General features: G+C 35.1%; 1 protein-coding gene across 2 annotated transcripts; it reads right to left on the bottom strand.

Moving 5' to 3' along the window:
• Positions 1 to 15,216: 15,216 nt before the first annotated feature.
• On the bottom strand, positions 15,217 to 68,575 carry LOC149533253 (chloroplast thylakoid lumen protein). 2 transcript variants are annotated; one of them, XR_016357138.1, is made up of 4 exons: positions 68,020 to 68,566; positions 32,215 to 32,354; positions 15,853 to 16,551; positions 15,217 to 15,703 (listed from the first exon to the last, which is right to left on the bottom strand). XR_016357138.1 is itself a non-coding variant. In XM_089804995.1 (4 exons), exons 1-4 carry the CDS (start codon positions 68,369 to 68,371, stop codon positions 15,594 to 15,596), a joined length of 675 nt encoding a protein of 224 aa, XP_089661121.1. In that variant the 5' UTR covers positions 68,372 to 68,575; the 3' UTR covers positions 15,217 to 15,593. The 2 variants fall into 2 exon arrangements, 1 of the variants encoding a protein (XP_089661121.1); XM_089804995.1 differs by having other exon boundaries at positions 15,853 to 15,925; positions 68,020 to 68,575.
• Between the last annotated feature and the right edge of the window lie 3,514 nt (positions 68,576 to 72,089).

The following is a 72,089-nucleotide window of genomic DNA, read 5'->3' as shown; positions in this document are numbered from 1 at the left end:
AAAGTTGAAACCTAGATTTTATGGTCCCTACAGGGTGATTCGCAAAGTGGGCAAAGTCGCCTATGAGCTTGAGCTTCCAAAGGGCAATCGAGTGCACAATGTGTTTTATGTGTCTAGGCTTAAGAAAGCCATTGGTCAGAGTGTAGTGCCTTCTGCAGTTTTACCCCCTTTGGATGAGGAGGGGAAGCTTGTGTTAGTACCTGAGGCTATTCTGGATACCAGAGAGAGGAAGCTTAGAAATAGGATAGTGAAGGAGTATTTGGTCAGATGGAAAGATCTGCCGGAGGAAGATTCTACATGGGAGAGTGAGCAGGTTATTCAGCAGACTGGACTGAGATTGCTTGAGGACAAGCAATTTCAAGGGGGGCGGACTGTAATGTCCCCATTTTAGCAGTTGACCAAGTGTGTGTGCATTAGCCTTGTTCTACATGGTCCCGAGGGCTAACGAAGGGTTTAATGGGATCTTGGAGTGTTTTGGCCTAGTCATTTCCAGTTTGGGCCAAGACGAAGTTGATTTACTCAGTTTCAAGCATACTTACTATTTTTAGTAAGTCGACAGAACACAGTGCAGGTCAATTTTGGTGATTGGATTCGATACTCCTCGGTGAGAGCTTTCCGATGAGCTATCACTCGCATTATTCGGAGTCCGATTGCTAATACATTTTAATGCCTGAAGTTTTATTAAAGTAACATCTAATTTAATTGTAACATATTAAAGTGTTACTTTAATATTTATTTTATGGTGATGTGTACCCAAGGGAGACATAAGGGGTATTTTAATATATGTTTTATATTACACATCTTTATCCCACATTGCCCATATGAGTTGAACGGACCCGTGGGAATAGAATAAAAGGAAGCATTTGTAGCTTCATTAGACAGGTTGAATATGAGAAGAAATTGGTGTGTGAGTTGCAGCTTTGTTCTTGGCATTTGAGGACGTCTATCCTCTCTTGTAACATTCTAGATGTCATTCCCTTGGGGTTTGGCCTTTGGAATTCTTTCTTATTGGCTTCATTATTAGGCAGTTAGTTGCATTTCCGGCTACAAGCAGATTTGATATTTTGCTCATATCTTCTTCACTACTTGTCCGATGCTTATGCCGCTTGGAGGGAATGGTATTATGAAGGTAGTGGACTGATTGGAGGACAAAGTATTGTAGCAGCAAGTTCGTAAGCATGGGCTGGAGTATTATGACAATATTGCTGAAGTAATTAGTGAGTTGATAAATCTGCCATGTATTTGGTTTTATGAATTCTAAAAATAACATTTTATTAGCAGCAGTTCATTTCCACTTTGCATATTGTTGTAGTTTCTTTCTTGTTTATGTTGTATGATACCAATTCCATGCACGAGACACAACAAACAAATAAACGTTTGATTTCCAGAGTTATAAGGGGTTTTAAGAAGTTGAATGCAAACTGTTTGACATAATTCCTTTCAGCAATTTGGTTTAGTTTTTGGGACATTCAGGGGTGCCCATTACAATTAACTGCTCAACTACTACCATTGAACCCCAAAATATCTAATCAAAGATCACACTCGAGCATGGTTCTGAAGTACAAAATCAGATATTCGACTGAAGGAATGCCTCGAGTAGACAGAAGCGGCGCCAATGAATGATCCTGACATAGTAGATGGATCGACTGAGACGGTGGAGTGTTTCCCTATGCCTTGCATTCATTTCTGGTAGGTCAGAATTGATCGCGAAGATCAGATCGCAAGATAACATTGATCATCTTTGCTTCCTGGTTCATGAATCAACAGGGTTGAAGCAAGTCAAACAAGCTATACGAGCCAGCTGGGTCATGTGGGCCAATCACCTTTCTTTGTTCTGCCACCCGGGGAAGTCTTTCATGGTTGACCTTCTGTCATCGGACTAACCGCGCCACCCTTGCAGATATTAATATTAACTGTGATGATTACATTAACCGCCAACCACCGACTGTCCTTTCTGATCGGGCCAGCGAGACACGTGTCAACAAGGCATTGTGTCACCAACATAAACCTCGAGCGACTTACCCATAGCGAGGTGGCGACGACCATCGATCGTCCTAGATCTGACGACGGAGAAATTGCGAGGCAAAAAATATCATAAGGTTCGGAACTTAGGTAACTTTGATATCTTCATGGGTATTAAAATATTAGTAATCGGGGAGGTGACCGTTGGGCGGGGTAACATTCAAATTTTGAAATTTGGCAGGGCAAACAAAATGTGGTAACATTCTGGCAACTCACAGGGGGCATGAGCCTGCTCGATGCATAAGACCAGTGCCTGTAAACAATCCATTGGGCTATGGAGTCAAAAATGGGTCTAAAAGGTACAAGTCTGAGAACTGCAAAATCCTAACCCCTCTGCAAGGAATTAAAACATAAAAAACCCTAGATCTGCCCTTGTAACTGAAACAAAACAAAACTTCCTCTGCAACCTGAGACTGTCAAAACTTCGGAAGCTAGCAACTCAAAAGGAGAACCCTATGCACGCGCACTTCTTGAAAGGCAGGAAATAACAGAAAAGGAACTAGACTAACTATGTACATGGATTCACAATCTTCATCAGAAGCAAGCTTTAAGATAAATCCCATTGACTGGGATGGGCAGAACTTCACCGTTGGGTCTGCTCAGTTGGAATGCATTAGCCTGTTTGCAACTGGCAATTAGGTAAGGGCCACTCCACAATGCATCAAACTTAGAATGTCTTCCTGGTTTCGCCCTATCAGCATCCCATTTCAGAACTAGATCCCCCTCTTTAAAAGTTTTGGAACAAGAGCTCTATTTGAGCACAAATCCCTGCCCATTGTGAGAAGTAGAAAGGAAAAATAAATTATTAGAATGATAGATAATATGAGAATGTACAAATAGATTAATATATTCTTCAATCCTTAAGAACATTAATTAGAAAGAATAGAGGAGTTATTTTAATATCCACCAAAGTAAAGGGAAAAAACCATTTTAATGTCTCTTGTCATTAAGTAAAGAAAATTGAAGTAGTTCATATAGATGCATAAACATACTCGTCAATCCTTTAATAGAATTTAGAAAGAAGAAAGTAAATTATTTTAATTAAGTTGATAGGCTTCTCCTTTGGAGGGAACCTCCTACCATATGCACATTTATTGTCTCACATAGTGGTTTTGGATCTCATGTTGTGGTTTTGGTTCTAATGCTTAGACCACCATGGTTTTCTGCTGAGACCACCAATTTTTCAATATTCTCCTTGTATGATGACGATTCCCATCACCCAGTGCCTACACCTCACTCTACACTACCTACCCTCCTTGCACACAGTCACATGATGAATGTACTTGCACATAGCATGTCTTTTAGTAGCAAGATCATGTAACCCTCCAATGTCCAAGCTATTGGACTAACAACTGACATTTCTCTTCGCAATTCATGACATGGATTAACCTCCTATAATTTATAAGTTGTGTGATTGTATCACATCTTAATAGATCGATCTTTTGATGTAGCAGCAAACACAATGACTTTCAAGTTTCTCATACAAGCTTGTGCCTCTTCCACGTTGGGTGTTACACTTGCTCTTGTGCTATGTGGAAGGTGATTTGAATGTGATTTATTTGCCCATTTCCAAGCACCTTCAAATCACCTTCCTCATAGCAAAGAGTCTTTCTGTGATCACACTGCTCACCATGATTTTGGTGGTCTACCACAAAATAATCGATATCAAGCTATGAAATAAGGGACTAATAATGTCCACGAAGATTCTCAAATTGATAATCAAGCCACTCCATAGGCCACTAAAAGTAATCTATTTGTTAGAAAAATAGACGGTATGAATGAATTGTCTTTGGAATGGAATGTTTGATCATCTCTCGATTTTCCTTTCAACTCTATTGCAATCATACTTTTCTTGTACAACTATTTTTTATTGGACATTACTGATGGGGCTTTGATGGATTTAACAAATTAAAGGGATAATGTTAAGCTTGGTAAGTCACATAGCGTTTGCCAAAGAAAAATGTAATTAAAATTTTAGTTTTGCAAATATCTACATGGTAGGTTTTGAAATTTGATGGCATTGCCCCATTTTACTTATTCATAGCACAACATATAAATGCCTTGTTCTTGCTTTACCATTTATGGGTCTATTTTTAGGGTTCACGATAAGATGGCCCATATTCATGTAGATATATATCCGTACATATTTATATATAATTTAAGTGTTATATTTAATTTTTTATCTTATATTAAAAAATAAAATGAAACTTAATTTATTCTAAATATAATATTTAAAATAAGCTAGCAGTTAATTATATATATAGATATATATTAGAGTATATAATTAATTAAAATCATTAATTAATTTGATAATTATTTTGCAGTCATTTAATCTATTTGAACAAACAAACAAATTAAGTTTAATTGATTTTATTAGAAATACAATTTATATTCGATATTGATGATTGGAGGAGGTGAAATCTAGAATTTGAGTAGGTAAAAATTAATTGAGATGTTAATCTAAATGTGTGTACTTTTTGTATTAGCATTCAAAATATGCTAAGATATAGATGACTAACTATAAAATTTATATATTCCTAAAAATAGATTATAAGTTCAAATCTTCACAAAATAAGATAAAAACATCTAATATTTTCATACAAAATATAATTAAATATCTTTTACATATTTACAAGACATTGATAATCTATATTTCCATATCAACATTTATAAAGTGGAGAAATCAAACCGACCATGAATAAGTTTTGATCATCCATTCTCATCATTCTAGTTTTGAAATATGGAGCACAAAGTTGAAAAATTATGAAACATTAGTATAAATGTCATTAAAGGTTTTAGTTCCTTTGTTTTTAAACTAAATCTATGATATGATATAGTTTAAGAAAGTGATTTATTTCTTAACTAAATAATTTTTTTTTAATAAAAGAAACAAAATTTATAATTTAATTTTTGAAAATCATAATAAAGAATAATACTCAATCAATATAATTAATAATTAAAAATAAATCTAAATATAAATATCTTAAATATTTGTATTCATATAGTTTAAAATTAAAAAAACTTGGATATAATAAAATATATATTTTTTAATTTAATAAAACAATTTATTTTTAAATAGTTATTTTATTTGGAAATGGTTTAAGTGACAACCATACATTTTTTGAGAAGACATAATAAATAACCAAGTGGTGGCCAATAATCTCTATGGGCTAAAAGTGTTGGCCTTCAAAGGTCTAAGGTCTAGATTGGTGTCAAGGACAAATCTTATCTATAAGTCTTTAATTTATGATTTAAAAATATAAAATGAAGGGAAATTACACCATGTAATCTCAATACTTAGTTGATCCCTCACTTCTAAATTAGAAAAAAAAATAAGCTCTTTTGACGTAAACTAATTGTGATTAATTTTTTTTATTTCAACTAATTAAATTCTAGTATTTTAATTTTAAAATTTGATGTTTCATTGAAAATTTTTATTTTTAAAATCAATAAAATCATTTTACTTCAATTTGATTGGCTCATTTATTTGGGGTGATATAGGAGCAAATTTTGAGGAAGCATAAGGCAATATTTTCCGAAACGTAAATATATGAAATAAGTTTTAAATTCAAGATTGAAAAAACTTTTAAAAATAGAATGATAATTTCTACAATCTTATAATTTTTTAATCTTTCATTTAAAAAATGAAAAATATTAAAATATTGTTTCAATTATATTAAATACTATCACAAAGTAGAATGAATTATTAAATTTAATGTTCTATATATCGAATTGAACTACAATTATATATTTTAATGTACCATCTATATATTTAAACTATGATTATTAAGTTTAATGTAATATGTTAATACTGATTAAATTATATTAAATACTATTACTAAATTATAATTATTAAGTTTAATGTACTATCTATCTAAGTAAATTATAATTATTTAATGTAATATTAAAATATTGAATTATATTATATTAAAACTATCATCAAATTATAATTATTAAAAATGTACCACCTACTTAATTAAACTATGATTAGTAAATTTAATTACTATCTATCTAATTAAACTATTGCAACTTACCACAAATACAAGCCACTATGTGGCACTTGTTTATAGGTTTAAAATAGCTATATAAAAGAATATATATAATAACTTCTTAAAAATTAAAAATTAATACGTATTAAAATATTTACTATTCTTTATTGATATTTCACATGATATTTTAAATTACATTTCCGAAACGTAAATATATGAAATAAGTTTTAAATTCAAGATTGAAGAAACTTTTTAAAATAGAATGATAATTTCTACAATCTTATAATTTTTAAATCTTTCATTTAAAAAATGAAAAATATTAAAATATTGATTCAATTATATTAAATACTATCACAAATTAGAATGAATTATTATATTTAATGTTCTATATATCGAATTGAACTACAATTATTCATTTTAATGTACCATCTATCTATTTAAACTATGATTATTAAGTTTAATGTAATATGTTAATAATGATTAAATTGTATTAAATACTATTACCAAATTATAATTATTAAGTTTAATGTACTATCTATCTAAGTAAATTATAATTATTTAATGTAATATTAAAATATTGATTGTATTATATTAAAAACTATTATCAAATTATAATTATTAAAAATGTACCACCTACTTAATTAAACTATAATTAGTAAATTTAATTACTATCTATCTAATTAAACCATTGCAACTTACCACAAATACAAGCTACTATGTGGCACTTGTTTATAGGTTTAAAATAGCTATATAAAAGAATATATATAATAACTTCTTAAAAATTAATACGTATTAAAATATTTACTATTCTTTATTGATATTTCACATGATATTTTAAATTACATTTCCAAAAAGTAAATATATGAAATAAGTTTTAAATTCAAGATTGAAGAAACTTTTTAAAATAGAATGATAATGTCTACAATCTTATAATTTTGATTCAATTATATTAAATACTATCACAAATTAGAATGAATTAATAAATTTAATGTTCTATATATCGAATTGAACTACAATTATTCATTTTACTGTACCATCTATCTATTTAAACTATGATTATTAAGTTTAATGTAATATTTTAATAATGATTAAATTATATTAAATACTATTACTAAATTATAATTATTAAGTTTAATGTATCTATCTAAGTAAATTATAATTATTTAATGTAATATTAAAATATTGATTGTATTATATTAAAAATTATCATCAAATTATAATTATTAAAAATGTACCACCTACTTAATTAATAGTAAATTTAATTACTATCTATCTAATTAAACTATTGCAACTTACCACAAATACAAGCCACTATGTGGCACTTGTTTGTAGGTTTAAAATAGCTATATAAAAGAATACATATAATAACTTCTTAAAAATTAATATGTATTAAAATATTTACTATTCTTTATTGATATTCACAGGATATTTTAAATTACATTTATTTTTTAATCGGTAAACGATTGAAGCCTTGTACTATATTAATGGAATAATAAAAATTTACAAGATTCTTCGTTATGATGGGCACTGGTAGAAAAGAATGGAGAAGAAAACCTCCACTCTAGCCCAGGACCAGAGTCCTTTATTATACAAAAAAAAAAGGGGCATATCCCAGTAAGAAACTAATCAAAATTTTCATAACGTTCTGCATACATTATTACTTTGGTTATAAGGGGATGAGAAACCAACAGAGCGCTGAGTGATGCAGCCTTGGGTTTAGAATAAGAGTCCTGAATACAACAAAAACACCACAAACTAACACAGAACCTTGTTAATTGTTAATCCAAGATAAGAGATAAACATAGACCATATCAATATAATCCAAGAAGGAAAAAGCAACTAAAGAGCCAGTTGGAGTAATCCTCTAATGAAAAAAGATTGATTGGTAAAAAATTTGTAATGCTAGGAATTGGTCTCCAAATTTATATCATACTAGAATAAATACTAGAATATATCTAGGTTGATTGATATGTTGAATTGTAGTGACATAGAGGTGAAATTTTTTATAAAAGATTTAACGAGTACTCTTGTTAGTAATATTCATGTCAATTGATGATTTTATTAAAGCGTTGCATGTGTTACATTATTATACTACGACCTCTGAAAATGATTAACAGATCTAGTCTCCCTGTGCCAATTTTTAACCTAGTAAATGATTCAGAGAATGCGTTTTAAGAAATCCAAACATGAAAATACATTGTAGAAATCATACTAATAGATGGCCACCAGCAAACAACAATATGCAATCGGCCGCTCTCCCACCCAGGCGCTTTTTCAAACTGTAAGATCTGCTGCAACTCCCCTGTCTCTGTCCTGTTCCAGTGTGGCTGCTAGAGTCGCTCCTGCTCCTCCTGCGGGTGGGGCTAAGGCTCTTTCTGCATCTCGCCCGGCCTCTTCTGTGGATGGGGGTAGGGTCCCGTTTGCCCCTCTGTCGGCTTCTGGTTCTCCTGCTCCTGGTTCAGGCTCTTTTGGTTCCGGGGGAAGAACTTTCGCTGACGTTGCTGCCTTTGAGGCTGGGCTTCATGGTGCTTTCCCTCATTTTAACTCATCTGGCCCCTCTCTGGTTTCACCTGTAAGTGCTTTAAAGCCTATTAAGGTCCCTTTGGATCCAGATTCAGTTGAAGACATTTTCCAAATGGTAGATGACCTTTCTTCTTTTGCTGCAATTTTTCGCTTCCGTGGCTATTAGCCCTCCCTTGCTGATCTACATGGCTAGATCTCCAAGAACTGGTTGCCACTGATTGATTATGATGTTCACATATTTCCGTGTGCTAAAGGTTTTTTTATAGCTAAGTTTCAAGATTCTAATGACAGGAAGATTATTTTATGTCACAATAATTTCTCTTAGCAGGGTAGATTTCCACTTATGGCCAAACCATGGCATATGGATTTTGATCCTCTCTCGGAATCCTTTAATAAGTACCCCATCTGGGTTCGGCTCCCTAATCTTCCGATTCATCTTTGGCAGGATTCAATTTTTGAATCTATTGGGAACGCTATTGGGGATTTTCTTATATGTGGATGCTGACACTTCGGATATTTTCCACTCGACCTATGCTCACTTCCTTGTTGACTTGGATGTTTCTAAAGGTCTTCCTGAGGCGGTCTGTTTGGATTCCCCAAGGGGGTCTTGGTCTCAAATGTTGGATTTCGAGGGAATCCCTTTTCGTTGCAGAAAATGCCACTTGACGGGTCACGTTGCTACTCATTGTGTCGCTGGGAAATCCAAACCTAGGCGTTCCCCCTCTTGGTGGACTGGGGCCTCCTCTGAGCATTATACGGTGAAACAATCCTCGGTTGCTCCTGCGGTTTCAGAGGTTGAGGCTAGTGTTCCTTTCGTGCCGGTGGTTGCGGAGGTTGCTTTGGCGTCTCATCCTGTGGATTCAGTGGCTGTGGGCAGCATTCTTTCCAAGCTGGTGGTTAAGGATTTGGTCTCTCCCCCGCTTCGGTTGACCCTCCTAGGGGTCATTTGTCGTCTGTCTCTCATAGGGTTTCTGAGGCCTCTGCGTCCCCTGGGTTCCATGGGTCTTTGTCCTCTAAGGATTGGGTGACCGAGGCAGCGAAGTTTGAGGACAGTTGGATTGCGGTTAAAGGGAAGAAGGCTAAGCCTTCTGCTCCCCCTTTAGATATGACCCTTCGGTCGCGTAAGGGTAACCTCATTTTAAAAGGATAATCTTTTGTTCCCTTATGCTGACTGGTTCTTCTGGGTTGGTGTCATGGTCTTGTCTCTAGTTTTCTTATCTGGTTTGGATAGCCTTCCTGGCTACTTTGCTCCAGTCTGTTTGTCCTTTCAGATTCCAGAGTTTTTGGTTAATTTTACTGGTCATATCTGCTGGTTTCAGGTCCCTGTAAAACCTGGTTTAGTTGTTTGGCTGGTTTCAGGTCCTTTTAAAACCTGGTTGTGCTTAATGATTTATCTTTCTCTTTGATGTAATGGGTTTCGAGGCCCCTTCAAAACCTGCTTTTACCTTAATCTAAAACAGATGGCCACCAGCTGAGAGCCAAAACTGCCTTGAAACTGTGCCAAGAAGGAAAAAGCAACTCATCAGATATTTACAAACCAACTTGACCAGTCTTGTAAGCTCAAAAATAACTATCATGGCTGTCTTTGAAGAGCATAGCGATACAAAATCTATACATCTTAAACATGGAATATGCTACCAAGAAAAATGCAGCCGAGACTAATCTAGGACTATATACATATAAAACACTATCAAGGGAAGTGTAGACTCCCAAGAATAAACCAGAAAACTTAAGTTACAACACATTTAATCTCAGACTCCTTATTTATTATACAAGTTACAACACATAATTATATAAAATAATATTGAAATAATTATAATTTTAGAATAAAGAAATATTTTGAATTTAATAAATTATACATAAAAATAAATAAATAATTCTTTATAAAATTTTAATCTTATCATTTTAGATTTTGTTTTATAATTTTACTAACTATTATAAATATCTTTGAAAAGAGGTAGCATTGTTGGTTTGTTTCATTTTATTATTATGATAAAAAAATACTAAATGACTATATATATATGCATTTAAGTTTTAATTAATATTTATTTAAAATACTTTATTTTATTTTTAATACTAATATATAATAAAATATTAATTTTGAGAGATTTCTAATATTTTTAATATATATTTTGTAGAAAAAGAAAAGTAAACTTGATGCGTGTAATTGTTGTGAGACAAGAATTAAAACATGACACATAATTTATTTTCCTCACAATCAATGAACTTTAAAAGAAAAATATGTACAAGGCATAGTCTAAATGAGGGTGAAGACTATAGTGGCTGGGAAGGAGAATGAAATGAGGCATTCCTATCTCTCTACATCGTTATGTCCTCAAAATATCTACTTTTGTTTCCTAAATTGGGTTCCTGAACACACTGCATATAGAAATTGTCATAGTCATCACCGCCCTCTGGCCCCATGTGGAACAACTTTGCGACAAACTCTGCCTCTATCATGGATCTTGAGTAGCCCCAAATAACCCAACCAAAGTTGCTTCATGGGAAAAATTACACCTTTCTATGTAGTACTCACACCTATTCCGCTTTTGCTTCATGGGAAAATCATGCCTTCTGAGTAGTACTCTACGCATATTCAGCTTACTCTTTTGCTAAGGGTGTGGTCCCATGAGGGGGGCTTCATGATCTATTTCTATGGAGTGGAAGGTCCCATGAAGTGAAACAAAAAATGCTACAGGATTAAATAGAATCTTCTCGTAAAAGATAGTTGCCCCTACTTTTTAGGGTGCAAATTTGAGGAGTGGAAAAGGTGGGGAGCTAGAAATTGCCCCACCAGCATAGGTTTTTTATTTACCTCTTGTCAATCGAATATGTTTTTAAATTTTTATCGATATTATTTTTAAATGATTTAGTCATGTAAATTAACAATGCAATTCATGAGACCACCACCTTCCATAAATTGTGTAGGTTAAATTTTTAAGCATAAACTTCACTTCAAGATTCATGGAACCTCCCACTTCAAAATTATACTAAAAAGTCTCAATAGCATCTGCCAAATGTTTTTTTTTTTTTTGGGCAAATGTGGACGGGGCCACAAACTATATATTAAAATAGCTAGTTCAATAACTCCATGGGGAAAGAACTAGAAAGAAAACCCCATTTCCTTGTTGAAATACAAAAGAAATAAGTAGAAGAAAAGCAGCCCACAAAAGATTTCCCCTACGACAACACAAACTACAAAGGGCTGCAATTGGAGACATTAATTTGAATCTTGGATAAAAAGTTCTACTAGAATAGGAAAGGCAGACAGAATAATTGGATGAGAATTAAGATTGGGATGTGAAGCCAAGGCAACAAATTCTACATGTTGATCATCACATCCCGTATTTGCTAAATAGTCGGCCACAGAATTACCTTCCCCTATATATATGAAATATCTGATACTTTCGAAACGAATCCAATAACCCTCAAATCTGTTTTAAGATATAAGTAATTTTTCAATTGAAATTTTTTTTTGAGAGACATGCTTTAATTATAATCATGGAGTCACCCTCAATATGAACTGAATGAAAATCATTTATTCTTGCTAGTATTAAGCCAGCTAGCAAAGCGTGTGCCTCTGCCATATTATCTGTCCCCGGAGGTAAAGGTTGAGATTTAATTGCTAAAACCCTTCCACACTCATCTCTAATGCAAGCTCCAATTCCTGATTTTCCTGAGTTTCCACGTGATGCACCATCAAAGTTAATCTTAACAAAACCAGATAACGAAGGAGTCCACTTGACATTTGATCTATCAACTTTGCCGTATAATTTTGGATTTGAATGAGTACCCATAGGAATGCGAATAGCTTTCCAATTCTAAATGATACTACTATCCCAAGCTGATAAATAGTGATTAAAACTAACAGAAGCAATTGAAGAATTAACGCTTTCGGATATAGATTTCTCAATCTGATCTTGCACCTTGCTCATATGTGAAGAAACATGACGAAAGATACACTTGTTTCTTTCCCACCAAAGTGCCCAAACAATAGCTGAAGGAGCACACTTCCAAATACCATGAAACATTGACTTAGGATAAAGCAAGGGCCATGATTGAAAAAGATTCCACAAGCTGTTCGGAAGTGGCATCTCATAATTGAGTTTCTTGAGCACATGTAACCAGCACTCTTGCGCATAAGGACATTGTAATAGTATGTGATCTGCAGTCTCCCATGTTTCTTCACACAAAACACACTCAAATGGCTGAGCTATTGAAAGTCTAGACAAGCATCTGCCAAACGTTTTTAGGAAGACCCCTCCATGGGACCGCACCCTAAGGCTGCCATAATTACATAGTAGAGATCCCATAGAAGCGCCAACACAAAGCCACCGAACATGATGCATAGCGCAATGCCAAAGGGGTCCAAGTGAGACCATTGCAAGAACGTACCGTCTTCCTTTCTACTAGGAATTTATACCAACAATACTCGGAACCAACATTCTCACATACACACTTTCTTTATTTGTCCAATGATCACGACTAAATCCATATTTTGGACATTAACAGGCTCTTGAGGTACTGCCAAATCAAGGACAAGCACAATAACAGTACCAATAAAGATAGCACAAGCTATGTTCCTCTACCATTTTTAATCCGTATTGCCCAATAATAATAATCTCCCTGCTCAAACAACCATCAGGCATACACCTCTACAATCTCTGTGCATCTTTTCCAAACGTGAAACTTCTGATATTCTCAAATATATAGAGTTCTTAACAGCAGTTTCTAGGGTTCTATCCCACTAAACTCCATAGAGTCTCTGTGTGTACCAGGAGTGCATCCATCCATTAAAGTAATGAGCTAAAATCAAAGTTTGTAATCACATGCTTTTCACTCCCTACTAAAATGGAAGACGTGAAAAAACACAACAGGAAAATTTGTACCATACACAAACACAAAAATTGCCAAAAGAAGCGTGGCTAAGAGAAAGGACCTTCCCAATTTGCCAGCCAGACTGCCATTTTGTCGTTAGATTCGAAGGTCATTTACCTGGTGCAGCGCAAGGGACACTTTAGCAGAGTTTTTAAGCCAATGCTGTAAAGAGCACAATACCTAAAACCTAAAACCAATGGCACTTTCCTCAGAAGAACAAAAGTAATATGGTTACGGTGGAAAACTTCTACACTAGCTCCTGCAGATTCTATGGCGATCACTCAGAAGAAGAAAGTACACGAACTTTCTCCTTTCATATGAATCCCTTTCTAAAGGCCATGCAAATTAGTCACAGAGAACACTGGAATTTTCCCAAAAAAAAAACACTGATTGCTAGGGGAAATTTCTATGAGAAAATAATAAAACCCCTAAAAAGATTGCAATAATCAATCGAAAAAAAGAATCAGATAAAAATTAATTTATAAATAAATCAATAGAAATCAGTATCAAAACCTTAGAAATTTAATTATTTTATATGCACATGTATTAGATATGAACAACTAAACATTAGTTCCTGGCCTCTACTAAATGAAAGTTATCTCTTAAAAACTATTTTCTTTAAGATTAAAAATATCTTAGCACTATTGAATCAATTAAAAGTCGTGGAGAAGAAGAGGACAATAGCACTGACATGTCATTAAACTTTAAAGAAATATTTTTTTTGGCATACTGTTTACTTTGGAAAAAAAAATTTAGCATATTATTTACTTTGTTCAATGTTCAATAAAAAGACAAACTAATGTATGTGTTCACGTCAGTACAACCGTTATATAAAACTGCCAATGTCTTCTTAAGAAAATGTGACAAGTTTCTATGGACATTATATCAGATAAAATTTATTTTAATTTTACTTTATAAATGGCAATGAAGAGGACACTTCAATGAGTGTCAAACTATTCCAAATGATTTTAATGTAGCCCAATTATAGTGCCTTCAAATCTTCTTATGAGGTATCTATATTCTACAGATCTTCTTATGAAGTATCTATATTCTATAGTAGTAAAAGGCTAATTACAAGGTTAGCATATTTTCATAAAATTATGAAAATCATATGGAAGCATATTAACATATGGTAGCATATCAACATATCGGTTCACAATTTTATTTATTTATTTATGTTTTTGGAGGAGTTTTTATTAACCATAAATAACTTTTAGCTGTCTTATGGGAGCATAAGTCTTAGAATGCAACATCTTTGGCTCAAAGCCAAAGATTGATGGGCAACCATTCCACCAAACACACTAGAACATTGATTCTAGCCTTACTTCTTAATTTGCACTCAACAAGACTCGAACCCTAATGGACTCATTGAGGATAATTCAACTTCTAGAACAATGGTCTATTGATGCCTCATAATGATGCTAAAACAGATGCTCAATTGAACCATCTCAGAATAAAGCTTGGCCATCTCCCATATCCTAGAAAGCTTAGGAAGCCTAGGGCCCCTGGGGCTTGACACTGGGTACCTGAAAACTGGTTTAAAAAAAAAATTAATCATAAAAGTTGTGCAGCAAATAACAGCAAAGTATCCTCTCAAAATTCATCACAGGTTCATTCCAGAAAAATTCAGAGCAAGACAGTAACATCGATTACGTAATACTGTGGTTAATAATCCTTATGACACGTGTGATAAAAGCATTAATTAAATTCTGTAATGCTTCCTTCAAATCCCACACTAAGCAACCTGTGTTATAAATTCATGTCCACAACAAAAGGAGAAAACCATTTCACAAGTGAAGCTACATAACAAGAAAATCTCGCACTGCCAATTTAAGCAACTTATCATACAAATTGAAATTCAAAAGATTTGAAATGAAATCCATGCTAAAAAGTTAATGTCTGGAAGTATGTAGACATGCAGATAATTTCCGAATTGAAACTTCATGAGGAAGGAGAAAATGCTAAATGGGTTCTACCAAACTTGAGCACTAGCTTGACAGAAATTCTACAGACCTGCTTGGAAAAAATCCTAGTAAAGACAAATTCAATTTCAAATTCTACTAAAAATTTCCAGTTAAATACTCTGGTCCATTTGTACAGGAAAAATTGATTGATGATTAGCAAAAATCGTGCCATCATCTGGGAAGTTACAAATAGGTAGATTTGCATTCATGTAATTCACTATAGACCTTTCAATTGTTCTGATAAGCCGGTCAACATTGACCAGTTCTCAAGAGCATCTGCCGATGATACAAAAGCACTTTTGCACAAATCAAGGTTTTCCTTTGAGACTGAGATAACATAAGATCAATCAGCAGTTAGATAGATGAAATTATCAACACCCTGGACTGTAAAACAGAGGGACAATCATGACAAAGAGTTATAGAGTACTAATCAACTGTGAGTAGAAAAAACCTTCAGCAAAGCTTTTTCAAAATACCTGCAGATATAAGAGAAGCCAATGACGCAGTGAAAGTATCTGCTTTACTTTTCTCCTCGGAGTTGGAGCTCACCTGAAGTGCACATGCACGTGCAACAATGCAAGTGAACTTCCATATTTTTCTCACTATAATTGATATCAAAACAGTGGAGAGATCTAAGAGGTATAGATGAGTTAAAAACTTAACTACGTAGTTTGACAAATATTGAGACGGGGCAGTAAATTGCTGTCACATTGTTACTGAAATGTTCTCATGAAGTAGAGATCAGAAAGATTATCGAGGATTACAAGCATTAATTAAATGATCATGTGAAGATGTCATAGTTTAAATAGTTTCTATGCTGACACCTACTTTTTTTAATAATTCACCCAATTATAGGTAGGCTGATGGGAAAGCTCTGAAGTACATTGTGGAAGGCTCTGCATTATTTCCAGCATTAGAAAAATATACCACCTATGCTGTCATCTTTCACTTACAATTTATTTAGTTGCAGATAAGCTGGAAGCAAAGATCTGAAATATGTTGTCGAAGGTCATAGCTTTACCTCCACCACAAGGTGAAGGTCAGGCTGCTTTTGCAGTTTATGTATTATTTACTTCTAATTTTTTTGTTTCATGAAAGTTGGAAGAAATGGAATGACCATCATAAGGTATCGGTTCTAAATAGAAATCAAACGATAATGAATGATAAGAATTCACCTGCAAGCACAATCAAATGGATCAAAATTCATATTAGTGGCCATTGACCAAACGAAAATGTCAGGAATCTGGTAATGGCATGAATCTAAAACAGTAATAAAAAAAATACTCAAAACATAATAAAAGAAAGAATCTAGATGCCAGAAAACCCATTATTCGAGCAGAGGTAGTCAGTCATCAACTCCAACATCTAATGGTCAGAACTGAAATAAATAATTTGTTAGTTTCTATATATCTCAAATTGTGTTTTGTTAGAATAGTAATCCGGTGTTCTGATATACCTTGAATTGTGCTTACCATGCCATATATGGTTCATGTCTCCAATGTCCAGAAAAATGCAAAAGTTAAAACACAGCCGATTAGATCAAAGAGCCAGACTCTTCAAAGGTTGAAGTAAATAAGAACCAATGCAATATATTTTTATTTTTGTTCTGTGCCAAACTTAGATACACAAATCCCCGATTTAGCAGCAACAGAAATCCTAGACCTTGTCGTAAAATGTAGGTACGAATTGATTTGACTCTGATTATTATTGCTCTAAGTTAGTGGGTCCGCCCTTAAGGCATCCCACACTCATACCTGGTTTGTTTGGGTCTGTTTGGATCTGGATTTGCTTGGGTACACCCAGGTACACTCCAAGGTGCATAACTGGGTGTACTCAGCCATACCCGTGGGCTGTCATAACATTGGACAAATTTTATCCACGCTTCTCAAAATCAAATGAATTTTTAAAAATTCAACACAATTCGATTCAGTTCGCATTGTAATATAGTTTTTTTTAATAATAAAATATGTATTTTAAAGACAATTTTCAACTGGTTTTGGACTACAAATCACAGGTTTCATGAACAAGGTAGTTGCTAGCAATTAATGGGTTATTCTCCTAGCCAACCCTGCATCTAGACATGATGGGTTGAGGAATTTGAGGTGAAGCCTGTGCTTGTGAAGGCTACCAATGTCAAAAAGGATACTGCATTGCATTTGGCTTCTCAGGGAGCTTTTTTCAATGTTGTGGAGGCTTGTGGATGTCTGCAACAACCTTAAGAAAGAAAGATGGCAATTATTTTTAACATCCACAAGACTAAAGATAGATAGCCTATTGGATAGACCACTTTACACACCGATTTCTGCATTTCAGCCCTTTTCTTGTGCAACTTGATGATGAGTGCCTCCATCTGCAGAATTTGTCCCCTCGTTCAATAACCCAACCCCATAGTTAGTTGTCAAAATATTAACATAATTATCCCTGCTGTCCTTGCAGGCACCGCATCCAAATGAAATGCATTGTTTCCACTTTTTTGATAGTGGCAAAAACACACTCTTTCTTCCCAAGCTTCCTTTCTTTCCAACACCCAATTCATAGTGAAGTTGTGAGAGTTGGTGGACCAAGCAATAAGAATTTGGTGCTGCAAGAGATATTGACCCCTAGTACACATTTTGATGATGATTCCGAGTGGGATTAAATTTAAAAATATAAGGCTGGGATCCCATTGAAGGGGACGTCCTAAAAATTAGAGCTGCAGCCGCTTCCTATTTTTTAAGAATTTTTTAAAGCTAGCATTCTGATGAATTATGTATCCTAATTCAGCTTAAATATTTTAAGCTCCAAGTTTTAGGGAAGCTGGTGATCTCATGAGAACAATAACTTTTGTCTTCTCTATTTTGTGCATAAAAAATAAGCTAAATAATCAAGTTCTTTCTGAAATATTTTTTAAACACACGAGTATTAAATAAGTATGTTTTGGCAAGTGGCACAAAGCATTCCTAAGATGGTGGAGCGATTTCTGCTGGAAAGTTGGTAGCTATGAATGCATGGATGTTGTAATTTATGGAAACACTACATGAAGGTAAGGTTGCATGGACTTGTAGAGTTTTGGTTTTTGTTGAATGAGAAAGTTGCCTAAGTATAATATAGGAATACTGTCAGTAGAGCTTTTGTTTTAGTCAGTGAGCTTCATTGGATTAATATTGATGGCAACAATTATGTATTATATGATAGAATAGGAGTTTGTAGAAGATGTAATTATATTCATTAGTGCTAGTACATCAGTTGGCATATGTTTGTGGTTGGATAATATTAAGACAGGTTATAATTGCAGAGAAGAAAGTATAAGGCAAAGATCGTGCGTTTTGGCCTAAGGAATTGAATTGTCTTGTCAATTCAATTACTTGGCAATGTAGGGACGACATCCTAGATGTTAAACCTTAGCAAGTTTTGATATGTTTGCACACTTCATCATTAACACAAATTGGACATGATAATCAAAAGGATATATAATAGAGGCATTTTGATAATGCGAAGTATGGTTATGTTATGCACACGAGATGCGAGCTTAATGTGATTATACGTTGATGTTTTGATGGTTAGATGCAATCAAATGTTGCATCAGCATAATCAGAGGCGAGATATACAAAGGACCAATTAGGTATTGAAGAAATCAGTACAATCAGTTTTGGTAGAGTATCTATAACTCATTATATAGATTGTATATCATCGTATGAGCAGTGAGCTCCATTATAATACAACTCATAACAGGGTTCAGACCTCTAACAAGAATTCATGTACAAAATGTATGTTATAGACTCCTAATAAGGTCAACTCTCCTTACAGAGAATTTTCAGATTAGTGCATTTCTTGTGGGCACCATCCCCACCGGTGTTTTCCCTTGGCCAAGGTTTCCCTAGTTAGCAAATCATGGTGTTATGAGTTTCTTGGTGTTGTGTACTTTAATTGTTAGTTCATTCATTTGTGCATGTATATGGTTAAGTGTTGAAACTTGAAATATATAGTTGGGCTAAAAGTGTTGGAATACTAATTCAAACACCCCCCCACCCAAACCAGTATTCTCTATTTCTGACAATGTATCAGAGGCTTTGTTACTCAAAAGAAGTTTTAATAAATTGAGGAAGATCCCAATGGATACAAATGATTTGCAAAGGAACTATGAAGCAACACTTGAGGAACTAGATCAAGCAAATGATTACATTAAGAAGCTCAAGATCAAGGAAAGACTAAAAACTAAACTCGATGATGCACAAGGTTCCATTAAGAAGCTCAAAGATCAGATTGATGTTTCAACGACTAAGAGAAAAGAGCTAGTTGAGCGGATCAAGGATTTAAATACAGTTGTAAAAGCCAAGGAAGATTGAGCACTCAAGCATGAACTTGAAGTCACATCACTTCAGCTGGTTAAGGTAACAAACAAGAGCAAATCTGAGAAAGATAAACTTGAAGCAGATTTGAAAGGTAAAGCTAGTAAATGCAAAAATTTGAACACTCGTCTTGCAAAGCTAAAATTTGAACTTGATGATTCAATGTTTAAGTACAAGAAACTTGAGGAGTGTTGGTAAACAGAATTGTCACTTGAAAATGGCCCAACGGAGTGTATGTGGAAAATTGTTCACACCAATTGGATAGACCCTTGATATGCAGCCTTCTTGTGCATTTAGAGGGGCAGCTCCTTCGTATGATATAATTTTTAAGTTCTTCAAATAAAGATGAAATCAAATTTTAAAAGATCAATAGAAAGCCATTGATGACAAATGCACCACATGACTTCAAAGCTTTCCTGGACTAACTTAAACCGCTAATAACAACAATCAAGATCTATGCTTGAGAATTAGCACTAGCATAATGTTGATTCAAAGATTCATAAACATCTGCACAATACCATGAAAATGCTCACTACAAAGAGAATCAACATTTTTAACAATTTAGATTTTGAAAGGAAGAGAACTCAAATAGCATTTTCCTTTACTTTCTTGCACCAAGAACTTAAGAGGAATTTTCAATTACAAAGATAAAATTTGTACACACTTTCCAAATATTATCTTATCACCAAAATTCTAATCCAAGTGTTCTCCTATTCAAAAGTCCCCATACAAAGCCAAAAATGACTCCTTATATAGAAATGGAGGTTAAAAAATACTCCGTGGTTGATAACTACCTCCAAAATACATAATTTTGGAGAGGTTAATTAACCTCACAAAAATTAACCCAAAATGACAAAAGTCGCTATTGCCAAAGATAGAAAATTGGAACCATTACATTGCATGAAGAATAAGATGTTGCCCATGTCATAATGATAGATCACAAGATCTTCAACTTAATGGAAATTGCAACTTCAAATCCAAGTATCCACCTGTGAATTTCCTTAAACCTTTCCATTGAACTCAAAAGCAATCTTAAGTTTGATGAAGAATCTAAACTTGGACTATGTCAAAGAATTTCATCTAAACTTTGATCGTATATCCACCATTCTTCCAAACGGTGGCTCCTCCTACAACTTTACAAATAGAATTAAAAGATGAACTTGATGTCTACAGCTACAGCCAAGGTGGTGATTTAGCTTCCATGCTCACTATTTGCATTTTATTGAGACAAGCTTAAGACATGATTGAACAATCCATTTTGTGCACAACTCTCAACCATTACAATCCATGTGATTGCTTGAAGGTCTGCTCTAATAGTTCCCTCTGTGTCTTTGGTCTCACATCTCATAATTGTATATTCCATCATTACTTTGAAGTATTTTGTCAAGTGATTCCACATTTTGCATACATGCAGCATGCCACTATGCATTTGACCTGAGCATCACCATGTTCTAGAGCTCGTACTAGGCATTCATAAGGATACTGATGAAGCTCATTCAATCACGCCCGCAAATTGAATTGGATTGAATATTTCTCTGTAATTCTTTTGATACCACCCTGATGTATCAGTTACCTTCATTGTTGAATGCTTTGATATTGCTACTCTGTGTTTATTTTAGCATGCCCAATCTGTCATTTCTCAAGGCTCTGGATAACGTATATGACACCCCATTCTATATGTAGGTTGTCAATTGCCAAAGAAGACAAGGATGATAATCTGAATTTCGATGACCTATCGATGAAGATATATTTGAGAGAAAACAGATAGCTCACATGACTCTATTGGTGTGGTAATATCATCTTCGAACTTAGCATTTTGTGATTATTGATAGTAGCACAAGGATTCACAACTGCATACTTGATTACGTTCCAGAGAATGACATGTACACATGGTTTTTCTTTCAATGCGAGTACTTGAGTGGTTCCTTTGTGCATTCACAGGTAAACCAAGATCGGGGTGTAATACTCACATACTCGATGTTTGAAGATAAGCTCAGTGAAGCTTCTAGAGCTTCGAGCCATGAATAAGACACGAGCATTTCATTTAGTCAAGCATTCCACATGCCTTGTCATTCTTCTTATATTCTCAGCAAGTCATTTAATTTGGCATGGCATGGTTTTGAGCCCATTTGAAACCCACTGTGAGAAGAGATTCAATGCCTGCAAATTCAATGCCGATGGAGCTGATTCTTAGTGATATTGCACAATTTCCTCCCACTTGATCAAGACCGCGGGGTGCGTACTAGAACACTATGCATTATACAACTTCTCTATAATGACCCTAAGCTTGTCAAACATTCCGTTATACAGTTTACATGCTTTGTCCATGCTCACCACTTTTCTATCAAGGCATTACATCAAATCATCTGTGACTGTGGTTGTAACTCCACCACTCTGGATGTCGCAGGTTCAATGTAGAGATATTCAAATTTTCAAACATAAGGTAGTATCATGGGTTGGCAATGAGGTGATGAAGGAATTCCTTACCCACGTGGATTGCTCGCATTCATGGTATGAGGCTATGTAATACACTGCAAGTTTGTTTTTGTTCAAGGTATCCTCAAGTCTAAGCGATCCTCATTGACACACTAACTGCTCATGTGAAGATGTCCCTTCTGTGCATAGGCATGAAGGAGAGAATAGTGCATCTACGTTGACCTATACAATCTTGATGTTTAGAATTAATCCACTAAGCTAATGAAGGCGATTCCCATCATGGAGTATTATGTCAAAGGGTTATCATGCATTGAAGGATGGATCACTCTATCAGATAGTTCGCAAACTCCCTTCATTCTACTGGTCTCAATGCATTATGTCAAACTGTTGATGTGCACTATTATCCCCTACTCTGTCAACATTCAAAGTCATCTTCAAAATTCGAATTGGTATTTCGCTGCCAGTAGGTTGACGATCTCAAAGCCAAGCCAATATTCGAAGCATGCCTCAAATGTTCGGGTGTCAGAACCGTTGAAAGAATGACTCACCAACTCTCCAAATCCATTTAGTGTCTTTGCAAGCTGAATGTTGGAAATGGTTTGCATAAGCTAATATCATACATCTTCCATGTATTCCAAATCTGACTTAGAGTTCTCTGAAGGAAAGAAACGATGGGCATTCATTGGACACATTGCAAATACATTCTATGAGAAAACATGCCTTTAAAGAATTATATCGAAGATATCACTTTATGTCTTCAGAACCAACATGTTTGGACCTTGTTTTCTAAGCTAGAATTTTCATTTTTGCATTGTGGGATATGAGAATGGGCGTTGTGGGGTTGGCTATGGGCCCGTCAATCATGTTCCTCGCGGCTGTTCAACATTTCTTTATCTATTCCCCAGCATTGGCATTGCGGTCATTGCTTCCTTGCATTTGGCATGACCATTCAGAACAACTTTCAGGAGGTTAATTAACCTCTTAATTTTTAACCTCTTTCAAATGGGTAAAGAGGTAGGTTGATAACCGTATTTAAAATATGTGTTTTGAGCCTCTAACCTTAACCTTTTTGGATGAGAGGTTAAGGTTAATGGTTCGGAATACGTGTTTTAGAAATTTATCTTAACCCTTTTAGATGGAGAGGTTAAGATTTCAAACTGAAACATGTGTTTTGGACCCCGAACCTTAACCTTTTTAAAGGTTAATGGTTAATGATTTGGTTGAAAATACATATTTTGGTGTCTTCCATTAACCATTGATAATTTGAGACTCAAGAATCAGAATTCAAAAGGCCGAATGGAGCTGGGAACAAGCCAAAGATATTTGAAGGGCAAAATTTCTTTAAAACTCTGAGGGAAAGTGACCATTTTAATGCTTAAAATGAGGTGTATTCCGAAAATAACCATAACTTAAAAAGGCGAGGATTGGGGCAATTTTGATATCCGGGCAACAAGAAGCACATTAATATTGTGAAGAGTGAGCCTGTTGAGACTAAGTTATATTCAAGTACTAACAAACTTGACAAGAAACTAATGATGCAAAAGCCCAAGGGAGATATCACAACAATTGGATATGTAGAAGGAGAATGTTCTAAGGAATCTGAAAGCATAATTGAGCAAGAACCTATACAAGATCCAAATCAGTTAACATATCAGATTGAGGAACCTAAGGAACAAAGGAAATCATTCGAAGGAAGATGCTATGCTTGCAACAAGTATGGGCACATGAAGAAAGACTGTAAAGGTAATACATATAATAAACCTTTTACTAAATATTGAATCAATTGTTGGTTTTATCAACACAAATCACATGAATGCAAGAAAGCTAATCAACAATCTAATGCAAGAGCAAATGAAAGACCTAACAAGACAACAAGAAGACCTTTGGGAATAAACAATGGTGTCACATGCTAAAAATCTAATAACTTTGGACACATAGCCAAAGATTGCAGATTGCAAGTTAATTAGAATGGACTGAGGTATGGAAATTGTGTTGTTACATGTTACAATTGCAATAATTTGGGTCATACAGCTAGATATTGCAGATTCAATGGGTGTGTAAACAACATGAAAACACCTAATATCAGAAGGAAAAATTATGGTGCAAGAGGAAATAATAATGTCAGAAAAACACAGTATGAAAGCATTGATAAAAAAATTGTAAAGGAAAGAAATGTTGCCAACAACAAGGTATGGAAGGAAAAAGATCAGGTTAATACAGAGAACAAAGGAGAAGCAGTGCCAAGTACTGACCCCTTATCTTCATTCTAAATAGCTATTATAGCTAAAGGGGGATCTCTTCACCCGTAAATTGTCAGACCCCGAATTTGCTAAACTAAGGCATGCAAAAGGCATTATGGATGCTATATCCAAGATTGCAGAAGTTTATGTTATGGAAGTTCTCCATGAGTTTGAGCATTTACTATTAAGAGTTATCAACTTTTTGTACTATGTTCTCTATGCATTATTGCTAAGAATTTGAAGGGTAAAATGGAGTTCATTATCACCATTTGAGCTATCAGAGATCTTAGAGAGCTAGGTCTAAGGACTTAGGAGATTGTGGAGATTCCAAGGTGGTTTGTGAAAGACCTAAACATGATTGAATTCCAGTTATTTTACACATTGCGAGCATTTGATTTGTACTAATTTTAGTTGTTATTGGAGCAGCTAGATCATGGATAAGCCTCAGCTTTACAATATTAAAGATAGACCCAATTACCAATTTAAGAAACACAAATTCAAATCCATGTAAGACGACCCTAAGGGTGCGTTTTCACAAACCCCAGAAGGAGTATTGCATGTGGAAGATATAAGGGCCTATGTACATTGTAAATTTGAGATCATAGGCAATAAGGACATATGGAAAGGCCTTTGTGAGAAAGACAAGGAAGATAAGACCTTTAAACCTGAGTTCCAACATCTTGAAAACCTAAATATACTTCATTACATGAACTATGAAGAGTTCGACAAACCAGAATGGATAAAGATTGTTTTGACCAAAATTCATGATAGATTTTTCTAAATAGGAGACAAACAATTCATGATTACTAAAGAACTAATTCACCTAGTTGTTGGTTTAGACAATGATGGCATGGTATCATTTTCAGGTGGAAAAAAAATTGGCGCAAAATGGAACAAAAGATTCGTAACCTTATCAGATATTAAACAATAAGATGTGAGGGTAATAGTAAAGATTCTAGTCTATAAAATACATTACATCACTAGGAGCAACAGTGTCTGTTGTAGTGATTGAGACAAAATAGAAGATGGTAATTGAGAGAGAACACTTTGACATCTGTGAAATACTAAGGCAACAGTTGTTTGAGAACTTGACGAAAATCAAGAATGATGAGAGTCAACCTTTTAGGTTTGGCTCACTAATCATGCATATATTCTTTCATATTATACACAAGCTTCCCAACATGAACCCACATGCCCGAACTGATGATAAACAATGGCATTGATAATTGAGCACTATAACATGCAGTATAGAGGTAACCTTATCAGGGATTTATTTGGTATGTGTTGTGAGGTTCTCACACCATCGCCCCAAAACTTTGGGGACCCCCTTTTTTTAATTGCCTCAGCAAATTTTTGGATTGCCCAACAATTTTTATTTTTTGAGAATTTTTGAGCCTTGGCACCTTCAGGCCAGTGGGAGAGACTTAGCTTATTTTCACCTGGTTTCGCTTGATTTTCCAGAGCGACCAATTTCATCCTTAGGCTGGACAAAATTTTCAAAAACAACATTTGGTAGGATAAAATTGTAGATTTGTAATTAGACGTTTTCTTTTGAAAATCCGGATATAATTGTGTAAATTTGAATAATCTTTCAAAAGAAGAAATTTTGTTAGACTTGAGTTTTGGAAAATCTTAAGTTTTTATTTGGTGAAAATTTTGATTTTGTAGAAATGAGGCTAAATTGCAAAAATCGATTTTTGACCCTAGAGGCAATTTTATTTTATTTTGGTAAAAAAGAAAAATTCTAAATAGCCTAGCAAAATCAATTTGGAGAAAATTGCAAAAAAATTGGCTTTAATAGATTAAAATTGCCTTGAAAACTTTTTCCTTTAATGAAATTGGTAATTTAATATTGAAAAATGGTTTTTGGTTAGCCAAAATCCAATTTTAATGACGTATTAATTACTAAATCCTCATTAAATGGAAATATTTAACATCTCCAAGGCACCATTTAATTTCCTTTTGCAATTTAGAACTAACTGACAATTTTCCTTTTGGCAAAATTAAATTTTGGTTAAGAATTTAACTGTGGGCCATAATTTTGCATTAATTATTGTTTTTCTTGCTCCCAGGGTCCAAGTCGGCTAGCTTGGGGGGGGTAAGAAAGTTGGGTATAAGAGGAGGCCTCTCTCCCATTTCCTCCTAACTTCTCACTTCTCCTTCTCAAGGTGTTGACGGTTTTGCAAGAGCAGATCTGCACTCTTCTTGCTTGGCGAATTTTGTGGGAGCCAAAATTTGTGGAAGACCCAAATTAAAATTTGTGGGAGCTTAAGGACCCCTTTCAACTCTAAATGATTAAAATTCACCTTAACCAATAATTGAAAAGTCGTTGTACGATTATTGGTTAAGGTGAATTTTAATCATTTAGAGTTGAAAGGGGTCCTTAAGCTGACATCCTTCTTTCATTCTAGTCTAAGGATTGCTTCCCTTGGTTCTACTTGCCTTCTGGTCCACCACTCTACCATCCCATAATAGGGTGACGAGTATGGAGATGTTCGTGCAAGTAAGAATCCCGAGCAGACAAACACTAAGAAAGACAAAGAGGATATGATGCCCAAAACACCCTTCTTCTCAAAAATGAAGCGAATAACCGACACCAATATCGGTACAGTAGACATGATACGGATGAAGGATAGACTAAAGGAAGGACAATTCCCCTTGGCAAAGAAGATACAGAAGGCGGTTGCACGGCACAGCCCAAGCGTTGACACTTCCATTTCAACCATGATGAGCGATGTTGGGGTGGCACTTGATTTTGAGGATATCAGAGAAGAGGTTATCAACGAGACAAATTTTGGATCAAGGTGGGATGAGTTAGGAAAGGTTGCAATCAAGAAGAGGCATTTGGGCACCCTTTCCTCTCTCAATGTTTTTATTGGATTTGCGAAGGAATATGAGAAGGACCATGAAAGGATACTACAAGCAACAAGCAGCATGGTGAAGTCAGCGGAACTCAGGGCAAAGCACACACTTTGTCCTCCTATGGAAGAAGTTAACGAAAGGCTAGCTAAGTTCATTGCCTTAGCTAAGAAAATGAAAGAAAAGGGAAGAGTTATATTAGAAGATCATTTGATGTAAGCCCAAGTGGCAAATTTCTCTTTCTTCTAGAATAGGACAAGTGTCTATTTCTAATTGGCCACCATTTTGGTGCCTTCTCATTGGTCGCCACTTTTTGCACTTTTTTCATTAGTCCATTGATGAGGTGGCAGCTTCTCATTGGCAGATGGGGTGGCAACCCTAATTAGAGTTTTGAGGATCCAATCTAGATCATTGATCTTGCTTTGATCTCTACCGTCTGTTGTATTTTTGGCCCCTATAAAAGGCCATTTGCTCTCATTTGTAAAGTGTTGGAGAAATTGTCAATTTTTGGCCCCTTAAGCTCATCAATTGATAAGTTAGAGATATTTTTCCACAGCAAGTCAAATTGTGATATTGCTTTAGGATTTAACTGTGTAGTTTTTGAGTCAAACTCATTGACTCATGTTTCATGAGTAGTGATTCACATGAATCAATCTCTCATGCCAATAAATGGAATACTTAGCACTCATTGGACCTAGGTGATGCTCACAAAGGTGAAGCAACAGGACTTCCTAGGAGGTCACCCATCCCAACACTACTCCATCTCGAGCGCACTTAACTACAGAGTTTCCTTCATAGTTAAACCCACTCTACTTGAAACCATATTTGCAAAACCTTCACCAAGTGTTGTGCCTTATGAACCATTCATTAGAAAGCCCCTTAAGCTCATCAATTAATAAGTTGGAGATTTTTTTTCACAAAAAGTCAAGTTGTGATATTGCTATCAAGATTTAACTATGTAGTTTTTGAGTCAAACTCATTGACTCATGTTTCATGAGTAGTGATTCACATGAATCCATCTCTCATGAAAATAAATGGAACACTTAGCACTCATTGGATCTAGGTGATGCTCACAAAGGTGAAGCACTGGGACTTCATGGGGGGACACCCATCCCAATACTACTCCAGCTCAAGCGCACTTAACTACGGAGTTTTCTCCATAGTTAGACCCACTCTGCTTGCAACCCCATTTGCAAAACCTTCGCCCAAGTGTTGTGCCTTATGAACCATTCATTTAGAAATCACCTTAAGCTCATCAATCAATAAGTTGGAAATATTTTTCCACAACAAGTCAAATTGTGATATTGCTATCAGGATTTAACTGTGTAGTTTTTTGAGTCAACCTCATAGATTCATGGAGGGTCTTGGAGGGTGATTACATGAGTTTTTAATGCAAAATCGGGTTCTCCAAGGTATATTACATGTAACATTCATTATTGAAAGTGCATTTACATGCAAATGGACTCTTAGAAGTCTATTACATTTTTCAAATATGCATTTACATGTTTAAAATCAGACTCTAAATATGCATTTGCATATTTACATGTTTTAGTGAAAATCGTAGTCTAGAAAGGCATTTACATGTGAGGCCTTGGCTAGAAATTCCTTTTACATGTAAATTGGACTCTAGGAATGCATTTAAATGTTTTAAAAGCTCACTTTTTATTTGCATAAGTCCATAAATTGCATTCCTAGTGCAAATTAGACTCTCAAGATGTTATTACATGTAAAGTGATTTGCATGTCAAGGAGAGTTTTCATGTAAAGTGGACTCTAGAAAGTCCATTACATACTTAAAATATGCATTTTCAAGCCAACATCAGACTCTAGCAATGTATTTGCATGTAAACATGTAAAAAACATGTTATCAAGTTTGCACAACTGAAGTGGCCAATTAAGCACATGTCTAATTGATTTTTGAGTTAATATCACTTGATTGGGTCAAAAATAACATTTACACTATATAATCTATACATCATGTGCACATATTATTCAAAAAGCAATATTTAACTTAGATATTTTAAAATAAAAAAAACATAAAACTCAACATTAAATTAGAACTATATACTGATAAAGTCACGTAAGTGAAAAATGAAAAACCAACTAAACATGAAGATATAACATAAAGTGCACTATAGTCACTTAAGTGATAAATTTAAGTGATGAAGTAACTTAAAAACATAACATAAAAGCCAATTTGTGGTATATTTTTCAAAAAGTGAATGTCAACATTAAAATATAACATGATATTTTAAATATGCGATTGTGCCTAGAGAGTCCACTTTTTGGATACTTAAATAGTCATATCTTTTGACTACTAAGTTCAATTAAGCCCTAAGATATTTTGAGTAGAAGGGAAAACTGAAAGCAAGAGATTGGACGAAACAAAAAGACTAAAAGCAACTAAACACACTCAAAAATGCAAGAAAGGACATTGAAGGCTTCAAAAATCAAACATAGCCTTAATAAAATGAAAAATGAAAATAACTTGAGGAAAGCCTTCAGTAAAAGGATTTATTAAGAAAATTGGGGTTGATTGGTTGATCAATGTTTGCCAATTAAATAATGAACTATCTAAAAGAAATGCAAAACTAAGTTGGAAAAGTTTTGTATTGTTATCAAAAATTTGTGGTGACAAAATGCAGGACAAAATAACTGAAACAGGAATGGGATAGAAACCAGAGGATAAACTCATATACCAATTTATAAAAGGGACATAACCTTACTGTGAGGAATGGTTCCTGTGAATATGTTGTTGTTTATTGTATCAAGAACAGTTGAGAATTGGCATCCTATAATTTAAGGGTAGATCTGAACTACTAAGAATAATAAATCAAGATAGTAATAATCTGATCAAGACAGAGAGGTTTAATTGTTACAAGCCTATACTTATTTTGAAAATATTGGTGCTTCCTAATAGGAATTGAAAGTATGAAAACTTGGGAAGGGTGAACAGCGTAACTGATAACCTGTGATAGGAAGTTGTCAAGGAATGCTTGGCCACCAGCAAGGTCTATAAATTTTACTGAACCTTACCCTTAAACTGAGTACATAGGTGTGTTGAATAGGGACATTCCTAGCAGATTAGGAATGTATGTATGTATTTTTCTTTAAGTAAATGAGACATGGTATATGCCAAAGAGGAAAATTGAAACCCTTCTCATGCATAGTTATAATGGATCTCCCCTTTCAGATGTGAGTTCCATGTATTCTTATGAATCCATACACCATTGTAAATTTTGTCTTTCAGTTACAAATTTGTGTATCCTTATAGACCCACATTCAGATGTGAATCTGAATGACAACTAGGATTAGACATATAATCTATGAATCCATACATCAAATATGAATCACAACTTACTATGAATCTGTAAAACAGTTAGTCATTCTTAGAAATACATGGTGGTCATAGAACCTAGCCTTCAAAACATGGGGCACAACTAGATATACACAAGGAGCTGCCCTTCTGTGGAATAATACTTATTTGTTATTTGATCCGCAATGGTGATCTTGATAGAATAATAATAGCGTAAATCCCATGAATAACAAATGAGCCTTTGGTTGGGCAAACCCAAATCATTATATAAGTATAACAGCACGTCATCAATAAGAATGTTGTATCATCTTCTTAAATTAGTGGGTCAAACCTAATCAGATAAGGTATAACATTTAACAGCATTTGGAAAGGGTTCCTTTTCTATCCTTGGAAGTAAAACAGAAAGAAGATATAATCCATCATTTTAACATTTGAATTATAATTTATAACAGCTGTAAACTGTTGGGAAGCGACTCCCTTAGTTTATTATGAATCATTAAGAGCCATAAATAGTCTGCATATGCCTTTGAGTCATCAAACCACTATTGCCAAGTTGAACAGTAAGCTCTGTTAAAGTCAGGGAAGACAGAATGAGTCATAAGGGTTCAATATATGAGTATGGTGGCGATATTGACAACACAAACTACAGTGCTAGCATTAATAAAACCTTAGCCAAGGTAGTGCTATGCAATGGTGTAGTAACTGTCAGTCACATGAACTAGTAGGGCATGTCGAGTCAGGAAGGAAGACCAGCTGGACCAGATAAGATGGTATGGGTTCTAAACACCAAGTCTCAGATGGCAACAAGGTTTAGATCTTGTTTTTGCACCTCTCATGTAGGGGCAGGCCAATTCTGAAAGGATACTGTGCAGGAGACCGAAAGGTTGAGACCAAAAGCTCAACAGTTGGGAGGTACAAACGCTGATGATATCCACCCTCTCCTGGATGACAGTTGAGAGAAATTGCAGAATGAGGCACAAGAACAAATACTTCCACTTTTCAGGTTCTTTGATTCTTGCATTGTTTGTTAATTCAATTGTTAAGTTCTTTCTTACGGATTAAAAAATTATTGATTTGTTAGTTAATTCATTTTCACATGAAATTAGTTAAATGAATATATTGTAATATCATTTATTTGCAGTTAGCTAAACAAACTTGACAGTTATCATGTTCATATGAAAGGAAAGTTCTTTCTGTTAGTGTTGGTTAAAAGAAATTTTTTATTTTGTATGATTACTTCAATACTTGTTAGTATTATCTGATAGCTAGTTTGGCATGTTACATCTACGTTATTTAAGTATAGGTGAGCATTCATTTAAGAAGACTTCAACAATGCAACTTGTGCTTCTTTGTGAACTTATTAAAGAAAACTGTGCTTCAATAAGCTAGCATCCTCAAAGAAATGCCTGCTTAAAATCTTATAGGCTTCTCAAACTAACCATCTTAAAGAGGCTGCCTTACAAAATGAAATTAGGTAACATTTTATCTAGATACTTTACTAAGCCTTACATGTGGTGATCTCCCCATTGGAAGAGAAACATGGACAGTATAAGAAGAATTGTAGATATTCAGTAAAGTTATGATATTATCAATATATTCCAAAACGCATTTTTAGATGCAACTACTGAAAAAGCTTGACCAATCATCAAGTGAAACTTACCTTTGTAAATGCTTCCTTAATATTCACAATCCACTTTGTATCAAGACTTTTACCAAGAATGCGTTCTGCACTTGTGAAATCATTTTTATCTATTGCTTGGCCTACTTCACTCAATTTGTAAACTGCATCCTGCACATAGGCTTTAGCCCCCAAAGTATGGTTTTATATTATTTAGAACTTGTACTTCAAATTACTTGAAAAACTAGGATATAAATCAGCATTGTTCCCACATATAGATGAAGCATAAAATTGTAAGGAAAAAAGTGACACCACATCAATATAACACAACTTAAGAAAATAAAGTGAAAAGATTTTTTTTAAAGAATATGAAAGAAAATCCTTTTCCATGTATTTTCTCAACCTTTTGGTTAAAAGATAAAACATAAGAAAACTAATAACATGACATTGAAGGCAAGAGCCTACAACACAACGGTAAATTGTGAGCCTCTCATTTGGGACGTCTTGGGTTCGAATCTACATACTATTAATTAAATTCCACAAATAATAATAATAAATAATAACTACTATAGGCTTCGGTCATTCACTGATCAAGAAAAAAAATAACGTTACATTGAAGAAAATTGAAAAAGAGAAACAGAAGCTTGGCCACAGTGAGTTATTTTCGGTATCCCTAAGTTATCCTTTTAGAATTTCAAGTGGCAAACTAACATTAGTCTAGATAGTGTTATTCCAAATTGAAAAAAGCATGTTGGTAAATGATATAAGTTTGGTAACAAATGCAATCATATTGGCAAGTACTATTAGGAAGATACATAATATAAACAACAAATACTTATATTACCTCAAGATAGCATAATTATATTATTATTTTTATGCAGAAATGAAGAAATGCTCTAGAAGGAATGATAAAGATGACTTAAACTGAAAGAAAGCTTATTTTCAACCAGCTCGTAAAAGGAAAGAAATCAAATCAATTTATTCTGAACATCTAGATAAATACACACACACACACACACACACACACATATATATATCAATTGAAAAGAAAACACAGACAAAAAGGAACCGAGCTTCAAATATAGGAACTCTCAGATTAGGTGCATAAAATGTAACAACACAAATGAAATGATTATTGATTAAGTGCATATAAAGTAGATCTAGACATCCAAATCAGAATTAACATGTAAGGGGATCAGGTTCACAAAAATGTAATGAAGAAAATAGTGTTCACTAGCTTGAATGAGTAAACTAGGAAGCTTAAGCCTATCTCCCCTTGCAATGGAATGAACATGATCCACCAGGCTCAAGGAAGGTCAGGAGCTAGGTGGACACAATGATCCTTTGCTAATATGAAAGATGACTGTACAAATGGATATGAAGAATGCAAGATCTAGGGCTAGGTAAAGAGAAGAAGAAGATTTTTGCATACATAGACAGCTAATAGAGTGAGAACCCAATTTTGAGTCCGGATCTGGAAAAAGAGAGACCAACCTGCAAACCAAATTTTAGGAAAAAGTGGGTGCTCTAGCAGGCCTCTGAAGGTTGGGGGTGAGCAGGAGGTCCAGTGTAAGTCAAACTCACCCTATACACGCAAAATCTAATGAAAATCTAGTCAACTATAGCTCTCTGTCAGTCCTTCCTGAAGGTTTCTATGCAGCGGCACTACTAGTCACCTGTGCACAGAAAACAGAAAGAAGGGTTGTGGAACGGGGTTTGCTTTAGTCAGACCCCTGATTTAGAATTAACCACGAAATTGAAATAGGAGATGTTTGAAAGGAAAGTGTGCTTATAGGAAGCGGAGGCTAGGTCGGAGAAAAAAATGTCATATACCTTGATGATACGAATGTTCTTGGAATGGAAACACAAGTGTTGATGCAATAGCATGACTCCACAAAAACCTAATAGGAAATCGTGAAGAACACACTTACATGAAGATCGTTGAAGCTTGCCACAATGAAAGGGATGGAAAGTCTTGAATGCTTGAGTATTTGAATTTTTCATTGATTTGAATTTGATACTTAAGATGCTAGCTTGATCATGGGTTGATAGCATCCAAAAAGTGGAGGAGGTAGCATTGCTAATATACCTCACCTAGCCATTTTGCGGCCCAAAAGTTGAAAGATAGCCAAAACCCAAGACCTTTCTCCAATTCAAACTCAGGCCCGAATTAAAGAGTATGGGTCAAGTTTTAGGGATGGGGCAACTTTGACCTGCCCTATACCAGCAATTTCAGGCTCAAATTCAAGTTGAGAGTCAGTTTGGACATGGGGAAGCCTAAAACATGTGCAGAATTGAGGTTTGATATGCAGAAATGCATGCAACAGGCCACATGTGCTGGTAGGGCCTATGCATGCAAATGATGATGGAATGAATCAAATAAGTAAAGGGGCATACCTCCAATTAAGGGCCCTCATAGAAATTAAATTAAGATGACTCATATTCAAATATTTATTAATTAAATGATTAGAAAAGTCCTATGATGCATGGAACAATGAATACACACTAAAATGGATGCCAAATTAAGCATGGAACTGTGCACCTTAGCAAAGTGCTTACAATTTCTGATGCTACAAGACCTAAACAAGGACTTATCTTATAAAGGGCATTTCAATTCCTAAATCTATACGCTTTCGTGTATTATATTTCTTGTTTTAGTTGGAATTGTAGTTTTACGGAAAAACTTAGGAATATCCCAAAAGGCATTACCAATATAAAACGATACTTGGGGGCTAAAGCCTATGTGCTATTTGAGCCTGAATTCTTAGTTCCCTTTGTACCAAAATGTGATGCTTTGGGAGAAGGGGTTGAAGCAATGTTGATATAGAATAGTATCCAATAGCATTTGAAAGGCAAGAACTCAAGAAAGAAAAAAGAAGGTTCTCTACTTATGAGATGTTAGACATCATGCATGTGTTGGCTGAATTCCAACAACACCTACCTAGTTGGTGCAGATTTGTGGATAAGACAAACCACAACAACTTGAATTATTTCCTTAGCAAGAATAATCTAAAAATAGGTGAGCAAGCTTCAAGCCTATGATATTGACATAGAATACGATGAGGGGTGAAAAATGGTAGTGTTGGTGCTTTATCCACAAAGCCAATTTTATGCTCCATGTCTAACATTTCTATTGAGTGAAAAGATAATATTATAGTAGGATATAGGTAATAACAACTAAAAAGAAAGTTTCAAGATGCCAAGTTCAAATAACAATCATAATCATCCTTGTAATGTCCCTTCTTAGGATATCTTGGAATTTAGGGACAATTAACTTGAATTCTTTTTCTTATTATGAATTACATTCTTCATTCCACTATAATCTCGTGAATTGCTAATACAAAGTCAGTGATATATCAAATAGGTAATATCAATATCACTTAGTATCTCTGATTTAGACAATTGGACACAACTGTAATGAGTGGACCTTGTAGAATAAATCTATACTTAATGACCACTATGATCTCTAATATATCAGGTATGGCAGATTAATGTGCAAATGATCTTGCCTTATCATTGCTTATTGTAATAAGCCAAGTGTTCCACCTGAGAAATGGGATAAGTTGTACAACCTGACTGAATAAGACAAGAGATTAATTATCTGTTTGCAGATGTGAATATGATCTGATATTTAAAGATTTTAAGGATTATGTTTAACTAGGCTCTGAAATTTTTAAGCTGATTATGTTAAAGGTAAAAGTTCCAAATGGATTATACATAGAAGGTTATTGATGACTGATATAGGTCTCACTGATGCAATCCAGGAGGATCGCTGCCTCTACATGGTCGCCTGTAAGCAGTCTGATTATTAATGTATATCCTCTCTTTAACTCCTCCGTGTTATTGGCTGTGGTTCATAATCTCACCCCCAATGAGGATCTGTTTATTGTCCTCCGTTATCCTTTTACTGCATAAGCATTTGATATGCTATGAAGTCACCATGGAGTCACTGCTGACTTACTGCCTTTATACAATGTTTTTTTAATTTTTTACATTCTATTCCCTTTTTTCATGCCGTCACCCACTCCATATATTGCTATGAGGGGGAACAATCTAAGAAGGTTGCAACTCGTGGTCGATGACAATAATAGTATCGGGCTGGTTATCAAGTCATATAATATATAAACATATTAATGTGAATATTATAAATTATTATTATATATATTACAATATATTAACACAAAATATCAATTTTAAATAAAATATTATAATTATTATATATTATAATATCAATATTACATTATATATATATTAGTACTACAGATGTAAGATTTGATAATAATATATTATTATATAATTTTATATGACCACTTATTACTTGGGAATATTTAATATTATTTAATTATCTGACATTATATTACTACATATTATTATATTAATAATAGATAATATTAACATATTTCTTCTAATATTATATATACTATTGTGTTATTATTTATTGAATTTGATCTCTGAGATAGGGGACATCGCAATCCTCTGAAAGGCAAGAGTTTATTTTGTCCTTGAGTCAAACATGGAAGACAAAGTCATGAGGGCAGTGCCTGATAGTATGATACACTATTAGAAGGACATCGTGGATACTTGAGACATATAATTGAATAAGTAGATCAAGGAAAGGGTTTCATGGAAAGGACTTATGGATAATGTCCTTAAGCATATGAGTGAGTGTGTTTCCTATCAAAAGAGAAAGACAAAGTAGACATTTTGTGCATGCCAACTACAATCACATTCATTCCAAACCAAAAGTGGGAGAGCAATTCATGGACATAATCACAGGACTTCCAAAGGTGCAAGGTAAGGACTATATTTTTGTTGCAGTGAATTTACTCAAAAAATATGCTCACTTCTTGGCCACATATTTGTTGCCCAAGTTTCAGTCTATATCCTTGCTTTAGGGTTTTTGAATCAAGTCAAGTGTCAAAGTAGCGAGTCTAAGTCTAGATTTCCTATAGGATGATCTTGCTTATCATCATTCCTTTAGCTAATGCGGGATGCATATGAGCAATGCATCAATTCAAAGCTAGGTAATTAGGGTTTTGGAGGGTTTTTGTTATGCTTTATCCAGATGAGAAGAAGGTCTAGATATTCTTTTTATTCATATTTTCTTGTTCCTAATGATGCTGAAGACAAAGATTCACACTATGAAGTAGTTGTTCATGGAAGCATTCCTAAAATCTCTGAGAAACCCTGACTCTATGATCAAGTGTTCCATTAAAGACATAACACAGGTAGAATGAAGATATCACAAACATATTCAGAGAAAAAGACGGCAAAGAATATCAAGGACTGAGGCTTAAAGACAAAATGCAAATAATGAGAATGAGATAAAAGAGAAATCAATTGAATTCGATGCAAAGTGAAGCACTCAAAAATGCAAAAATGGTGAAAGAATCGGGTCAAAGGTGGCGAAGACCAAAGTTGGAATCAAATTGACGAATCAAAACACATCTAAACATCCACATCATCGAGTAAAATAGTCAAGTCACCTTGGAAATAAGTCACGAATGTTGGATGTTTTGAGATCGACGGATAATGTTTTAAGATGATGCATCTTGTTGACTGTCAGATCAAAAGAAGATCCATGATCATCGTTATGTCGCTATGTAAAGTTGCTCGATCATTATTTCTAGCGACATAGTGATGGATCAACACGTGTCTAGTGGGTCCGCACATTTCATAAGGTACAGTCAGAACTCAGCTGCAGACCAAAACAAGTCCATGTCAGATCCTTCACACAATGAAATGATGTCACCTATCAGCCATGATGCACCATGATCCTCAAGACCGACAGCAAGTGTAGTGCGAGACGTACGATCAATAATCGAACAGTTATTTCCATTGAAAATAACATCCAACTGAGGGGAGTGCTTTATAATCTGACTAACAAAGAGAAGATTATGTTTCATGCCAGGAACATAACATACATTGACGAACATGAGTCTTTTTTCTCCGGACTGAATTTGAACATTGCCCTTGCTGACAATATTGTATTCTTCATTGCCTCCAAAGATTATTGAGTCAAAATAGGGAGTGAATTCAACAAACCAACCATGCCTATGAGTGAAATGTCAGGAGGCACCGGAATCTATGTACCACGCAGAAGATTTCACATGATCTGTAGGTATGTTGGCCATAAAGGCATGGTAGATAGATTCTTTCTGCTCAAAGTGTTGGGCAGCATTGGCTTGCCTTTTAATTGACTCTGACTTCTGATGTTGCTGATACAGATGCTCATAATATGCGAATATCTCAAATGGCACAAGCTTCGAGGTGAGAAAATGAAAGACCCAGAAAAATCGGAGTACACAAAGGAGAGTTCGAAAAACCCAAAAATAATACGCTGTTGGAATCCAAATTTGCTAGCTCGAAAATTGAGACAAAAATCGAGGCACCTACAAAAATTTGATGAAGACCAATTTGAGATCTCGAAAAACCCACCAAGAATTTCAAAACAAAAAAAATTTCGAGGTCAAAAACTAGGGTTTCAAAGAAAACCCTAGTCGACAGCAATGGGAGAAGAAAATTGCAGAAAATGGCGATTTCTTGGAAAAAAATGCCGATTTTTGTCACAGATTGCAGCTATAGGCAGATGTGGCAAGGAAGATTATTGCATTGACTCCAAAAATTGATAGAATGGGCAGTTACAAGCGTTTAAAAAAGGGCAATCATCCAAAAAAATGCGAGTTATGCACAAAAAAAAGTGAGTTTCAAGTCACGATTTTGCTGGATCGGGTCATCAATTGCAGACATTGCACAGGTCCAAACGTTTACGGAAGAGAGATACCCTGGTTTGCAGACAAGAAACAACCAAAAACAGAGGCGAGTTGTGCAAGCATGATTTGCTTGGAAAAAAAATGTGATTTGCAGATCATCAAAAAACGAAACCCTAAATGACATTCAGAAATAATTTTTCAAGGCAGAAACCCTAAGCAGGTTGTATAAAAAACAAGGAAATAATTTTGAAAATTTTGATCAGATAATTTCAAAAGAAATAAAAAAAAATTTCAAAGAAAATTTGAAGTATTGGCTCTAATACCATGTTACAAACGTAAATCACAGAATACTTGATTGATTAATCAGAGATCAAAATGATCTATATATACAAAGAGGAGAGTTGAATAGAATAGAAACATTCTATTCTAGACTGCACCTAAATATTAGAAACATTCTAATATTTACAAAGATATAATAAGATACGATAGTGAGCATTAAAAAGAAACATAAAGATTATTTTAATATTCATTTCCACGTCTTCCAATCCCAATGATGCTGGAGTGTAATGCTTTCTCTGTAATTTTTGAACGGTGATTTTATAGGTTCATACCACTTATTGGGGCAATATAACATGCAACTTGTGTGGCTTCCATGTCGTATCTAAATGTGTTGCTTCTAGTAGTTGTAATATCCTGGGCATAATATGTGGTTCACTTCCTCTGTGTGTGTGTTTTGATCATAGTTACAAGATGCTACAAGTCCGAGCCAGAGTCCACATTTCTGAGGCAAATGGCCTATAGACTCGGACTTGGTAGAGTCCTGGCAGAGTTAGCATGGACTCACCAAGTCCAAGGACTCTCCTAACTCACAGAGTCCTGAGCTCTGGACTCTCTTTAGCAGCATGACTCTTCAAGTGCAAAAAATAATAAAATAAAGGGTTAAGTGAATTTTTTGTGCTTTGTATAACATCAATTTTACCTAAAAAGGTCATTCCATCCTTTGCTAATGCTTGTGATAGAGAGAAGAGTTAGAGTATAGTATTGGGGTTTTGAGAGAGAAATTAACAAATCAATTGGCTCTCCCATTTCGATTGTTGATTGTTTGTGCAACTTTGTAGCTTGCACTTAAGTATTGAGAGAAGCTAAAGGAAGCATTGGAGGAGGTTTCTACAAACTTACTTGCATTTCTATTGTTTGTGCAAAAATTGAATGATCTTGTCTTTGTAGTTTGTTCACTACAACCTTTGCCTTCTCCATAGATGGATCCAGGGCACCAATTGTATTAGAGATTGTTGATCTACATGCAGAGTGGAGCACAAAGATTGTTGATCTTGTCTTCAGTGATGAAGACATGGAGTGGGTTGATTAGGTGGATTGGGAGATTGGGAGCCAAAGTCAGTAGCGATGGCAATCGAGGAGGCTGCGACGCAAGGAGATTGAGTGTAGGACCATGAGGCTAGGAATGATGGATCTAAGTCTGATGAAGAAGATTATGTGGGTGTGGATGAGGATGAGGATGCCCCTGAGGTTCAACCTCGAACACAAGGAGAGAGGATGGCTCTAGAGTCTTACATGACTTACCTTAGGCATATTCGTAGGAAGGCACAGGGTACTATGAGCCTTAATCTTCTACACTCTAGTTGATATTTTAATATATGTTTTGAACTTTTGATTCCATGGATTTCATATATTGTAGACATTTGACAGTAACACTATGTTTAACTTTATATTATGTTCTTCAATTTTTTTCCTTCAGAAATTTGCTTTTATACTTATGTGGTCTATGCAAAATTGTTTATGAGTGTTAAGTAGTTTTTATTTATCTCAATTATTGTGTATTTGATGTTAATTGACTAAATGATGCATGGAAAAATCTTTAAATCCTTAAAAAAAATGAATTTCATAGGTTTTTCGATTTTTCGAGTCCTTGCCAAGTCTTGGCCAAAACTCAGTCGCCGAGTCCAAGTTCGAGCCCAATTTTGACTTTTCGAGTCCCGAACACTGGTTCTAATAAGCTAGCGCCACTAATAGAGTTTGTTGATCCTCAAACACTCGGTGTCATAGTTACGGGACTCTACGAGTCCGAGCCAGATTTCCAAGGCAAATGGCCTCTAGACTCAGACCGTCGTAGTTACGAGACTCTACGAGTCCGAGCCAGATTACTGAGGCAAATGGCCTCTGGACTCGGACTCGGCAGAGTCCTCGCAGAGTCCGCAAAGTCCACATGGACTCGTCCTCGCTAGACTCATCAAGTCCCAAGCTTGGGACTCTCGCCAGCGACTGAAGCAAAAAAGAGAAAAAAAAAATTTAAAATAAAAGGTTAAGTTGTTTGTTTTTGTTTTGTCTAACATCCATTTTAGCTAAAAAGGTCATTCCACCCTTTGCTAATGGTTGTGATAGAGAGGAAAGAGTTAGAGAAGAGCATTGGGGTTTTGAGAGAAAAATTAACAAACCCATTGGCTCTCCCATATTGATTGTTGATGGTTTGTACAACTTTGTAGCGTGCACTTAAGCATTGAGAGGAGCTTAAGAAAGCATTTGGAGGAGGCTTCTACAAACTTACTTGCATTTCCATTGTTTTTGCAAATTTGAAAATGTAAGCAACAAGTTGCATTTCTGTGTTGTTTTGTAAATTGTTTTACATTCATATTTTTTACCTTCCATTTTGTTTACATTTGGTTTAGTCTCTACTTTTAGTATCTAGTAGTTAGATTTAATCTAATTTATCTCGATGACAAACTTGCTAAGAACTAAGAAGGCCCTAAAGTTAAAACCCCACGCACTGGGTGCGCATACATCCTCGGTGCGAGCACTTCATGCACCCGAGTACCCCCACTATGGCCAAAACATTGTTGCACCGCAGTCGCACCACTCGAAGCACTCGAGTGGGACGTGGTGCAGGGGTGTGCACCCAAGGTGCGTAAGGATGTGATTGGCACATTTCATGAAAAGTTAAAAAAAAAAACTTTTTTGCTTTGGTTTTTTATTATTTTTTTAACCATGGGAACTTTTTTTATTCATATTTGAACAATGAATTTTGAACCTTTCATCTTTGTCATTTGATTATTTGATAGTCAATGGATGACTTACATGGTACACTGTACTATATATGTTTTATATTTTTCATTTATCATTATCATTATTATGTTTAAAAGTTTTAGTATTTATTTGAAAATGTAAGCAACAAGTTGCATTTTTGTGTTGTTTTGTAAATTGTTTTACATTCATATTTTTTACTTTTCATTTTGTTTACATTTGGTTTAGTCTCTACTTCTAGTATCTAGTAAGAACTTGCTAAGTAAGAACTAAGAAGGCCCTAAAGTTAAAACCCCACGCACCGGGGATGTACATTTGGTTTAGTCTCTACTTCTAGTATCTCGTATTTAGATTTAATCTAATTTATCTCAATGACAAACTTGCTAAGTAAGAACTAAGAAGGCCTTAAAGTTAAAACCCCATGCACTCGGTGCGCATACATCCCTGGTGCGGGCACTTCGCGCACCCGAGTACCCCCACCAAAGCCAAAACATTGTCGCACCATAGTCGCATCCCTCGGAGCACCCGGGTGGGACATGGTGCGGGGGTGTGCACCCAAGGTGCATAAGGGTGCGACTAGCACGTTGCATGAAAAGTAAAAAGCAAAACCTTTTTTCTTTTGTTTTTTATTATTTTTTTAACCACGGGAACTTTTTTAATTCATATTTGAACAATGAATTTTGAACCTTTCATCTTTGTCATTTGATTATTTGATAGTCAATGGATGACTTACATGGTACACTGTACTATGTATAGTTTATATTTTTCATTAATCATTATCATTATTATGTTTAAAAGTTTTAGTATTTATAATTTTACTAAGTCTATTGGTCATTGATAATGGTTATGAAGTTTCAAGTTTCAAGTTTCAACTTATGATTCGTGAATCACATTTCAATTTTCTATATTCAACTATAAGTCTATATTTGGTATGTTATATTGAGGTATCATTTCATAATTAGCATTTTCAGTCATATATGTATACTATGCAACCTCACCACCCTTCGCACCCCAGCATCGTCCCTCTGCCATCCCCAAATTGAGGCCCTTATTTTTCCCACACTCGAAACTCATTTTGACGTCCCTCTGCACCCCCGCGCCGGTGCAACACTATTTTTTTCAATTTATAATATATTCATATTGCAACAACACCCACATTGACATCATGCCTTAGGGTAAGCCTTGTGTAAGTGGAACTAGGGTTGCATGTAACCTTGATGCAAACCCAGTTGCAATAGCAAGGGATAGGGCTATGAAACATGCCATCTTGGGCCACATAAAGGGAGTTGTTACATGTTGGCATTGCGCTGTAACATATATCGGGAGAGGCATAAATAGATTGAAGTATCACCTAGCACATATACCTAGGCGTGATGCTAAAAAGTGCAAAAAAGTACCCCAGAATGTGCAAGACATGCAAGCTCTTCTAGAGGAAACAATGGAGAAAAAGAAGCAACAAGAATAAATGGCACAACTAGCTCAAGAGGGATCTTCTAGTTTTCACTCTCCATTATCCCCTACTCTACCTCCTATTGCTACTGCTTCTGCGAGTGTGACCATTGGGCCTCGCATTCGCAAGAAAAGATCGACACTTGATTTCATCTTTGTTCTACACATGGCTCGAGGTGCACAACCATCGCTTGAGAGCATGGGTTGGAACAAGGAGAAGCATGATAATGAAACATTAGCACTTGAAGACTTCTTCATCTACAACAACATTTCATTCAATGCAACAAGGTACTTATTTAATTTATGTCTTATTTCTCTTGCTTTCAAATTTCAAAAGACAATAATATGCTTATTTTGTTTATTTTAATTTGTTTTCAAATTTAATAGTAATAATATAACATACTAATTTGTTAAAATTTTATTTAATTTGTTTTAGGTCCCCTTATTGGCAAATTGCAATCGATGTTATTATTGTTTGTGGCCGAGTGTTCAAAGCCCCTAGTGCTAACAAGCTAGGAGGCCCTATTTTGACCCAAATGGTGGTTGATGTAGAAGGTGCAATTAAGGAACAACATGAGGTGTGGAAGACAAAGGGTGCAATGTCCCAATTTTTGGCAGGTCTATGCAATTCATATAGTTAGCTCATCATAGCGACCCTCGTGAGTTAACATGGTGTTTTGGGGGTCCAGGCTGTAGATTTACTATTTTTTAGTAGGTCTATTTTTGGCAGTTGCTAATTTTGGCAATGCAGTGGGTGGCTTTGGCAGTTGGTCATCGCCTATGGTAAATTAAGTTAATAACTGCATGAGCTCTTATTTATTATTAAATTGCATTATTATAATAATGTTTATATTATTATAATAATAGCATTAAGTGACATTTCTAAAAAGTGTTAGAAAGTTTCTTGTGTTGAGTTCTTTTGGGAAACTTCCACAACTTCTGAAGTGGAATTTTTTAGGAAAATTTGGCCCACGAAGGATTATAAATGAGAGCTCATTTCATTGGAAAAAGCGCGCTTGAATATATATTTTGCTTTTGTTGACTTTGTGGCTTTTTCCCGAGTTTTGAATTTTGTGCCCTTGCTGAAGTATAAGGGTTTCTGAGTTTCAAAAGATTGTTTGAAGTCACTGCTGATGTATAGGGGTTCCATTGGTTAAATCTCCTATCTGTGATTATCTGTGTCAGGGAGATTGGGATTATAATTCTGAGAAATTCTAAGTTGGTGTATGCAAATTATGCTGAGGTAAATAATTTTCCCTCTCCTCTTCCACTGTGATACCTGTGTCTAAGAAGAGCTACAATTTGGAGTTAGCATTTTTCAACTTGGAGGACAAATCCATTGTGAACTTTTTCATCAATTCTGGTCCAGTAATTCTAAGTTTGTGTGTTCTCCCTCCTGTATTCTCTGTTGACAGGAGACATGGGATTGAAAAGTTAAGTATACTTCCATCTACAAATTTTATAATCAGAATTGGGCATCTAACTTCCAGTGTTGTTGGACATCGTTTATTTGCAAAATCTGGGCAGTGTGGGAGGTTTTTGGTGGTCTGTGATTGAAATAACAGACCTACGTTTTCTTGTTGAAACCTGTGATTCCATCCTAGAGGTCTACAATTTAGTTCTGGAAGCGTGTAAATTATTATTTGGAACCTGCAATCTGCCCATTGGGGTCTACGTTTAACATTGGTGGGCCAACATTTAATTACAGTGGCCTATGTCTTGTTTCTAAAGGCCTGCAATCAATTGTCCATGACCTGTAATTAGTATTTGGGACTGCATTTGACTTGTTAGGGACTGCGATCAGACATATCACTGCTTCAAATCAAAAAGAGGGTGGGCAGAGTTTCCAGGTTTTTTATTCGTTTGTTCATTTTGAATATCCACTCTCAATTTATTGTTATGGTAATAATATGCTCAGCAGAAGTCATTGTTACTTGGCAATAATTGTCAACCTCATTCTAATATTGAATACAGTTGTATGTGTGAAGTTTATAATTGAATACATCAAGAAAAGACCAGATAGTAAATATTTTGCTTTGCCATTACTTGTCTAGAGAAATCTGGGTTTATCATTCAACCTTTTTAGTATATGTTTGTTATTTCAGCATCATACATACATTTTAACATCATGGAAGGCACATATATCCAGCATCTAAGTTACAAGGTTCGAGTTCGAGTTCGAGTTCAAGTTCGACAATTATAAAATTCAGTTAAAATTCGACACGACAATTTTTTTTGAAAAAATTTGGCATTAAATTCACCTATATAAATTAGGTTTTTAAAAATATAAATAATAAATTAAAAAATAAATAAATTATATATATATATATATATATATATATATATATATATATATATATATATATATATATTATCGAACAATATTGTAACTTAAATATGTTTAAAATCTTATTTTATATATTAATATATAATTTCTTTTATTGGTATTATTAGTATTAATTGATAAATGCATTATAATTTTATATTTAGCATTTTAAAATTAGAAAAATCCCATCATTTCTAAACCACAATTTAAGATGTTTAATATCATTTAAATAAAAACTTTAAGATGAGGTTAATCCGAAATAGTTTTTATGTTTTTCGTTGAAATATTGAGTATCACTTCACGCGAAATGCAGTCGCAAGAGGGAAGTCTGGGCATGCAACCAAAGTTGATACTGTAGAGCAAAATACGACTCAAAACAACAGACATCCGTAAGCTGTTTAAATCCAACGTTTAAGAACCCGCAGCTTGTAATCATGGCGAAATTGTTACAACTGAGCACTGTGAGCACGGGATTGGAATATGTCTACATGTGTATTGTGTTTGAAACAACATGACAACTGCACCAATGTTGTGTCTAAAACGACATCACAGCAATAACCAAACTTGTGTGAATCACATCTTGTCTCTTGTGATATACACATTAGCATTATTTTTTATTTTTAACCTAAAATCAAAATCTTCCGAATTTATTGGCGAATAACAATGATTTTTAAGATTTTTTAAAGTTCGTCGATTTTCGAATCTCGTGGCCGAAATTCGGCGAACCTTGTGACACAGTCCAGCATACTTAAAATAGAAGGATTTCCAAAAACAAGTTCATTTGATACCTGAGGTTGTTTGAAAAGTGTTTGACAAAATGTCAAACAACTATTAAGTTAAGATATAATTGGAGTTTGTTGAGTTGTATCTAGTTGGGAATATTACAGTGGTATCAAAGCAGTTTCCTGCTAGCCTGCAAGAATTGGGCTCAATCATTATTTTTTTCGGTGATGACTTTGAAAATTTTCAGATTGATTTTGCGAATTGGTTATCGGCATTATGGATGGCGATAGTGACATAAGGATAGGGAAAACTAGGGCCAATGGCACACCCAGCTCTCCAAACCACCCTGCAAGAGTTAACACAATGGAAGCAAACACAAAGAACAGCCACCAAAGGAGGAAGAAGAGTGAAATACTTTTATTAATTCATCAAAACATCTTCATACATGCCCAGCTATAAGGCCTTCTGGGTTACGGCCAAATACAAATACATTCACATTCAAAGATCCAACAGCAAATTCGCAGTTTCCAGTTTTGCTCTGCACTCCTTTCTCCAACTTCCTAATCTGCCTAGTTCTAAGCCTAAACACTTTATTTATACTAGCCAAAACGGCTTACAGATCATTCTAGAACATGGAGAAGCCACAAGTCGGCTCTCAACAAATATTAGATAAAAATAAACCAAATTAAATACACAAGTCGGCCTCCAACAGTAAATAAATGTCCTGAAATCGATGTCTGAGCAAAATCGCAATATCTCCTTGCTCCGATTGAGTTAGAACTCGCACTTCGAACTGTGGGTAGATATCTAGGTCCTCTACAACCCCTTAAGTGTGCAATGTTTGATTCATCAAGAAAAAGTGCTCATCCATTATGAAAGTTGAGCACAAAAAACTATCGCGCAAAACTGCCAGAAATCGATGTTCTGGGAGAATCGCCATATCTCCCAACTCATAAGGAGTTAGGACTTGTGCTCTGGAACATAGATAGTACTCTAGGCCTTCTTCAATCCCTGAAGTATGCAACTCTTCATTCATTATGAAAAATTAGTTATACGGTCTGCAATAGACACCCAGAAACCAGAAAACACAGTTTCAGTAGAACCCAGTTTCAGCACCAGAATGAAAACTGAAAACATGCAAGATAGAACTGCAACCCAGGATGCTCCTGCATCAGATAGAAGATTCATTCCAGGGAGATATTATAATCGCAGAAGGTGTACTTCGCCTAGGGATGCACAACCTGAGGTAATGGGGGTAAGTGTGTGCAATGATATCTCTACAAGTACTTCTGTGATAAATGAGCAATCTAGTGAGGCACTTAGCAGTAGTACCTTAGATGTTCAGGTGTGTGTTGTTGATAGTACACATGTTATTGATTTTGAGGTTGATGATCACTCACCTAAGTGGAGTTGGGCTTAATTTACACCATTTGCAGATACAATTCAGGTTCCTATGGTGGTAGTTTTCAATTCTAATGAGGATGTGGGTACAATGGAGGTGAGTGCATTTGTTGAGAGCAACAGAGAACCACATACTGCACCTAGTTAACCTGTGGCTTCGTCTTTTACAGGGGTTACTAGAGAAGATCAGGATTCTAGTGAGGTTTGTAGTGAGGTATATTTTATGGGGCGTTCGTACTACTTCAAATTTGTACAGGATTTGTATATTATGCAGTGATTCTACCTAAGTCCAATGATTGGCAAAATGATTGGGTTAGTGCAAAGGACATACTAGGACCTTCTATGGATCTAACTATAGGTGACACTTTGGCACAAGTGTTCAGTGTTATATTGCAAGTCATGTTATTGGTTCTATTGATGGTATTGGCATTCTATTGGTTCAATGAGGATAGGGCCATCACTTGCTTCTTATGGGATCCCGGTGGAGGTTACTGTATGATGTTGAATTGCTTGAGGACAAGCAATCTTGGGAAGGGAGGACTATAATGTCCCCTTTTTTGGTAGGTCTATGCAATTGATGTAGTTAGCTCATCGTAGCAACCCTCGTGAGTTGACAGGGTGTTTTGAGGGTCCCAGCTATAGATTTACTATTTTTTAGTAGGTCTATTTTTGGCAGTGCAATGGGTGGTTTCGGCAGTTGGTCCTCACCTATAGTAAATTAAGTTAATAATTGCATGAACTCTTATTTATTATTAAGTTGCATTATTATAATAATGTTTATATTATTATAATAATGACATTGAGTGACATTTCTAAAAAGTGTGTTGGAAAGTTTCTTGTGTTGGGTTCTTTTGGGAAATTTCACAATTTCTGAAGTGGAATTTTTTAGGAAATTTTGGCCAACGAAGGATTATAAATGAGAACTCATTTCATTGGAAAATGTATGCTTGAATATATATTTTGCTTTTGTTTCCTTTGTGGCCTTTTCTTGAGTTCTGAATTGTGTGCCCTTGCTGAAGTATAAGGGTTTCTGAGTTTCAGAAGATTGTTTGAAGTCACTGCTGATGTATAGTGGTTTCATTGGTTCAATCTCCCATCTGTGATTATCTATGTCTAGGAGATTGGGATTATAATTCTGAGAAATTCTAAGTTGGTGTATGCAAATTATGCTGAGGTAAATAATTTGCTTCTCCTCTTCTACTGTGATAACTGTGTTTAAGAAGAGCTGCAATCTAGAGTTAGTGTTTTTCAACTTGGAGGACAAATCGATTGTGAACTTTTTCATCAATTTTGGTCTAGCAATTCTAAGTTTGTGTGTTCTCCCTCTTGTATTCTCTATTGCTAGGAGACGTGTGATTGAAAAGTTAAGTATACTTCCATCTGCAAATTTTATAATCAGAATTGGGTGTCTAACTTCCAGTGTTGTTGGACATTGTTTATTTGCAAAATTTGGGCAGTGTGGGAGGTTTTTGGTAGTCTGTAATTGAAATAACAGACCTACATTTTCTTGTTGAAGCCTGTGATTCCATACTAGAGGTCTGCGATTTAGTTCTAGAAGCTTGTAAATTATTATTTGGAACCTACAATCTGCCCATTGGGGTCTGCATTTAACATTGGAGGGCCAACATTTAATTACAGTGGCCTGTGTCTTGTTTCTAAAGGCCTGCAATCAATTGTCCATGACCTGCAATTAGTATTTGGGACTGTATTTGACTTGTTAGGGACTGCGATCAGACATATCACCACTTCAAATCGAACAAGAAGATGGACAGAGTTTCCAAGTTCCTTATTCGTTTGTTGATTTTGAATATCCACTCTCAATTTATTGTTATGGTAATAATATGATCAGCAGAAGTCATTGTTACTTGGCAATAATTGTCAACCTCATTCTGATATTGAATACAGTTGTATGTGTGAAGTTTATAATTGAATACATCGGGAAAAGACCAGATAGTAAATATTTTGCTTTGCCACTACTTGTCTAGAGAAATCTGAGTTTATCATTCAGCCTTTCCAGTATATGTCTATTATTGTTATTTCAGCATCATACATATATTTTAACATTACTGAAGGCACATATATTTAGCATACTTAAAATAGAAGGATTTCCAATAACAAGTTCATTTGATATCTGAGCTTGTTTGAAAAGTGTTTGACAAAATGTCAAACAACTACTAAATTAAGATATAATTGGAGTTTGTTGAATTGTATCCAGCTAGGGATATTAAAAAGGTTGCACCATCATGACTAATGGTTGGACTAATAGAAGGAGTAGAACACTCTTCAACTTTCTTGTCTCCTCGTCAGGTAATTGCAGACAGTAAAAATTTAGAAGTAGAACTTGTACTCGAAAATTTAGAATCTTGAATAAGTGATTAAGTTTAAAAATTATGAATTTATGATTGATCATTGATCATTATACTAATTTGTTTATTTTTCTTCAGGTGCCACTATTTTTTTTAATCAATTGATGCCTCAAGACAAACAAAGAATGTTGAATATCTTTGTGAGGTAATGGATGAAGCGATAAAGGACGTGGGTGAGGAGAATGTGGTGCAGATAGCTATAGATAATGCAGCAATTATGTTGCTGCAGGAAAGCTCCATATGGAGTGACAACCTCACTTATTTTGGACCCCTTGTGTTACTCACTGCATTGACCTCATGTTAGAAGATCTTGGTAAACTCCCTTGGATAAAAACAATTACAGAGCAAGAAGGGAGTGTATGCAAACTCATAATCATAAATGGGTCCTCAACCTCATGAGGAAATACACAGAACAAAAAGAGTTGTCTCGTCCAGGAGTCACTAGATTTGCAACCAATTTTCTCACATTGCAATCCTTGCTTAATTCAAAGGGAGATTTGAGACACATATTTGTAAGTGAGGAGTGGATCTCATCATCGTATGGAAAGACCACTACAAGGACTGATACAGCTGATCGCATTTTTGATGAAGCTTTCTTTTGGACACCGATCACTGAGATTGTGAAAGTAATTTTCATTTTTGTCCTCATTTCAACTTTTTTGTTTATGAAATTATGTTATAAATTATTGTTCATTTATTAAAGAAAAACTTAAAGCTGATTGTTTCTCTTTCAACTTTCATAATGAATGCAAATCATAAAGCTTACGAATTGTTGATAGAGAGAAGCCCTTAGTAGGCTACATTTATGAGGGCATGGATACGGTGAAGGAGGTTATTCGCTCTTTTTTTGCAGGGAATTGAGATAGGTATGGGCCTATATGGGATGTCATTGATAGACACTGGCACAATCTACTTCACAGGCCTATACATGCAGCCACATTTCAATTCAATTCAACCCACATTTCAAGGCTGATGATGAGGTGTGGAATGTCACCTCATTCGAGAGTTGGAACAATTGTAGTTTGTGAGATTGAGTTGTTTAAGTAAGCCCAAGGGGACTTATTTTCATGGGAGTTGTGCAAGAAAAATAGGATAGAATTGATGCTTGGTAAAAATCTATGATTCTATATCCTAATTTCTAATTCTAATACGATTTTAATTTGATAAAGTCAAAGTTATTGAATTGATTTAAAATTTTCTTGTTTCAAATGCATGGTGAGAGATGTTTGGCACTAAGGTGCCAAATTTACAGAGGATTGTGATTTGCATCTTGAGTCAGCCATCTAGTGCATCAGGATGTGAAAGTAATTGGAGTCTATTTGAGCATATACACTCGAAGAAGCGCAATAGGTTGGCAGTGCAAAAATTGAATGATCTTGTCTTTGTTCACTACAACCTTCACCTTCGCCAAAGAAAAATCTTAGGCACCAATACATCAACGATTGTATTAGAGACTATTTATCCACATGCAAAGTGGAACACAAAGATTGTTGATCCCGTCTTCAATGATGAAGACATGGAGTGGGTTGATCAGGTTGATCGGGAGGCTGAGAAGAGGCTAGAGCACGAGGAGACAAAGTGCAGGACCCTGAGGCTAGGAATGATGGATCCAAGTCTGGTGATGAGAAATATGTGGGTGTGGGTGAGGATGAGGATGAAGATGAGGATGTCCCTAAGGTTCAGCCTCAGACAGAGGGAGAGAGGATGGCTCTACAGTCTTCCATGACTTATCTTAGGCGTACTCGTAGGAGGACATAGGCTACTAAGAATCTTAGTCTTCTACACTCTAGTTATTATTTTGATATATGTTTTGAACTTTTGATACCATGGATTTCATAATCAATGAATATTAGACATTTGACACTGCAGTGACATGCTTATTACTTTATATTGTGTTATTCAATTTTTTTCCTTCTAATTTCTCTTTTACACTTATGTGATCTATGCAAAACTGTGTGTGTATTAAGTAGCTTCTATTTATCTCAATTGTTGTGTATTTGATATTAATTGACTAAAAAATGCATGAAAAAATCTTTAAATCCTTTAAAATCTTTGAATTTCATGTGTTTTTCAATTTTTTGAGTCCTTGCTACGTTTGAGTCTGAGCCCAATTTTGACTTTCCGAGTCAAAAACGAGTCCGAGTCCGAGTCCGAGTCCCGTAACACTGCTTGGTGTCTCTGTTGTTATGCCAAAACCATCGTGTGTTGTTTTGATCCTTCAAACCCTTCTTATATGGCATATATCTTGTTATTCTATTGATGCTACTTGCTATTTTGTCTTCTTTACCAAATCGATTGGCTACACCCCATCTTCTGATTTATATATTGAGAGACTGAAGTCAGTAACTTCGATGCCGTCCATCTGTTATTATTTGACCAGATGAAATTTGGTATCACAGGTACCTTCATTAATTCGCTGTATTATATGATTGAATGAATATAGGCTGTAGTTGCTCCTAATCACTGCTTTATTATAATTATTCTCTGTGAGAGTATATGCAGTTCTGCAACAGACTTCTTCAGTAAACAAATTCCTTGCTTGATGTTCGTACAGATTAGCATTTAGCCTATCAACGCATACATACTCCAAATTGATCTTGCTGCTTATATTGATACGACCATGTATTTATAAATATGCTGCTTCAATGCAATCAAATCCCTTCAATATCATTTCTGTAGGGCTCTATGTCACCGCACAATGTAGAAATTCAGTATTTCGTGCTCACATATTTCATATCTGCGTAGTATTCAAACAGGGATCTGTAAACAAGCTCTTGTTTCAATCATTTGATTATGTTCTCCAGAGTCTTGATAGTCCCTGAATGTTCACTGTATATGTGTAGTCATTGTCTTATTATTATCCCTGCATATCTTTGTCCATGGCTGAGTCTATCAAAGTAATATTTCTTCTAAGGCATCAGAATCAAATTACTCCAAGTTGAATTCCAAGTATGTTATGTATCTCCAGGTGCATTATGCGATGCAGGCCCCTACAAAATAGTTAAGAGTGCATTAATCTGTATGACTGCAATGATCCATCCACTTACAAACAGTCTTACAATCTATATCCTTTTATTCAGAACTGGAAGTTCCAACACATCCTTCAATTCAGACATTTTGTATTCAATTAAGCAGACCCTTCCAGAAGAAAACTGATTTATTTGTACTGATGCAGCGAGGATTGATCATTTAGAGATGGTAACTGAAAATTTTCTCCTCCACAAGTGATCTGTTATTGAAGCTCTAAGACCCCTCGGTACTTAATAATAGATTCATTACTGTGACGTCCCTCACTTATCAATAGGAAATTAGTCTGAGAAAGTAACTGAACTATTAGAAATATGTGCAGACGAGGTAATGTGATAAATGAAATATACTCCCAAGGCCCAATAAGTTATCAATTTTGATGGTTCCTTTACAAGCAGCATATAATGGTAAGCATATTATTTAAATATAAGTAGTGGGTAAGATCTGAAGATTCTCCCTTTGGCTTGGTATTTGGGACTCTAAATTTTGCCAAAATTCAGAGTTCCATCACCTTGTCTGCCTTGAACATTTGATTGCTATCTTTCTTTTGTATGCTGATATGATTATGGTGTTCACAATACATGATTAATGATTTATAGATGAACAATTATGTGTGTTTGTGTTATATATATATATATATATATATATATATATATATATATATATATATATATATATATATATATATATATATATCTATCTGTGTGTGTGTACATGGTTGAATTTGATATAACAATTATTAATCATGTTGTTGATATTAAATCATACTGATTATTGTTGATATTAATATTGTTGTTAATATTATTAATCATAATAATATTAATTATAACTTGAATCAATTAAACAACATATGTATCCATTAATATTTTGATTAGTTAGTAATTGGTCATGAGACATGTCTCTGTGTGAACTATGTGTGTAGAGACATGTCCCTATGAGAGTATATCTATATATATATATATATATTGCAAGTACAGAAATCAATAAGTGCAAAGCAAAGATATAGCAGAAACATATCACACAAAATCTGCATATACATCTGGAGAACAGTGATTAAAATTTAAAATTCCTATAACCCATAAATATGATTAAAATCAACATGGTGTCAGAGCCACGTTGGATCAAGGAGAGAAGAGCAATGTAATGCAATGCAAGGGACTCAAAAGGGAGTAATGTATTGTTCTCTTTAAAGAAACTTTCCTACAAGTTGAAACTATTGGAAGGATTTGCAATGCAGAGAATAACGAGGGATGGGCCAAGGAAGTCTCAGAAGTGTCATGCAGAGAAGGTCCAAACTTGCAGATGATGGAGCAACAACATTCCATGTTGCCACAAATCCCAGACAGAGATGGTTGCACACATTTATGGGCCAATTCAGTTGCAGATGCCTGCATGATACACAACCTGGGTGCTTTGCAGAGATTGTGAACAGGAATATAGGTGGGATTTCAAACCCAAAGGCCACACACCTTGAATTATTTTGCCAAGTACACAAGGAGGTGTTTGTAGAGCAAATCAAGTTCATATCAGATTTCTGCGACATACTTAGCAGCATCTTGGGTTCCAATCAGCTTGAGAGCACAGGTTGAGAGCACAGGTTGAGCAATGATTAAGCCATTTGGAAAATTCACAAGAATAAGGCATCTCTACAGGTCATTATCAAGATTCCAAATTCTTTGCATTGTTTATATTATATTCGCTGCTGAGTATATTGGAAGACATCATGACATTATTTGAACGCACACTCAACCAAGGGCAAAGTTTCTTGAATGATACACCATCAATGTCTAGAATACATAGACGGAAAAGCTCACAGCCAGGGCAATGTTGACATTGGTCTTACAAGGCTTTGTCATAATCTGTGCAAAGCACAATCTCTTTGTAATTATCGGGGCAGCATAGATTTGGGAGTTGCACCATCAAGAAAAAGCACACACTATTACTAGATGCAAACATTATCACTGAATGCCTGTTAACTTATATCCTCTCATATCACTGCTTGTATCAAACTGAAATTAAGATCCAAGTATTGTAACAGTTGTGTCATTGACATACCATTACCGTGGTTTTTCTATCATTATAAACAAGCTATTCAATGTATGCAAATCTGATGCAACTCAGTTAGAATTTCTGAATGTTCCAAACGAATATTTTGATCAGGATCCAAATAAATTTTGCATTCATTTGCATGATCTCCACTGATGCCTTCAACCTATGATTGTGATCTCAGTATGCTTTCAACTGTAAATGTGATCATTGTGTGTCTCAAAATAATATGTTACAATTTACAAATGATGCACTTAATACATATAATCCTGAGCCTGTGAACGCGGTGTGCTTAGTGTATGTGATTCACACCTGCGGATGTTGGGAAGTCTGTGAACCATAAATGTCATAAGTGAAATTATAACAGGAATGCAATCAAGATGGTGTTATGAATGGATGAGAGGATCTCAAGGAATGCTAACATAGTTTATAAAGTTGTCAATAGGTACAATCCTTTTAGTGTTAGAAGATATAAATGGGAAATAGAGCACACTCGATTAAAGAGGAATTAGAACATTTATCTCTTTTCTTATCCCTCCTAGATCTGCTCCATTGAGCAACAGCAAGGATACGAAGGATGGGAATATACAACAAAATATTATTGTTGACGTAATTAATACACTTAATACAATCACAAAATCATCTATTATTTATTTCTTTTATATATATATATATATATATATATTCTCTCTTAGAGTGTTATTGATATAAGCCATATAAAATAACATTTACATAGCTATATCAAGAATCGCAAGATATGTCATCACTATAAGTGATAGAAGCAAAACTTTATCCTATTGATAAACAACATATCATAAATCATATTATGAGTAGTCTCAATTGAATATCATTCTAAAATTCATTTATAAAGAAAGCAATAATATATCATTCTTTTACTAAGTAGTATCGATAATTATGACTTGAAGTAAGGATTTCCAAAGTCTTTTGGGAAGAAGTATCCAAAATCTCAATTTGTAATATAAGCATCCCTAACTCTTAAAATTTAATTTAGGAGAGACATTACAATAGTATCAAAGCATAATCCTACTATCCTATAAGTAGAAGCTTATGGAAACTTACAAGAGAGAGAGAACAAGGAAAACAGCAATGAACTGCTTAGCCAATGAAATGAGATCCTAAATGGAACAAGCAAACCAAACTCTAATTAGTCAAATAAAAAAATCAAATCAAGCCCTTCTCTAAGCACTACAAAATATGGGAGATTTTCAATCAAAAAATTGAAATTTGTTGGCAATTTGGCTAGGTTAGAATATTTGATGTTGTCATTCATGGCAACATATCAGCTGAGTGAAGAGGTAGTTCATGAAGATGAAAACATGACAGTTGTACTTCGAAAATTATCTAAGTATCACTTAGTTTATCTGGCAGAACATATAAAGTTTTGATCAGCGCATTTTACAAAGGCAACATTGACACGTGCAGAGTTAGGTATGGCTACCTGAGACAATGATTATGACATGTTGAAGACCGCAGGACAGTATAGACTGTACATACAGAGTTATGGTCAGTTTACCAGTTACAACAATATACAGGTAGAATAGAGCATGAAAAAGAAATGGTATTTTGGGTTAAGGAATTATTTTGTTTACGAAATAATTACTTAACTAATTAGAGACGACATCCTAGACGTTAACCCTAAGTCAGCAAAAGTTAATTTTGTATTTTGATAATTGTATAAAAGCATGTAGGCTGACTGAGCAGATAATTTGTAATTAACAAGGTATGAAGGAAAGATTGTTATATGCGAAGATTTGTGATGCGTGCATGCTATTGATAACATGTGACTTCTGATATATGATCAGAGCAATGCAAACCGAGATAAAGTACTGTGATTGAGCAGCAAAGGCAAGATCTGATATTAAAGATATCAGCAGCAGTGTAAAGAGGTTTATATATCTATCTCTATGTATGAAGAACTACATTGTATATTGCATGTTTGGGCAGTGCGCTCATCTTGCATATATTTTGTATTTGTACAACAACTCCTAACAAGGATGAGGCTTCTAACAAGGCCTAATAATCTAATTGATAGACTATTGTCATTGATGTCAAAGTCAAAGACATAACCAAGAAATGCATATACAATTGAATATGTATTATTGATATAATATTTATTTCATTATAAATATATATGAAATGTACATTTCAATGATATAAAAAGATAAAGATAAAAGATTGGTTGTATACATGAACAAGAACAGAAGTATACATCATATATATATATACACACACACACATACATACTAGCAAATTAATGTAAGAAGGCAAAACTATATATAGATACAATACTTCTGAAGCAAGTGGTTTGAATACATACACAGGAAATCAATCAAAGCAGGTTTGATGATAGAAGCAATTATGTCAGGGCAGAGATGTGTAGTTGTATCGTATAAACACATATAATATAAAGCAATCAGAATCACAAGATATCAGCATTGAACAAATTTGTGAAAGTTGTGAATACTTTGATGGGATTGAAATTCCTACAATCACGATATGTGAATATGCTGGCTATAGCAATCATTTACCAAGATAATGTTACCACTGGTGCAAAGATATATATACCACGACTGAGATGGAAGCACAGCTATAAATAATGATGCAGGAGCATCTTGCATCCAAAATAAAGGGGACGCATGTTGAATGTAAAATTTATAATTTAAAAAAATAAAAAATAAAAAAATTGTGGAGGAGAGAGAAAGTGACGAAAATTATAAGAAATAAATAAATAAATAAGGAGAAAAGAAAGGAAAAGGGGATTTCTATTTTCGAGGTGAATAGGTGGCATAATAGAAAAATAAAATAAAAATGGTTGTCATTCCATTTATCGAGGTTTGTGAGTAGAATTCTGGAAAGTTATGGATATTGTAGAAAGTTGTGGATATTGTAGAAGGTTATGGAAGTTGTAGAAGGTTGTGTAAGTGAAATTCTAGAAGGTTGTGGATAAGTCATGTATTGGGTGGTAAGTGCCTATTTAAGCAAGGCATATGAGCATTTCTAATCAAGCTCGAGAAGTAGGAGCTAGAAGGTGTGAAGACTTCAAGGTGTGAAAGCTCTAAAGGTGTAGCTCTTCAAGTAGAAGTTCTTGGTGAAGCTCTTGATGTGAAGACTCTTATTTGGGATTTCTCTTATGTTGAAGAATTTGTAAAATTCTTTTTGAAGAAGTCATATCTATGATATCATCTTGTGGGTGTTGTAAGGATTTTCAAGTATAATAAAATTGCTTGTGAAGCATTTTTTTTATTTCTCTTGGTCTCCATATTGTTGAATTCTTGGTTGTGAGTTGGTGTGGCCCTTCATCAAGTGGTATCAGAGCGGAAGTTCCTGAGACCAAATCGCCGAACGTGAGGCATTCTACACCAGGATTTGAAAAGAAGGTTGATCTTGTGGCTGATTGATCTTTTAGATTGGTGGATTTGTTGCTTAAGGTTTGCTAAATTTTTGGAAGATGCCTCCAAGAAGATTGGACCCTAAGGAAAATGATGACCTTAGTGAAGCTATGGAAGAAAGAATCTTAGAGAAGATAAGAGCAGAGGTCAAATCAGAGATTGCATTGATGAAGAGTGACATGATTGCTGAAATTGTGAGTGCTTTGAGTGGTGTACCTAGGCATGTGGGTACTGAAGACAGATATGACGAAGTTGCCGAAGACTTTGAAGCTGCTGGTGAGGATAGAAGTGATCATGAGGAGAGACCTATTGGAATTAGGGCTAGTCAGTTTGCTCGACCTAGATCTCAGTTGAAGCTGAAGCATAAGATGGAGGTTTCTAATTTTTCAGGTACTTTGAATCCTGAAGACCTGATTGATTGGAATGGTGAATCAGAAGACTACTTTGAGCTTGAGGGTATTGAAGATCCATTGAGAGTAAGGTTGGCACAAACTAAGTTGAAGGGACATGCTGCTCTTTGGTGGAAGGAACTGCAAAGAGATAGAGAAGAGGAAGGCGAAATGAAGATCACTAGATGGAAATTGATGGTGACTAAGTTAAAGGCAAAGTTCATTCCGACTGATTATGAACTTGAATTGTTTAAGACGTTGTAGAATCTGAAACAGAAGGATATGACTGTGAAGGATTACACTGAGGAGTTCTACAAGTTGACTATTTGGTCTAGGCATAGAGAATTGTCAAAGGAGAAGGTAGCACGGTACATTAATGGTTTGAGATTCAATATTCAAGATGAGGTTGGTATGCTGAATATTTCCACAGTTGAGGATGCTTATCAGTATGCTTTGAGAGCAAAGGAGAAGCTAAAGAGGAAGAATCAAGGTAGTTCCCGAGGGAAGGAGAAGCAAGATAGTTCGGTACAAGCTAAACCAAAAGCAGAAGGTGACCCAAAACCTATTGAACAAAGAAGAAGGACAGGTGGAGGTGTATTCAGAGGTAATTGTTTCAAGTGTGGTCAAGAAGGGCATAGATCTTTTGAATGTTCTATTGGTAGGACAGCTACTATTGTGAATGAGGTTGAAGTCCAGGAAAGTCAGCCTGAGGAAGGAGAAAGTTTGTTGGCTCGGCGAGTACTAATGGGTAAGAAGACATTGGATTCTTGTCAAAGGACTAATTTGTTCAAAACTTGTTGTAAGTCTGGTGGGAAAGTTTGCAAGGTGATTATAGATGGTGGTAGTACTGATAACCTTGTTGCTGAGGAGATGGTTCAAAAACTTGGTTTGAAGAGATTGAGACATCCTTGTCCTTATAGGATTCGCTGATTGCAAGGTGAGCATGCTTTGGAAGTGAGGGAGCAATGCCTTGTTAATTTTTAGATTGGGCAGTATAAGGATCAAGTATTGTGTGATATTGTGGATATGAACAGTTGTTATGTGTTACTTGGTAGACCTTGGCAGTATGATTGCAGGGCTATGCATGATTGTGTTAGGAATGTGTTTACTATTGAGAAAGGTGGTAGGAAGTTTTCCTTGATTCCTTTGCAAAATGAAGCGCTCGGTAGGAGAAACTTGAGTGTTGGCAGTCGAGTTGAGTTGGCAGATTTTGAGAAGATTGAAAATCAGCATGGGAAGCAGACGTATGGAACACCTGTGGTGGATGTGAAGGAGAAGAAGAAAAACAAGGGAAAAAGTGTGCAAGTTGAAGATTTGGAGGACATACATGTGAAGAACCAATTTGGGATTTATGTGCTAAATCCCGAAAGATGTTCTTCCAGTTATTAGAACATCTTTTCGGACCTGGGGAATCTGATGCAGGAGCATCTTGCATCCAAAATAAAGGGGACGCATGTTGAATGTAAAATTTATAATTTAAAAAAAAAAAATTGTGGAGAAGAGAGAAAGTGACGAAAATTAGAATAAATAAATAAATAAATAAAAAAGGAGAAAAAAAAGGAAAAGGGGATTTCTATTTTCGAGGTGAATAGGTGGCATAATAGAAAAATAAAATAAAAATGGTTGTCATTCCATTTATCAAGGTGTGTGCGTAGAATTCTAGAAAGTTATGGATATCGTAGAAAGTTGTGGATATTGTAGAAGGTTATGGAAGTTGTAGAAGGTTGTGTAAGTGGAATTCTAGAAGGTTGTGGATAAGTCATGTATTGGGTGGTAAGTGCCTATTTAAGCAAGGCATATGAGCATTTCTAATTAAGCTCGAGAAGTAGAAGCTAGAAGGTGTGAAGACTTCAAGGTGTGAAAGCTCTAAAGGTGTAGCTCTTCAAGTAGAAGTTCTTGGTGAAGCTCTTGGTGTGAAGACTTTTATTTGGGATTTCTCTTATGTTGAAGAATTTGTAAACTTCTTTTTGAAGAAGTCATATCTATGATATCATCTTGTGGGTGTTGTAAGGATTTTCAAGTATAATAAAATTGCTTGTGAAGCATTTTTTTTATTTCTCTTGGTCTCCATATTGTTGAATTCTTGGTTGTGAGTTGGTAGGGTGGTGTGGCCCTTCATCAAATAATTTAATGATAATAAGTTTGAAAGCTCGATACAAATTGATGAGGGAGCACTAATACATGTTGTATCGGGCATATCATACAATAGTGGTTAAAGGTACACTAGCAATGTAAGTGCCACAATGGAATTGATGGGTTTGAAAGATTGATTGTTTGAATGGCATATGCAATGATGAGATGGAAGGGGTAAAAGCATGCCAGATATTCAGAGGAGGCATCGAGGATTGTGGGAGATGAAAGTCATTAAATGATGATTTCAATATCCATGCACCAATGAATATTTTGATTTGTACAGACCAAACAAGCAACAGAACGAGCATATCATGCAGCCATGCAGCAAAGTGTACAATAGGAGTCACGACATATTGAAAGAGAGTGAAGCGCTGAAGATGGCAAAAGGTTCCAAGTCAGCATACCAAATATTTTAATCAACACAGATACAATATTATGGAGATACGAGTTGCTTAGAAAATACAGGAAAAATTCTAGTCAAATGTAAGGAAGTCAAACAAAATAAAAATTATAAAAAAACCCGATAAAAGATAAAGACTCCATGAAGCAAATAGTATAGACGAATCTGAATAATATTATGGTAGCATAAGTTTATATACCGTGGCAATAATATGAAGTAGAAGTGAGTAACTAAGCAGTCGTTAAGAAAGTATCGAACAAGCAGTATAGTAACCTGCAGAAAAGTCAAACAGCAAGTACACCAAGCATTCCACGTCATTATCAGAATTAAGGAATACACAAACTATTAAACAATTACCATTCGACAGTATTGAATGAAATTATAATTTGGAAGATGACAATTTGGGATATTAAGTAACTTGCAAAGACTGAGTTCCATATCATACATTCACTGGTGAGAATCCTATCATGTCAGGATGGAAAGAAATCCTAAATTAGCGATGAAGACTTATGGCAACTACAATCATCTCGAAGACATCGATTCATGATAAAAGAGCAGTAGCTCTGATTCCAAGGTGCCGTCTGATATGGAAGGAAAAACCCTGCAAAAATAAACAACAGCGTTGAATGAATATTTAATTATTAACAAATTCTATCTGCTATGTTTCAAGAAAGATAACAATGGTTTTAGAATCAGTGATAAGAATTCAAAAGAAAATCGCACATATAGGAAGAATTAAAATCATTTTAAAGTAGTGCGATTAAGATCCAATTAAAGTTATGACTATAATAGAAATAGTGGTTTATGAGACTTGACAAAGGTGAAGATTAAGAAAAGTCCCAACCTTTGATTGAAAGGTTGTAAGAAAGATATAAAAGAAAGAAAAAATGCATGGATGGATAAGTGTACAATGAATAGAAAATAAGTGAGTGGAAGAGAGCCGATTGTTAAATAGGCATAGGAAATAAGAAGAGTAAAGAATAGTTATAAAGAGTGAAATTGTAGAAGGGTGTATGTGGAATAAGAGAAAAATGGGCAGAGCAGTGAAGTAAAAATGGCAGAGGAATATATTGAGTTTGAGACATATATTTATATTAAAAGTGCGAGAAGTGTGTCCAGATAAAGGAAGAATAAAAAATAAATTATAGTACTGTGTGATATAAAGAATATATTATATATAATATATATACTCAGGTTTATGATTCTGATATATACTGTAGGATTATAAGAGTATATGCAGTAGAAATAAGTAAATAAACAGTATAAGACTAATTCACTGCCCTCCCGCCCCCCCTCTTAGTATAATCTCATGTGCTCTTCACTAACAAGGACCGAGACACTATATAGATGTAATAGACCTGTGGGGATGGTACCCAAATAGGGGACATTACATAGATCTGTAAGCAGGGAAGTTATTCCTCTTACTTATCAATAGCAAATACTAATTGAATACGCTCTCCAAATACCTTCAATACTGTTTTCTTCCTACAGAGAATGGTTCTTTAGAGTTTAAACAATGTTTCTTATGCATCAGACTTGCATGAACATAGAAGGGCTTAATAAAGCAATCGAACCACAATGAAGCATACACACAACTAGAACAAGGAGATTTATGCTTGGAAAAAACCTAAACAGGTAAAACTCCAGAAGAGTAAACATAAGATCCTTGTGCCACAATATTTCAGTCTTAGATAGATGCTACAATGCCATCAAGGCATATACAAATCTCAACTATAGCTTGACCCAGCTCCTAACACTTGTTATTAGCCCATTATCATCCCAACCCTAGTTTTCTACAACTCAATCATGAGAAATGTACAAAAGAACGTTTTCAATGAGCATTTCATTCTCTCCAACAAGTTATAAAACCACATTGAGAAGAAGCTTATGTTTCATTGATAATTTCCCAAATGCAAGACATGGAATATCAATGCCAAAAATAGGATTTGAAATGGCAAAATCCTTCATATTCCATGAACCACTTGTACTGTGACATTCTCGCTACTTCTAACAGAGACAAATTTGATTTTGAACTTGTGAATCAAAGTTGTACCAAAGGGGGAAAAAATTCACCACCCAAAAAAGAGGTGATTTTGCTAAAAGTGGTTTTTGCACTTCATTTGGAGATATGCACTTCAATTTCAAGAAACTATAAGATGACCTAGAGTATCTCAAACATGTCACTAACCAAGATCCGGCTCCTCCTTCATCCAAACCCACTGAAAAGAAATGAATTGTCAAAGATAATGCATAAGACAACCCCAAACAGATGATGAAGCCAACTTGACCCCACTGGCCCAACAGTTGTTTGGGATATCCTAAGCCCTTCGTGACTATATAAGTACCATGAAAGCATGTTGGTTAACAGTTTGTTCTCCTATTTGATTTCATACCCAATGTTTTGGAGAGACAAAAGGATGTTACTAACAAATGGGTCAATGTATGTGTTCTATCATTGCCCTCTGAATTACAAGGTACAGCTCCCTTAAGATTTGCCATGATGTGCAATGAATATGTCTTTATTAGATCAAAAGTTTATAGCAGAATAAGCGCTTAACCTGAGAGCAGTAAAGGCTAACCAAATTGCTTGTAGGCACAAACAATTCAAGCAAAATAGATGGGACAACCTATCACACCCAATGGAATGACTGTAGTAGATTATCTCGAGAATTTTTGACTCTTACTCCTATCCTAAATGCAAATTAATTATCTAAATGCAAAAGAGGAAAGGAAGGAGAGGTGCACATGCGGGCAAATGGAATTGCTTTAATTATTAGTCTTGAATGAAATGGAATCCAACAAGTTACTAATAGATTCATCCATATTTATCCTTCAATTCCCAATGAAACTACTTCTAACATGCCATGAAATAAACAAGAGGAGAAGCAGAATCATATGTGGAAATGCAAATGGAATTACCTATACTGTAAATACCATAGTGAAATGGAATCCACATGGTTACTACAGAATCACATATCATTGTCCTTCAACTCTCAATGCAGAACTAATCTATGGGCAACAAAACATGAAAAGCAAATTAGGTAAATGGAATTACAGAGCCAATTCACCATCAAGTTTGTCGACCTTTGTATTATCAAAAGAAATTACATTTATAGTTTTCTGGCAGAGCAATAGCCACTCAATAGAGAGAAAATAAGAATAAAATATAAAAGTATCTAATCTGCAGCATGATATAGACACATGGCATCTTCCCATCTATGATCTTGACTCCATAGCACTTCTAAAAACACATGGTGATTGTTTATCTTCATGTTGCTTTAGGAATCCTGTGAAAATCTTCGTTTTCTTCATATTCGGTTGTTTGACGCCAAGTCTATGTAATTCATATTTCAACGATCACACCAATTTTTTATTCTAACCGTCAATCTCAAATCAATGATCGAGATTAAGCCTAGCAGTCTTTTTAACCTACGACCTTGCGATTCCTCTTATTTGCCACTTTGCAGCTTGACCTGTCTCCATTCTACAGACCGCAACGACTTAGCGATGACTACACACTAACATGGTCGCGCCTTGGCAACATTAACCTTAGGTTGTTTTCAACCTACGAGTCTTTTTAACCTACGACCTTGCGATTCCTCTTATTTGCCACTTCGCAACTTGACCTGTCTCCATTCTACTGACCGCAACGACTTAGCGATGACTACACACTAACATGGTCACACCTTGGCAACATTAACCTTAGGTTGTTTTCAACTGCCTGCAATCATGCGACCAATGACTTTTCACTACTTCGCTGAGTTAACTCAAGGTTTCTTCTAACGCCTTGCGACCATGCGACTATTTATTTTGATGTTTAACTGTTAACACTTTCACCAAGTCGCAACTTATCATATCTTTGTTCTACTGAATGCAAGAAAATGGCGACAACTATGACCTAACCGTAATCGCGCCTTCACAACATTAATTTTAGGTTCTCCTTAACTGCCAACGACTATGCGATTCTTCTATTTTGCTGCTTCGCGGACTTGACCCGTGATTAACTTAACCCACCAACGACTATGCGATCATTGGCTTTCGCTTCTTTGCCATGCTAACTGTGGGTTAGCTCTAACCACTTGCGAGGTTGTGAAAACCTTTGATCTGATCTTCATCCAACGACCAAGGATCCATCTTCAAAGGCAATTGACTTTTCAACCGACCAATGGTGTGTGTTCCTTTTGTTGATTGACTTTTCCGCTCATCCACGTAGACTGCTAATACCAATTGATTTCTCTGCATTCTGAGCTCAATCACTTGAATTCTTCCATTGAGATGCGATTATTGCAAATGTTTATCTTCAAAATCCTTCTGAATCTGTAAATGATGAATCATTAGAACTTACAGACCTTCTTCTCATCAAGGAGACACTTATGACTTCCCACCAAAACCTATATCACCTAGCCTTTGACCAGTGCAATGCTTACATGATTTCTCGCATTAAGTTAGCTCAAGGGGATGATGAGAAGAGAGATCATCCTATGGGCAATCTAGACTCAGACTCAAGACATTGACACACTAACTTGACTCAAACCTAAAGCAAAAAGGAATGAACTAAAAATTGGGCAACAAAGCAGCAAAACAATCCTATCTACTATGCTAGATATAAGAAAATTGAAACCAATCATCAATTTGTCAGGCCTTCAGGATGGTGTGAGAGGCCTAAATTTGAGTAGCATACTACCTAGCTACAGATCACATAGCAGATTTTACTCAAAGAACTACAATTGTTTTCAACAAAAATGGAACTTAACAATTGGTGTAAATGCCACTTAAATGGTCTGGAGAAAGTCACAAATAATACTAATTGATGATTGAGTTTAAACATTTTTTGTGCAGAAGAACTCGGTGTAAAGGCCATTAGGTAGGGAAATTATATGCCAATATATCCTAAAGAAAAAGGAAATTCTGTCAGAAAATGAAGGCACCGTCTTAGCTCTAAATCAATTCTAGTACAGGACTGCAGGAACATGAATGACCTATTAATTCAGGCAAGTAATCTCATTTTATTGTGTGAGACAGTAAAGGGTTTCATCATGGTCGGTTTTCTCTTTTAAAGTTTTATATTACCTTGCAAACCAACATTAACTCCTGTCATTTATTGAAAATTATTTTAGACAATGTACATTTTATCACAGCATATTTTTTTTTTTTCTTTTGTCAACACCAATATTATATTACCTATTCTGAGCATAAGCAACAGGATTGGTATATCCTCTGCTGTGAATCATATTATGTTTAGTGTTTAGCTCTGGCGTCTGCTGAGATGAAATCCAAATACAGTATTCTTCCTCTCTGCCAACTGATTGGAAAGTTAATGAAGACTGAATAGTGAAAACACTGCTAGGGGTTGTTCTGTGATACTAAATATTTGAATATCAATTAAACAGAACATCCAACAGTTTTTGTGCAGAGGAGAACATTCTGCGGACCAGATACCCTGCACCCACAATTGTCAATGTAACTGCACTGTGTCAGTCTGAAAACATAGGAAATGGCACCTTGAATCATTTAGATATATCTTGGTGTATGGCAGAGCTGGGCCAAAAGGCGCATGTACTTCCTAGTACTACTAGCTACATAGCACGGCAAGATGTCCAAATTTTATCACAGGCTCTCTATCAAAGAACTATAATATAAGATAATAATAGCACCTGATCAAATCCTAATTTGTATTCTCATCCATTTTCTAACATATTCAGAAAACTGGCTATCAATTGATTAAAATTAATAATTTGCACGAGGCACTACAAATACTCGACTAAAATCCTAAAATAACTAGGTTTCTTTATTTACGCTGCAACATAACCATAAGATTTTCTTATAGGTCCAAGGGATTGAGCTGGAACAGAAATGATTGGAAAGTTCTTATGGGTCCGTAAGGTTTATGGCAATAAGGTCCACTAATAAGAACTTGACGTACCTTTAAATTTCCCCTTCAAAAGTATGTATTCCATAACTCTAACAGACATACAGTGAGACTGTAATGTAAATCATGGGATTCATTCAGGCAATACCTCACAGATACGTATCTGAAGAATGAGTAATTCCAGTATTACCCATGTCTAGGAACTTCATTCCAGCTTAAGCCATTTTTGCAAAGCATAAGAAAGCGTCACATTCCAGAATGATCTGGGTTTAGAATACAAACTTATATCCATAACCCATAGACTCACCAAAGTTACCAAGCGCAAAAATAAAAGATAGCCATGCAATACTTTCAAATCTATTTTATGTAATTACAGAGCATTACTGCCTGCACGAACCCACATTTCATTTGTTAAATCAAATTCAGCTATTGACTTTTTATCATAAATAAAAAAGATGGCTAAATAAGACGTAACAAATGTGCTGTTAATGGTCTCTGATTGTTTGAGGACAGCTGCTGCTATTTTCTTATACAAATACGAGATCAACGAACAACTAACCTGCCTCGCTCTTCAATTTATTAGTTTCTTCTCGTTTTTGGAGTCTCTTCTTCCTGTCAGCCTTAACTTTCTCCAGCAGCTCCTCGTCGTCATCAGCCTCCAGAATTCCAAATGCAGGAGATAAAGAACCCACCAGTGGAAAGGCCAAGCTTGAGAATGCAAATGAGCCCAACAACTTAAATGTCAAATCTCTTCTTGGTATTGATGTTTTCAAATTTGAATGAGAAGTTTTGGGCGTCTGGAGTAAAGCTGTATCTGGCATTGATTGGCATATGATTGCAGAATGCTTGCCCCTTGGCAAAGTGTAAAGGGGTAGTGAAGATGCAGCTGGGCATGGGCGTATGGTGGCCATTGATGATTTGAACGGCTTAAAATCTTTGTAGATAGCAGCGGCCTGTTTGAGGATGATCCCCTGTTTTAAGTCGCTCCGAGGCCGACGACGAAAATATCAGTCCAATCTTCTTAATTGCTATGCCTCGTGCAATTGGGAAATACCGCATTCCCGGCACATTCTCCCATACGATGGAAAAAGTGCACTCTTAACGGTAATATCTATCTAGGTGTCCATCTTCTTTATTACAGCTACTTGTACCTAAAAGAATATATTTAGTATTGCATTATTATGGTAAAGAAATACAATTAATAGGAAAGCAATTTTTTTTTTTTTTTTCCCCTTCTAATTAAGTGAAAGATTATACTTTGGCAAGATATATTACATCATTTAGAAAAGGTTGACTACATGTTTCATTCCCATGTTGAGTAGAAATTTATCATTCTCTAGTTCTTATTCTTATTATAGTTTCATTCACATAGTATATTGTGATATGTTTCTAACAACTCACATGTTGTGAGGTATTCTTTGCACAACTTTTTCTACCATTTCAATTTCAGAAATTGCACACTTTGAAGTCAATGGCCTACTTAGCTTACATCCTATATTATCTCTCAATTGTTTGTGATGACAATTTTGGAGAGGCTTCCAAGATTGTTTTGATACAATCTCAACTAATTTATTTAAGTGGAATCGACTATCTATGTTATTTTTTATTGTTTCTCTCAGACTCGTTTTCTTTGTCTTCTCCACTTCCTCTTCCTCCTCCTCTTCCTCATATTCTCCTCCTCCACCACCACAACCACTCCTCCTCCTCATCCTTGTTCTCCTCCTCCTCCTCCTTCATCTCCTTCTTCCTCTTCTCCTTCCATTTTGTTTCCCCCTCCTCCTCCTCATGGTCTCCCTCCTCTCCTTCTCCTGCTCCTCCTCCTCCATCTCATGCTTCCCCTTCTCCTTCTTCTTCTTCATCTCCTCCTCTTCCTCCTCATTCTTCTTCCCCTCTCCCTCCCCCATCTTCCTCCTTGTCTCTTTCTTCTCCTCCCCCATCTCATGCTTCCCTTTCTCCTACTTCTTCGTCTCTTCCTCCTCCTCCTCCTCCTCCATCTCTTTCTTCCCCTTCTCCTCCTCATGGTCTCCTCCTCCTCATGGTCTCCTCCTCATCTCCTTATTCTTCTTCTCCTTCTCTGTCTTCTTCTCCTCCTCCTATTGCTCTTGCACCTTCTCCTCCTCCTACTCATTCTTCTCCTCCTCCTCCTCCATATCTTGCTTCCCCTTCCCCTTATCCTCCTCCTCCTCCTCCTCCTCCTCCTCCTCATCCTCATCCTCCTCCTCCTCCTCCTCCTCTTCTTCTTCCTCCTCCACCTCCTCCTATTCTTCTTCTTCTCATCCTCATTTGCATCATCCTCGTCTTCCTCTTCCATTCTCTTGCCCTCCTCCTCCTCCTATATGTCTTCATACTATATCTCTTGTGTTTTGTCGTCAGGATTATGTTGAAATATTTTTTACCATAATCTATCTTATCTATTTTTCTAATATTACCATTATCTATTATTTATTTGTTATAGTGTTTAATTTAATATTGAAGGTTTATTTGTAATAGTTTAGTAAATTTTTCATTACATCTATTTATTTAAATTTATTTTAGTTTTAAAATACTTATATGAAATTTTAGCTACATGTTAGAAATTGTTTTATAAATTTTGATTTTACTTGTAAATTATTCATGATATAATCTATTGGTTAATTAGTATTCTTGCTACTCCTCTAGATATATAATCTATAAATAGATTTATATTATTTATTTTTTGCATCATTTTCATTTTTACAATTTGAATATTCAACTTCTCATTTTACATTTTTTAATTACATAAATTATTATTTTAATCTCTATACTTGAAATAATTAATTTTCACATTTATTAATTTAAAATATAGTTTTTGTTGTATATTTTGCATTGCACCTAAATGTTTAATCCCAATTATGACATGTCTAGGGCCCAACACCCTTAAGTATATTTACTACCTTAAGACTTGAAGCAACATAGATTGCATTATAATTATAACAATTATATATGATAAAGGAAGTTGTTTAGTTTTTTATTAGAAGAAGTGAAAACACACAAATTCCACTATGTATTGCAAATTACAATGAACATAACTCATAACAAAGTTTGGTAAAAAAATGTATAGAAAGAACACATGCATTGGTAAGTAGGAGATAATTTCCACACCAAGTCAAATTGTGATATTGCTATCAGGATTTAACTGTGTGACTCAACATGAATCCATCTCTCATGAGAATAAATGGAACACTTAGCACTCATTGGATCTAGGTGATGCTCACAAGGGTGAAGCACTGGGAGGACTTCTCAGGAGGTCATCCATCCTAGTACTGCTCCATCTTGAGTGCACTTAACTATGGAGTTTCCTCCATGGTTAAACCCAAAGCTTGCAACCCCATTTTCAAAACCTTCACCAAGTGTTGTGCCTTATGAACCATTCATTAGAAAGCCCCTTAAGCTCATCAATTGATAAGTAGGAGATAATTTCCACAGCAAGTCAAATTGTGATATTGCTATCATGATTTAACTGTGTGATTTTGAGTCAAACTCATTGACCCATGTTTCATGAGTAGTGATTCAACATGAATCTATCTCTCATGAGAATAAATGCAACACTAAGCACTCATTAGATCTAGGTGATACTCATAGGGGTGAAGCACTAGGACTTCCCGAGAGGTCACCCATCCCAGTACGACTCTAGCCTGAGCACACTTAACTATGGATTTTCCTCCATTATTGAAGCCTATGATTAATGTTTATGAATATTTTGTAACAAATCAGAGAAATATGTGTCTTGCAATGGCTAGTCACATATAGTGGTCAAACACGTAATGTAAGCAACTGACATGTGATTTGACTCCCCATGATTTAACTTTACTTTTGTCAACTAAATATTTCTCAAGTGAGACATCATGTTTAGTCATGTAAGCTTCCACACATAATAGTCTATCAACTAATTATTTTAAATGAATTTATCAATAGATAGAGTTTTAAATTAATAAATAAGGTTAAATGGGTATATCTAAGTATATTAATTTTTAGTTTATTTACATGTGCATTATTTATGATGATTATAGGAGTAGTTTCTCTCTAAAATAACCAATCTACAATTTTTAAAGTTTAAGAATAAATGTGTAACATACTATTTTACCAAACTACTTTAAGGAAAAAGAAAAATATACAATACAAAATGATAGGAAACACACACACACACACACACACACACACACACACACACACACACATATATATATATATATATAAAGAGAGAGAGAGAGAAGAAATTGCAAGAAGTCTCATGGTGGTGCTCTTGAAGGATGTAGTGAATTTTTCTTAATTGTTCTCATAATAAACACTCTTATGATGTTAAAAAATTTATTCCTTGCTCTAATATTTTTGACATTTTTAAAAATATTATATTGTTGTGTGTGTGTGTGTGTGTGTGTGTGTGTGTGTGTGTGTGTGTGTGTCCCTGAGTTCAAACAAGTGCACCTGAGTTCAAAATGTCTCAAAGAGGCTCATGAGCTAAATAAGTTTAAAGGTTCAATTACATAAAGACACAATTCAAGTTTGAAGGTTCAGAATGTGTAGTTTTAGGTTCATAGGTTCAAATTGTTCAATTTTAACAACAACATATTTTGTAAAAACTAAAAAAAAGGTCATATTATGGGAGTCATA

This window comes from Cupressus sempervirens, chromosome 10 (assembly GCF_028749045.1).
Source record: "Cupressus sempervirens isolate cs-2001-9-10 chromosome 10, ASM2874904v1, whole genome shotgun sequence".
Classification (NCBI taxonomy): Eukaryota; Viridiplantae; Streptophyta; class Pinopsida; order Cupressales; family Cupressaceae; genus Cupressus; species Cupressus sempervirens.
This window is presented reverse-complemented; position numbering and strand designations above follow the sequence as displayed.

Excerpts from the sequence above, each read along its gene's own strand:
- LOC149533253 (XM_089804995.1), bottom strand. The coding sequence starts at position 68,371 with ATGGCCACCATACGCCCATGCCCAGCTGCATCTTCACTACCCCTTTAC. Across the intron at positions 15,926-32,214 it reads TTAAGGAAGCATTTACAAAG|GTGAGCTCCAACTCCGAGGA; the intron begins GTAAGTTTCACT and ends TGTGCACTTCAG. Across the intron at positions 15,704-15,852 it reads GGCTTCTCTTATATCTGCAG|TCTCAAAGGAAAACCTTGAT; the intron begins GTATTTTGAAAA and ends ATGTTATCTCAG.